The sequence below is a fragment of the Mus caroli genome, unplaced genomic scaffold, assembly GCF_978045245.1.
Source record: "Mus caroli unplaced genomic scaffold, Mus_caroli_1 scaffold_22, whole genome shotgun sequence".
Taxonomy (NCBI): Eukaryota; Metazoa; Chordata; class Mammalia; order Rodentia; family Muridae; genus Mus; species Mus caroli.
The window spans coordinates 2,153,092-2,217,267 of record NW_028227277.1 but is presented as its reverse complement, the minus strand read 5'-3'; the positions used below and the strand labels follow the sequence as shown (position 1 = coordinate 2,217,267).

Here is a 64,176-nt window from a genome sequence, read left to right as displayed (position 1 = left end):
TGTCTGTGTGTGTGTTTTAGAGTACATTTTTTCTTTTTCTTTTCTTTTTTAAATTTTTAGGTTTAGTTTTTGAAGTTGAAGTACTTTAAGAATACAAGGAAGTAGTGGCCCTGTCTTTAATCACACTAAATGGGAGTCAGAGGTAGTGATTTCTGAGTTTGAGGCTAGCATTTTGTACACAGTGTGCTCCATGTCAGACAGAGAAACCGGAAACCCAATCCCCAAAAACTCAAAAAACCAAAAACAAGCAAACAGACAAACAAACAAACAAAAACAAACAAACAGTTTTTGGGTCAGTTTTGGGATCTTGTATATTTTTAAGTTTTTAGAATTATAGTGTTTTCCTTAAGGGTTTTGTAGGGTTTTAAGAAGAGTGTTCTAGAGGATTTTTTGGTTTTCAGTATTGAATGTATTTTTAGTGTTTTTCTGCTTTCTTCTTTTTTTTTTTTCTTTTTTCTTTTCTTTTTTTTTAAGAATATTAGGGCTTTTTAGGGTTTGGGGGTATTTTTTTAGCCTTTATATCTTTTTTCTTTTTTTTTTTTTGTGAGTATGTGTGTGAGTGTGTGTGTCTATGTGTGTGTATGTGTGTGTGTGTGTGGGGGTGTGTGTGTGTGTGTGTGTGTGTGTGTGTGTGTGTGTGTTTGACATTTTTTTCTATTTAATTTTATGGTTTTACTTTTGTAGTTTAAGAATTTTAGAGCTGCCTGGCAGTGGTGGCCCTTGCCTCAAAATAGTCTAACAATACACACAATAAATTATGATAACTGAGACCCAGACCCAATCAGATGGCTGAGTAAGCACACTCTCACTTGTCACCCAGTAACAGAAACAGATGGTTGAGTGAGCACAGTCTGAATTGGCACCAGGATGGGAGATATCCAGGCATCCCTGGAGCTCCCTCAGATCTCCTGGGATATCTCCAAGGGTGGCAGTTGGTTACTCCTGACACATCTGTAAGTAGCCCTCCCCTACATCCTAGACAAGGAGTTCGTTGCTCTCCTGAGCACAGACTAGTTATAACTGAGAATACTGAATTCAAACACAGCTGGCAGACAGAGACATAGACAAAGACATAGACGAAGACATAGACAAAGGAAGGATCCTACCTCTAAGCAGGGGTCTCTCAGAACTGCGGAGTGTACAAATACAGGCAAATGAGCCCCCACATGTAAAACCCCCAAAGTTGGGCATCTGATCAAGTCTAGTATCAGCTGGCCAGCACTCCAAACACTCGAGAGAAAACCAAACCTAATGCCAAATACAGAGAATTTATTATCAGCTATCTGAGGACTAACTCCTTCCACTGTGCAGGGAAGGGGAGTTTGACCCTAAGAAGTAACTCTAGGGGATTTTAACAGATAGCTGAGGAGTTGGGAGGAGTTGGGAGAAGAGTTGGCTATAGCTCTTTTCTGGTGAGGTTGGGGCTGGGGTTTGGTGGAGTGAGCTGCAGCTCATCTCTATCTCCATATCCTTTTAGGTCTTCATAAAATTATTGCATCTCTGGTTGTAAGGCACAGAATCAAAAAGGCTTTTAGCTGGCTATACATAACAAAAAGCTTCTTTCTGGCTGTATTTTTAGAGCTCAGGGGAAAAAAAAAACAGGTTGGGGATCTTCCAGGGGCATTACTTTAAAGGGGGAAATGCTATAAGTCAGGATCTCACAACTCCTCTTTTGTAGCTCATCTTTCTGCATCTGAGAGGTACTCTCAGCTTTTATTCCTTTCTTTTGCACAGAGGAGCCTAGTGACTTTTGTCAGTTTGGGGGACTCCTTGAAGCTCTTTGGAGGTGTTTGACTTCCTGCTTAAAGAGCTTCCTGAAGCTGTTTTGAGTTGTTTATCTCGCTGCTTAAGGAACTTCCTGCAGGATGGAAGTTTTCAATCCTCTGAGGACACCATTATACAACTGTATATTAAGAACATTTGGAGCTATAATAGTTATAATTTCAATATTTCCTGTACTGTATAATTAGCAATTTTATGTCACAATATAATATTATAATAATAATAATTATTTCAACTGTGTCTTACACTGCTAACATGGTTTCACATATACATGGGAATATGGTAGCAGCTGGATCATGATAATGGATTTTACACTCAGATGGCCATTCATTTTATTTCTAGTTTCCAATTTGAAGCGTAAACCATTTACATTGAAACTCCCAGTACTTTAGATTTCTTTTTTTCTTTCTTCCTTTCTTTTTTTTTTTTTTTTTTTTTTTCTGTATAGCCCCTGCTGTCCTGGAACTCATTTTGTAGAGCACTCTGGCCTTGAACTAAAAAAAATCTGCCTTCCTCTGCCTCCCAAGTGTTGGGATTAAAGGTGTGTGCCACCACCGCCTGGCTAGTACTTTAGATTTCTCAACCGTCTGCTCTGGAAAGTTGGAATATGAAGAAAATTGTACACCCAGTTCCCAACACACACAATCCTGATTAGGTGAGAGAAAGTAAAATCTAGGCTGTGTCCCCCACAGGGCTATCCAGAATAGCCCAAAAAGGGCATGGTACCTGATATCTGCATTGACATTTTTTCAGTCCTGTCAGAGATGAGAGAAACTAGACACGGGATAGATGTTTCGTTCAAAGTTGATTGGGGATCCACATCATTGGATTTCCTAAGTGACTGCATTATAGAATCTTTGGCTCAGGCATTTGGGGCTTCGAGCAGAAGTTTAAATCACACTTCCACTAGTTAGGTCAGTTTTCCCCAGAACTGAAGTATTATTTCAAGTTTGGTTTTAGTTTTGGATAGGGTCTTATTATGTAGCTCAGAGTAACCTGGAACAGACTGTGTAGACGAGCCTAGCCTCAAACTCTCAGAGGATTCTGTCTCTGGCATGCTAGGTTTAAAGGCATGTGCTATTACAACTCCTAGCCCCAATAATTGAAGTTTTAGGGAGTCAAACTTTTGTAGCAGGACTAGGGAGCCTTGTCTTATTCAAAGGATTACCTGAATCCAGTTCTTTTTTGTCTCTCCAGGCCATTGACCTTCTATATTACTTTCTTCACATGCATGGCAAAAATAGACCCTTAGCTTCTGGGCTCTAATGTCAACCAGGATGTCACTAATGCATACTCCAGTAAAGTCAGCTTGGAAGGCCTAGAGACTTGGGAGCATTCATGAGGCCAAGAATTTCAAAAGGAACTCACCTCCTGGAGCTTTGGCATTCTCATCACCCATATATTCATAAACTATTCACGTGTTAGTCTGGTGTATGGATCCACATGCTCTCTTTTAGATTTATCTTATTATAAGTGCCTTTAAAGATTGAATTCTGATATAGCTAAGACTTCACCAGTGTTCCAACATACTAGAAAGTCCTTGAGCTGACCAAGGGCTTGGAATGCAATGTTGCCTATTCAGTGACATTCAGAATTGCCTCTGGTATTACACTATCACTTAGAATAAAAGCCATGTCGTTCCATATACAGGAATTTACAATGGTTTAGGAAGAAGATTGGGCTGTGGATTTTGGGTAATGCATTATTCATGAGATGGTTACCTAAAGCCCCCAATTAGAAAAAGACTGGGTGTGAAAGCAATTGCCCTAGAACTGTAAAGACCTAACACCTGGCTTCTAAGGCTGTAGCTGAACTTAGATTGGGATGAGTTGCCTCAGTTGTTATATTGCCCAGTTCCTGCCAGTCTTTCTGTTTCCAGTCCTCTGATTTGTGTAAGAGCCATTAAGCATCCACTAATCTCATTTATGCCTTGCCGATGTGTCACATAATTTCCCTCTTTTTTCTGTATAAAATGTTTGATCCTCAACTTGACAAATTACATTCAGATGCTACAAAATGTCATGTGTTTGTCTGTCTGTCATTTTCGGACTCTTTGCCCATCTGTGACCAGTGACCCGTTCCACACAGACAAAGGGACCCAGAGGGTCTGCAGCACCAGGACCAAAAACAGATTTCTTGAAATGGGAGCAATGAGAAGTGGGCTAATTTTATTTCCTCAAAAAAAAAAAAAAAAAAAAAGGAAGTTCTGGATGTGGCTTAATGTATGATAGAAACTCTTTTGAAATATAACACAGTCCCTGTGTTCATGCCCTTTCCAATCTGCCACCCAGTTTTCTGGCAGGGGTTTCTTAAGTTAGTGATATTGAAATTAGAATGTTACCATGTCCCTACTTGACAGTCTGATGCAGCAGGCTCCTTTTGAAGGAGCACCCTTTTTGCACTTTTCCTTCCAGGTGGTTCATAAGATGTGTTCCTCGTAGGAACAGTAAAAATAGGCTTTAGGGGTACATCTGGTCAGAGTTGAAGGATGTTCACATCTGTACTTATCATTTAGCCTGTATTTCCACTCCAAGTCCTGCCAAAGGGTCAATGAAGTTGATCAGCCATAATCAATGTTTGCAGAGACACATAAAAATATTGACACTGGTTGTCCTAGGTTAGAGAATAGTGTCTTTTGGATCATTTGTCCCTGTCCTAAGGGACAGATCTGGACTTCTTGTAATTCCACTGTTGGGGAAACTGTGTATCAAAACATAGAGTCTCCTATATTGGTAATTGGAGTAGGCAATTTTGTTATACTTGAAAAGTGTATGTGGTAAATAAAGCTGGGTTCCAATAACTCCTTGGCCTAACTCAGTCAGGCAAATACAGTAGATAACAGAATAAGCAAGCTGGGCCCACAAAGCAAGAGCAGGTCATTCCTAGCAAGTAGTGGCTATGTATTCTTTCCATAGAAGGTTAAAAAAAATCTATTGAACCCAGTAATTGTGTTTTTTTTTCTACCTTTTGAGAGGCCTCAGCAAACATTAAAACTTTCTGAGCTTCCTAAATCTTGGAAGTTTTGTTTGCTTCTGTGTTGTAGGATCCTCCATCCTTATAGGAAAAAAATGTGTGAGAATTTTGCTTTCTATAAAAACCCAGTAATGTTATATGAGTATGTTTTTTTTTTTGTTTTGCTTTGTTTTGTTTTAATCTCATTTGTGTCCCCTACTTCACATGGTTTATGTTTGAAATTCTTGTGATTCTTGAGAGAGTATTAATGAAATAGCTCCTGAGAGGACCTGGGGCAGCTGCTGCTCCTGCTGCATCTGCTTTTATTGTCATTGGATTAAATGTACAATGTTCTAGCCAATGGAGCAAGATTGTGGGTTTATTAGGGTCTAAGGCACTGATAGACATACATTGTTTAAAGGAGAAAAACAAGTGCATAGTTGAGCGCACAAGTAGGGAGTTATTTTAATTTAAAAAATGTTAATGCTAATTAAAAAATAGTTGGATAGGGGCTAGGTATTTGGCTAACTGGGTAATTTACTTGCACTAACAGTAAATTCTAATATGCCAGCACTTGTCTGTAACCGAGCCCTGGAGGAGTAGAGAGAGATAGATGCCATGGCTTGCTGACATACCTGTGTAGCTGAAATGGTCAGCTCCAGGTTCAATGATAACAACTATCTCAAAATAAGATGGACAGCAGTAGAGGAAGTTACTCTTATCTTTCCAGCTTATCTGGAATGATTAATTCCTTTAAGAAAGTTTAGAAAAACAGTATAATTGATTTGTAAAAATGTTTAAACATTGAATAATTTATAAAACAAATATTTCAATTCTTTCTATCTATAAATGTATATTTGACATTATGGGGAATGAAGATTAACAGCTTAAGAATGGATCTAAATACATTGAATAGGCCACTGACACAGTGTGTGCATAACTGTGTTTTAATTATGATATATTTTCAATTATCAGAACAGTATGTTGGATAATATGTATGTTGAATGTGTCTGAATAAATAAAATACTAATCCAAAAAAAAGAATGAATTCAAAAACCAAATTTCTATATGTTTGCTGAACATCGAAATAGAAGACATCCTTGATCATTTATGTTTGAAGACCCATGTGAAGTATCCTTAATGATTAGGTAAGTTTAGGTGTAATTTATCTGATGGCCAAACCAAATGAAATGATGTTTTGATGCTTTTATGAGAATACAAAAATCCATGTCTCAAACAAAAATTTATAGATTTTGTCAGTTGCATTTAATGTGTTAGTTTTATGAACTATAACATGGCAAAGAAATACCTTTGGTGGGCTTATGCAAGTGTTGCCCTTGAGAAATTACACCATGCAACAGACCTAGTATGAAGGGATTTATTGGGAGACGGTAGAGGAGTGAGGACTGGGAGAGATAAAAAGGCATACAGACAGAAGCAAAATCATTAGGTCAGAAAAAAGTGGAGCAGAGAATAGATAGAGGGGAAGCTGGGAACAAAGAGAGAGCCAGAGAGCTACAGAAACAAGAAAAATGGGCATAGAGAGGCTGAGCCTGGAACAGAGAGAGGGGGCTAATCAGTTCTTTTATTCTGCCCCACAGTTAGTAGTTTAGTTTGTTTCAAGAAAGAAATATAATTTCTTTCAATGAATTTTTTGAGTAAACAGAAAATATTTTCATCTCTCAGAGCTGGTGGTGTTAATTTTATAGTTTTTATAAATTTTTTTTGTTGTTTTTTTTTTTTTTTTTTTTTTTTTTGGTGGGACTAATTTCTTAAGAACAATATAAGCCAGGTATGTTGTCACATACCTGTAATAACACCTACATGCAATGCTGAGATCACGTTGATCCTAAATATTCTAGACCACCCTGGACAATACACAACATACTAAGTGCCTATCTCAAAAATGAAATAAATCAATCCAATTTACCTTCTATATTTGTATCTTGTACCTTTGGAAACTAATAAGATAATGAATCAAAAACAAATTTCAATTATCTGTATGAATAAAAACAATAAGAAATGTTAAAAAGTTTAAAAAAAAAAACATGACAGTGATGGGGAGGGAGGAGCCTGGGTGGGAAAGGGGACAAGAAGGTGAAGAAAGGAACATGATCAGGTATTGGGGTGTTGAACAGTACTGAAGCAGTGAGGACAAGCAAAAAGAATGGAAACAGGCAACTTTGTCAGATAGGAGGTGAAAAACCCTCTAGAATATATCAGAGACCTGGGATGTGAGAGACCCTAAGGACCTGGAGGAGGGACCTAAGAGGAAATGCCCTACAAGGGGGAGAGGGAACTTGTAGAGTCCTCCTCCAGTGGAGGTACAGGACATCAAGTTGAAAGATGGGATTATCATCCCAAAGTTAAAAGCTCTTACACAGAATTGTTTCTGTCTGAAAGAACTGTAGGGAAAAAAATGGAGAAAAGCCTAAAGAAAAGGAGATCCAGTGAATGGACCAAATTGAAATCCAGCTCAAGGAGAGGCATCAAGGCCTGACACTATTACTGATGCTATCATATGCTCACAAAAAATGAGCTTATCATGACTGCCCTCTGAAAGATCAAACCAACAGGTGAAAGAGTCAGATGCTGAAATTTATATGCAACAAATGGACAGAAGCTGGGAACCCCTGTGGATGAATTGGGAAAAAAAGCTGAAAGAATCTGAGGAAGAGGGCTACCCAGTAATAGGACCAACAGTCTCAGATTTCCCAGGATCACTCAGACACTGAGCCAGCACCTAGGCATCATACACCAGCTGATATGAAGCCCTCAATAAATATACAGCATAGGACTGCTGGGTCTGGACTCAGTAAGATAAGGTACATCCAATCCTCAAGGGACTTGAGGCCCCAGGGAGCAGGGAGGTCTGGTGGGGTAGAGGCAGGATGGTGGGGACATACTCTTGGAGATGGGGAGTGGGGGCTTGGGGGCATGGGGGTATGGGGGCATATGGGAAGGGGGTATGGGATTTCTAACAGTCAGAGGGTGGACAAGGGGGGCGGTAAAGTCTGAACTTAGAAGAAAGATTAAAGAATAAATTATAAATAACTCACTACAATAGTGTGGGAAAGTTTGGTCCAACGGGCTATTTTCCATTCACATATTCTTTTAGATTTTATTTGGAAGTTAATATAAATATACTCTTATAATTAAACAAGAAAATGATTAGAGATGTTAAAAAATAAAGGAGTTGTATTTTGACTCTAAAGGTATACCTCCTAGTTAACTTTGTAATCACATCATTGAAATTTAACTTCCTTCAGAGAAGCATCAGAATAACAAGGATTAAAGAACCTTTCAAACTCTGTTTTATAGGAGACAAAAAAGTTAGCAATTTTTTTTATTTGGTTACAAATGTACAAGCAAGTGAAAAATGTGCATGCTTCATTAGTCTGAAGATTGGAAATTAGAAAAGTACTTCAGAGTATTCTCCATGATGTCTCTTTTAAACACAGACATTTTTTCTCCGTTCACCATCTGTATCAAAAAGCATATCTTAGTTGTTGGTCCCCAAGTTCATCAAACCCTAAAACAGAAAAGAACTTCATTAAATAAACTCCCAAGGATACAAATATGAAAGATTCTGTGAAAATGATTTATAGGCTAAGGGTTAGGTAGGGTTGGGATTAGGGTTAGTGTTAGGGTTAGGATTAGGATTAGGGTTACTTTCAATGCTTGTTTTTCTTTTTGATAATTGTTCTACAAAGGTAAAAGGAAAACATTACTATAACAATTTTGTTTATTTTTGGTGTTACTGCCATGCAGCATGAATGCTAGGCTAACAATCAAGCAGTTATGTATCTCCAATACTAAAATATTTACATGAGCAAAAATAATTCCATATGAAACATAAAAGGAATAATCTTCCAACTGACTTAAATTTTTGACAGCGATTATGTCTAAATATACTTATATTTTTAAAATAACATAAAATAAAATTATGCTACCAATTGTGGGGTAAGAAAACATTTTTTTTAATGAAAAAGAATTTTCCATAATGCACAGAATGACCTTAGCCTCCCAAATACTTATATTTATAGGCATGCACCATGCAAACATAGATTTGGAAATATCCTAGTCTGGGAAGCTTAACTCTAGCTAGCGTTAATGCTTTTACCATATAATGTCATCATTTTGCTAAATAGCATAAGCAATCCTAGGAGGTAGTTCACTACATCATCTCCGTATCTACCTCCCCCCCCACACACACACATGTGTATGTGCCATGTCTTCTACCTTCTCTTCCATTCTTAAGGATGACATATACTTGTTTTTTACTAAGTTCAAGGTTTTCCTTTGTCTCAACTATTGTCAAAAGTTACAGCAATTGTAATTTTGATTTTACATTTATGACTCTAGCTGGCCGTCAATGTAATACCTATAGAACTAAATTTTATAAAGTTTGATTTAGAATGATCACAAGGTCATGAATACTCATGATCAATAAATATACACTGTCTCAAAATAAAGTATAAAAATATGTCTGAGGACAAATTTTAGTTGCTGATTGGTTTTCTCTAGGTTCCAATCTCAAGTAACACAGGAAAGTAGTAACATAAAGTTCTCTTTGTATTCTTTATGTTGGCACACAACCATGGTAATTTTCATTTAAAAAAAATATTAAGACAAGCCCTTTACACCTTTTCTCCTTGGGCTATTACATACCTATTTTGTCCTTTATTCACTGTGATCAGTTTTGTACCTCACATTTCCACTCAAATCATCTTTATTAAGTAAATTGACCTCCAATTTGTTAAGTTTATCTTTTAAAAAAAATGCACCTGCATACATATGTAGACAAAGGGTTAATATTGGGTGTCTTCTTTGGTTGCACACTACTCTTTCGGAGACAGAATCTCACTGAACCTAGAATTCATCCATTACACTACACCTGGTTGCTACGAAGATCTGGGAATCTTCTTATCTCTGAATTAAATCTGAGTATGGTCTTTGTAAAATGCTCACCAACACACCAACTTTTTTGTTATTGTTGTTGTGTTGGTGGTGGCTTTTTTTAAGTTTTGCTAGTTTGTTGTTGTTTTTGGTGATGGTGGTGGTGGTGGTTGTGGTGGTGTTGGTGGTGGTGGTGGTGTTGTTGTTGGTGGTGGTGTGTGCATGCATGCTGATCAGGGAATATAAGCTCGGGTCTCCATGCCTACACAGGAGAAAGATTACCAACTAAACCATCTTCCAGCCCTGAAAATCAATCTTATTTGGCCCATTTGCAGAATATGACACAGTTAGTGATCTTTTCTTCCTCAAAATTTTCCTTCACTCACGGTAGTTTTCTTTCTACCAATTGTTCTCTTCCATTAATGGCTCCCACTCACCAGCTGCCTCATGCAGAGTTACAAATATTGATGTACTCTGAGGGGCTGTCTTTAGATTCCTCATTTACATGGATGATCACTCATCCTTGAAATTTCATACCAAGTTCAATGTTTAAAAATTGCCTTCAATTGGAGTATTTATTTATTTATTTATTTTTTATTTATTTATTTATTTAGTCTTTAGTTCCCATCACTTTCCTGGACTGACTCATAATGGTACCTTCATCAATGCCTTCGGAGGCAAGAATTGTTTTACTGTTCTTTTCCAATTGAATACTTTCCAAACTATTAACCAATCAAGTAAAAAATAAAATTAGTTAATAAGATCATCGTTGTCTCAGATCTTACTTGGAAACCATATGATGACTGCAGTGATTGGTACAGTAATGGAGAGATGATATAAAATGTTTTGGTGATATTCTTCCAAAGGAATATTCTGCCAGTACTGTTGAGAAAGGTTGTTTACATCCACTGTTGTTACTAAATTTGTACTAAGTTTAAGATTGTAAGAACGTATTTGCCAATTTGAGTTGGTTTTCTAATATTAACAACAGAGTCCAGATGACAACAGTAAATAAGCTTTCTCTCTCCTTTCAGCTCTGGTGTATTGTGCTTCATTTTGTAGACACTGGTAATCCTCTCTTCATCTTTCTGCAAATGTCTGCCTCTTGAAAATTTATGATCTGGTCTACCATAAAACGCCTAGTGTTTTTCATTGATATAGTATGTGATCAGTGGTTTACATCTCAGTAGGACTACAACAGAGCCAAGGATAGATAGATATTGAAACTTAATTTAGTTTCATGTGCCCAAATCAAGGCATGTTTCTCCATTCCTACTTGATACTTAGTTATACTAGGTTAAATACAAAGTTAGTTATGGTACCAACCGTTGATTTTCTTTTTCTTCATTGAATTTCTATACATCCATATCAGACTTCTGAAATGTAGTTATATACTGATCACATAATTTTTTATTGATGTTCTTCCTGTAAAGCACAGTAGTGAAAGCAGTCACATTTCATACCAATATGAAAAAGAACACTCAAAACAAGTTAAATTGATCATTTCATATTATAAAGAGAAAAATAGCAGTATAAAATTATCTAATGGGAAATCATTATAGATTTTTTCCCATAACATATTATGAGAGAAGTATTCTTTTATATTTTAGCTTTTCAAAATTCAATTAGTTTGTGTGTATATATAAATATAAATATATATAAATAAAAATAAATATAAATGTAAAAATATGAATATGAATACGAATATAACTATAAATATAACTATGAATATAATGATAAATAAAAATGAATATAAATATAAATAATATATCTATGAGAAATAATTATATTTCACAGTGTTTTTTCATTATTTCCTACCAAATATAAGGTCTAATTTATTTTTCATATATTGCCTCAGTTAAGACTTAGTGTAAAACATAAGTCAATTAAAATATAGAAAATGCCCACATATGTAACTGTAGTTGTTGTTTTTCCATATTGTTAAGCATAATACTCCATAAATTACATTTCTAAGACTATGTGCAGGACTTCTGTATTTCCACAATGAATGTAAATTAAATTTAAAATCTCATTAACAGTTACTTAAAGAAGAAAATAAAAGTTTCACAGATTTCTAAGAATTTGATTTAGTTTCCTTGAAGGCATTAAGTTATAGGGTTAACTCTTTAGACAAAATCAAAGCCACATATTTTTACTAAAGGATCAGACATGATATATTTTTTAAACTTCAGCCATATATAATTTTTCAAATGATACACATGTGGTCCTACAAATCTAACAACTCTACCTCTTTCGATTTTTCTTTTTGCAAAGCCTTTCTAATTTCTGGTTGCTGCCATTGAAAGAATCTTTCATATACATTTTCATCCATTTTTTCTTTATGTGAAGCTTCTTATAAATGTCACCTATATTAAAAATTAAGGGTCATTTTGAAGAAACTTTAGGTGATTCCATGTATTCATAAAAATAGATATAGATAATAGATAAAATCCATTCAATAATGCCAAGAAAACTTAAAATTAAATGAAAGATATCACCAACATGCTTCATACTTTAAAATACTTTAGGGTTTGAATGTTCAGATGAAGGATGTTCAACCAGTAAAGTCTACAGAAATGTTCCACAACACAGAAAAAAACAACAACAAAAAAAAAACACAAAACACTCCATGTATTTTAGACAAGAAATATCTAATCTTATCTGAATTTTAATTTCTGTAAGTAAAATAATTTTAAGCTTCAAGAACAGTTTCCAAAGAACAAGTGCACGAAACAAAGGATCAAATGTGGGCTTTAATTCTTCATAGGGAAACAGTTTTAATACTGGCTAATTCTTTTCTAAATCTACAAAAGATGATGCAACTGAAAGAACAAATTTGACTGTGGAACTGTTAGACTCATTATTTAAAATATTCAGTTTTTGGTTTCCCTGCACCCACAAGGTGGCTCACAGCATATAACTTCAGATGCAGGAGATTCAAAGGTTTCATCAAGACTCCACAGGTACCAGACACACATGTTGTACACGTACACACTTGAAAGCAAAACAACCATACCTATAAAATAAACTGTAAAAAAAAGTAATAAGGGTTACTTTAAAGAATTCAGTTTTCCACTGTGCCATATAAAGAAAGAAGCACAGAGGCGTCCTAGAAAAGGAACTGACTAAATATAAAATTAAAACTGGGTCAATGAAAATATGTTTCATGTACATAATTTTGTATACATATCACTTAGGTTTAAGTACATGGAACTGTAAAAGTGTTTACATCAATTTTTTTCCTCTTAAAATCCCTTCAAAGAAGTTATGAAGATGCCTCAATACTTGAGGGCCTACTGTGAAAAGAGGAAGTTCACAAATTAGAATCTAGTACCCATCTACAAAACCAACCATGGATGGTTGTTTCTACAAGAACAGCACTGTGGTTGACAGAGTGAGAATTGCTAGGTCTTGCTGGATGCTTGTCTACCTGCATGTTTGGTGAAAGACCTGTCTTAAGGAAATAAGATGAAAAGTAATAGAGCATCACCCAACATCCTCCTCTGCCCTCCACATGTGTATATATGTACCACAGACAAAAACATACAAAACATAAAAATTAAGTTTCATTAATGTCACACCAAAGCACCATTTTCACTTTCTGTATCACAGGAAAAAAATATTCCACGATGCTAAATCAAAAATATTTGCAAGAGTCTGTGTCATGAGTAGACCTTGGGATTGGACTCTGCACCTAATCCCACAAGAGCCAGAGGAAACTCAACTTCCAGGTGCTCTACCACTTGCAGGATCATAGGAAAGGCCCCCACATCAGGAGTAACTGAGTCCCAAAAGATCTAGGGACAGAGGAAATCCTGCCTGGCCAGTGGCCTGGATTTCTTCCTGACTGAACCTGTACATAGGGCAGACCTGAGGTCCTGGCTCAGAAACCACTCTTAAGACATCCAGAGGGAGTCCCACTCCAAGGTACTCTGAAGTGCCCAAGATCACATGATCACAAAGGAAGCTTGACTCTCAAGAGATGTGAAAACACACCCAGGAACACTGGAGTTCTGACAGAAGATTACAGCTGAGGACTCAGCATCTTTTGCAGCACCCTGTGTAACTAGGACCACCACAAGATCCAGGGCAACAAAAACAACCTCCCAAGCAGAGTCACGGGTTCCTTGTGGCTTGCATCTCTGTCCAGAGAAAACCTCGGGATCTGGCACCCCACCAAACCTTGCAACATACAGAGAAAGCTTAACTCCCAGGAGCTCTGACACAGCGGGATCTCAGGAGATTTTTCACACCAGGATTTCAGGATTCAAGAGGCAACTTGAGGCCAGCACCTGGGCACTTAGGCATGGAATCTGCAGACACCAACAAGGTCCCCACAGGACTCTCCACAGAATCTTAGAACCTCTGGTGAATTGAACACAACTTCTGCTCCAATCCAATCTCGAAGGACCTGAGACAGCATTAAGGAGGGAAGCAGAAAACCCGGCCTGACCAGAGTCACAAATCCCTTCCAGTTGGCACTAACACTGGGGCAACATGGGCTCATAGTCTACGGACACCCCCAAGGTCCCCAGAGAAATTTCCATGGGATCTTAGGCCCTCTGGTGAGTGGAACACAACTTCTGCTAGGAGGCAGATTTGAACACCACATATCTGGGCACCTTCCCTGCAAGAGGAGAGCTTGCCTGCAGAGAGTACTTTGACGACTAAAACTCAGGAGAGAGCTAGACACCCAGGTTTTCTGATAGAGCCTAACATAATAACCTGAGGAACAAGCTCTAACCAGAGACAGCTATAACAACTCACTCCAGAGATTACCAGATGGAAAAAGTCAAACATAAGAATTTTTTAACAGAAACCAAGACCACTCACCATCATCAGCACGCAGTACTCCCACCCCACCCAATCCTGGGCACCCCAACAAACCCAAAAAGATAGACCGGGATTTAAAAACATATCTCATGATGATGGTAGAGGACATCAAGAAGGACTTTAATAACTCACTTAAAGATATATAGAAGAACACTGCTAAACAGGTTGAAGACCAAAAAAAAAAAAAAAAAAAAAAAATCCCTTAAAAAATTGCCAGAAAACACGACCAAACAGGTGATGGAATAAATAACATCATCCAAGACCTTAAAAGAGAAGAGGACACAATTTAAAAAAAAAAAAAAACCCAAAATGAGGCAACGCTGAAGATAGAAACACTAGGAAAGAAATCTGGAAACATAGACTCGAGCATCAGCAACATAATACAAGAGATGGAAGAGAGAATCTCAGGTGCAGAAGTTTCCATAGAGAACATTGGCACAACAATCAAAGAAAATACAAAATGCAAAAAGATCCTAACTCAAAACATCCAGGAAATCCAGGACACAATGAGAAGACAAAAACTATGGATAATAGGAGTAGATGAGAATGAAGATTTTCAACTTAAAGGGCCAGCAAATATCTTCAACAAAATTATAGAAGAAAACTTACCAAACCTAAAGAAAGACATGCCCATGAACATACAAGAAGCCTACAGAACTACAAATAGACTGGACCAGAAAAGAAATTCCTCTTGACACATAATAATCAAAACAAAAAATAAAGAGAGAATATTAAAAGCAGTAAGGGAAAAAGGTCAAGTAACATATAAAGGCAGGCCTATCAGAAAAACACCAGACTTTTCACCAGAGACTATGAAAGCCAGACGATCCTGGACAGATGTTATACAGACACTAAGAGAACACAAATGCCAGCCTAGGATACTATAACCAGCCAAACACTCAATTACCATCGATGGAAAACCAAAGTATTCCATGACAAAACTAAATTCACACATTATCTTTCCACCAGTCCAGCCCTTCAAAGGATAATAACAGAAAAAAACAAAACTAACAAACAAAACAAAACAAAACAAAACAAAACAATACAATACAAGAACAGAAACCACGCCCTAGAAAAAGCAACAAAGTAATTCTTCAACTAACCAAAAAGAAGGCAGACACAAGAACAGAATGCCAACTCTAACAACAAAAATAATAGGAAGCAACAATTACTTTTCCTTAATGTCTCTTAATATCACTGGACCCAGTTCCCCAATAAAGAGACATAGACTAACAGAATGGCTATAAAAACAGGACACAATATTTTGCTGTTTAGAGGAAACCCATCTCAGGGAAAAAGACAAACACTACCTCAGAGTGAAAGTCTGGAAAACAATTTTCCAAGCAAATGGTCTGAAGAAACAAGTTGGAGAAACCATTCTAATATTGAATAAAATCAACTTCCAACCCAAAGTTATCATAAATGACAAGGTGGGACACCTCATACTCATCAAAGGTAAAATTCTCCTAGAGGAACTCTCAATTCTGAATATCTATGCTCAAATACAAGGGCAGTCAAATTCATTAAATAAACTTTAGTAAAGCTCAAAGCACACATTGCATAGTGTGAGACTTCAACACACTTTCATCAATAGACAGATTGTGGAAACAGAAACTAAACAGGGACACAATGAAACTTACAGAAGCTATGAAACAAATAAACTTAACAGAAGATTGTATCCTAAAACAGAAGGATATACCTTCTTCTCAGCACCTCATGGTATCTTCTCCAAAACTGACCATATAATTTGTCACAAAACAGTATTCAACAGATACAAAAATATTGCAAATGCTCCATTGCATTCTATCAGACCACCATGGACTATGGATGATCTTAAATAACAACATTAATAATGGAAAGCCAACATTCATGTGGAAACTGAACAACATTCTTCTCAATGATACCTTGGTCAAGGAAGGAATAGAGAAAGAAATACAAGACTTTTTAGAGTTTAATGAAAATGAAGCCACAGCATACCCAAACTTCTGGGACACAATGAAAGCATATCTAAGAGGGAAACTCATAGCTCTGAGTGCCTCAAAAAGAAACTAGAGAGGGCACACACTAGTAGTTTACAACACACCTAAAAGTTCCAGGACAAAAGGAAGCAAATTCACCCAAGAGGAGTAGAAGGCAGGAAATAATTGAACTCAGGGGTGAAATCAACCAAGTGGAAACAAGAAATATTCAAAGAATCAATCAAATGAGGATCTGGTTCTTTGAGAAAATCAACAAGATAGATAAACACTTAGCCAGACTCACTAGAGCGGACATGGACAGTATCCTAATTAACAAAATCAGAAATGAAAAGGGAGACATAACAACAGATCCTTAAGAAATCCAAAACTCCATCAGATCCTTCTACAAAAGGTTATACTCTGGAAAACATGGACAAAATGGACAAATTTCTAGACAGATAGCAGGTACCAAAGTTAAACCAGAATCAAGTTAATGATCTAAACAATCCCATATCCCCTAAAGGAATAGAAGCAGTCATTATTAGCCTCCCAACCAAAAATAGCCCAGGACCAGATGGGTTTTGTGGAGAGTTCTATCAAACCTTTAAAGACGATCTAATTCCAGTTCTTCACTAACAATTCCACAAAATAGAAGCAGAATGTACTCTACCCAACTCAATCTGTGAAGCCACAATTACTTTGATACCTAAACCACAGAAAGATCTAACAAAGATGGATTACTTAGGACCAATTTCTCTTATGAATATCAATGCAAAAATATTCAATAAAATTCTTGCTAACTGATTCCAAGAACACATTAAAATAAACATCCATCATGACCAAGTAGGTTTAATTTCAGGGATGCAGGGATGGTTTAATATATGTGAATCCATCAATGTAATCCATTATATAATCAAACTCAAAACAAAAACCACATGATCATCTGCTTAGATGGGGAGAAAGCATTGAAAAAAATCCAACACCGATTCATGTTAATAGTCTTGGAAAGATTAGGAATTCAAGGCCCAAACCGAAACATGATAAAAGCAATCTACAGAAAACCAGTAACCAACGTCAAAATAAATGGTGAAAAACTGGAAGCAAACCCACTAAAATCAGAGACTAGACAAGGCTGCCCACTTTCTTCCCTCCTATTCAATATTGTACTTGACATCTTAGCCAGAGCAGTTCGACAACAAAAGGAAATCAAGGGGACACAAATTGGCAAGGAAGAAGTCAAAATATCTATTTTTGAAGAGGATATGATTGTATATATAAGTGACCCTAAAAATTATACCAGACAACTCCTAAACATGATAAACAGCTTCGGTGAAGTAGCTGGATATAAAATTAACTCAAACAAGTCAATGGCCTTTCTCTACACAAAGAATAAACAGGCTGAGAAAGGAATTAGGTAACAACACCCTTCTCAATAGTCACAAATAATAAAAAATACCTTGGCGTGACTCTAACTTCTGGGATCAAATTAAATGGAGAGAAACTTGATGCAATCCCACTAAAATAAGACAAGACAGGACTAGACAAGGATTCTCAGTCTCTCCCTACTTGTTCACTATAGTACTAGAAGTTCTACCCAGAGCAAATAGACAACAAGAGAGGTCAAAGGAATAAAAAATTGGAAAGGAAGAAGTCAAAATATCACTATTAGCAGATGATAAAATAGTATATTTAAGTGACCCCAAAAATTCCACCAGAGAACCTGTAAAACTTAAAAACAACTTCATCAAAGTGGCTAGATATACAATTAACTGAAACAAATCAGTAGCTTTCCTCTACTCAAAGGATAAACAGGCTGAAAAGAAATTATGGAAACAACACCCTTCAAAAGTCACAAATTATAATACCTTGGTGTGACTCAAACCAAGCAAGTGAAAGATCTCCATGACAAGAACTTCAATTCTCTGAAGAAAGAAATTACAAATCTCAGAAGATGGAAAGATCTCCCATGCATCATAGATTGGTGACCCGATTAATTTAGTAAAAATGGATTTCTTGCCAAAAGCAATCTACAGATTCCATGCACTCTCCATCAAAATTCAAATTCAATTCTTCATAGCGATAGAAACAGCAATATGCAAAATCATTCGGAATATCAAAACCCCAGAATATCGAAAAACAGTTCTCAAAAATAAAAGAACTTCAGGGGGAATCATCCGTGACATCAATCTGTATTATACAAAAATAGTGATTAAAAAAAAAAGTGTATGGTAATGGTACAGAGACAATGGCTTTATGAAATTCACAGGAAAATGGATGGATCTAAATTATATCATCTTATATGAGGTAACAAAACCCCAAATTAAAAAACATGGTATGCACTCACTGATAATTGGGTATTAGCCTAAAAGCTCAGAATACCCAAAATGTAATTCACAGTCCACATGAAGCTCAAGTAGAAGGAAGACAAAAGTGAGGGTGTTTCGGGCCTTAGAATGGGGAATAAAATACTACTGGGAGGAAATATTGAGACAAAGTTCAGGGCACAGACTGAAGGAATGACCACACAGAATCTGCACAACCTGTGGAACCATCTCATATACAGACCCACTACAGACACCAGACCCAGTCACCATTGTAGATACCAACAAGTACTTGCTGACAGTAGCCTAATAAGGCTGTCTCCTGAGAGGTTCTGCCAGAGCTTGGTAGGAACAGAGACTGAATCTCACAGCCAGCAATCAGACTGATCATGGGGTTCCCAGTGGAGGAGTTAGAGGAAGGACTGAAGGAGCTGAAGGGGTTTGCAACCTTATAGGAAGAATATCAATATGAAAGAAAACAAATCATCCAGGGTCTGCCCAACATATGGATCCATCCCATATACAGACAGCAGACACATTCACTATTGTCGATACCATTTGCTTGCTGACAGGAGCTGAATATGACTGTCTTCTAAGAGGCACTGCCAGAGCTTGGCAAGAACAGAGGGTGATGGTCACAGCCTGATCATGGGGTCCCCAGTGGAGGGAATGAGGAAGAACTGAAGGAGCTGAAGGGGTTTGCAACCTTACAGGAAGAACATCAATATGAAACAAGTAACCCCCCAGAGCACCCAGGGACTAAGCCACCAAACAAAGAGGGGGACCCATGATTCCAGCTACATATATATTAGAGGATGGTATTGTCAGACATCGGTGAGAGAAGAGGTCCTTGGTCCTGTGATCCTGTGAAGGCTGTATGCCCCAGTGCAGGCAACTGCCACAGTAGAAATGTGGGAGTAGGTGGTTGGGAGAACATGCTCATAGAAGCACAGGAATAGAATGGAATAGAAACTTTCTGGAGTGAAATCAGGAAAAGGCTAATATTTGAAATGTAAATAAACACAGACACACACACACACACAATGATGGCTTTAACTGTGACTTCAAGTAGGTTTATATGTAATCTCAGGATGATATAAATTTTGGTACCATTCCTGCTAAGTTTTTGATAAATTAGAGTAAATGTCTCTGCATCTCAGTCTCCAAATGAAATCATGGTTGCTTTTATCACAACCAAGCTACTCAATCTTTTTCATCACAATAAAAACCTAAAGCAGATCTAAAATATAAAGTTCTTTCTGGTTGGACAAATATTTTACTGCTACAGCAAGAAGTACTGGTTTCAAACTTCAACAATGAAAATAAAAAGGATAAAAAAATAAATATAAAAAAATAAAATATTCATGTTTCCTCAGGTCAAGGTACATTTGTAAGGATGAGGACTTTAGGTTCAAGGCCAGTCCAAGCTGCAATTGAGGATTCAGACAATCCTGAGATATAGAGTTACAGCTTACTTCCCTAAACCAAAACAACATATAAATAAAGACTGCCTGGCCTAAATTATGTCTGAAGTCCCAGTACTTCTGAGGCTGACAGCAGCCTCTGTATTTTGAGGCAGTTTGGAGACTATATATAGACATATAATAATATATAATATATAATAATATATAATATCTGGCATTTTAACAACAGGTAGAAGAAAATGAAGACTGGTCTTTAGTTTATTTATAATGAATTCCTGTTGGGTAGCACCAGCAAAAAGAAGGTTTTAGTCTGTTGGTGCCAGTACCTGACATCCAGTTTACTCACACCTCACATCTCCAGGCCCCAAGAAGACTTTCATGGTCTGCAATACCCTGGCATTCCTGCTTTCTGCTAGGAGCTATTCTGTGCAAACTCCTGCCCTTAGTGAAGTTCTCTGTTTTTCTCAGCAGATGCCGATGGGAAAGTCAATTGTGAACTTGGAAGCAGTACCTTCCTGAGTCCAGCGAGAGTCACCTACTCTCCTTACTCCTGAAGTAACACGTCCACCCTTCCACCTTCATCCCAACACAGACCTCCAGCTCAAACAGGATTAACCATCTTTCAACAGACAATTGACTACCTCCACTGAGACTTCTCCCTACCATGCTTCCTCACGCACTTTTCTTCCTCAAGAACTGGGCTTCGTGACCACCACAAAGCATACTGGGTAACAGGGTTTGGATAGCAGGAAAGCAATCTCAGCAAAGACCCTTGCTGATTGGCCGTGTTTTCACATGTGTACTAAGGGCGAGTTAGGCTCTATCACTCATCTGTCATCCAAGCAGCAAAAGGGAGGTAGTATTTTAGCTGCTACTAATACCCAGAGGCTTTCCATTTTCCAAGTTTGCAATAATAACTTGAAAGTTAAAATAAATGAACCCCTAAAAAAACTCTCCTACTTTTTTTTTTTCAGATTAAGGGCCTCTTGATTGTAATTTAAATTGTTTTATTTTTTATGTAATGTGTTTTTGTGTGTTTGTATTTATACAACCTGCATGTATGTTGTTCATAGAAACTAGAAGAGAATTCCAAAACCCCTGGATATAGAATTAAAAATGGTTGTGAGCCACTACGTGGGTTCTAGGAACTAAAACTTGGTTCTGTCCAAGAACAACAAGTGCTCTTAATTTCTAAGCCATCTTTCCATCCCTGTCCTTTGCATGTTTTAAGGTGTGCTGGATCATGTCTCTCGATAGATGTTCATTTTTACTATACAGGAGAGATCATAAAATTATGACACTTTCTTAATATTATCTATTTCAAGAAAGAGAAAAAATACACCATAATTTTACTGGATTGTGTAAATCTTAAAAAGAGTTTCGGCAAAAAAATGATGTGTATATATTTCAATATGAGTGTACACAAGAAAGCCACAAATAGACATCTACTGCATTCTAATCATATTCCAACTTACTTTTATTTTATTTTTTTATTCAAGACAGGGTTTCTCTGTATAGCCTTGGTTGTCCTGGAACTCACCCTTTATACCAAGCTGGCCTCAAACTCAGAAATCTCCCTGCCTCTGCCTCCCAATTGCTGGAATTAAGGCATGTGACATCACTAGCTGACCAAACTTAAAACTTGAGACATAGTCTCTCAGAATCTGCAGCTCACAAATGCCACTAGCCTTGCTAGCCAGCAATGTGTCTCCACCTACTCAACACTGGGTTGCAGCCTGCATTTTTTAAGTGGATTCTATGTCCCCACCTTCACTCCATATACTTTCGAGGCAAGCACTTTACTAAAACAGCTTGTAGCCACTCTCTTCTTTTTTTTTTTTTTCCTCTCTCTCTCTAATCATGCCTAAGTTTAGGCTCCTAAAATGCTTAATGCTGGTTTTGCTCGTTTCCTTATAACAACAAATTAGGTTTCTTGCTCACTTTACAATCTGAAGTTGATTTGGAAAACTGCACAAACTAACATTTCATTTGAGAGGCTTATTTCAGAGTTTTGTTTGTTTGGTAGTTTTTTTGGTAATTTGGTGGGTTGGTTGGGTTTTGTTTTGTTTTTGTTTTTGTTTTTTTTTTCTTTTTTTGTTTTGCCCACTGAAGATGAAACTCATAACTTTTACATGGTATTTTACCACTGAGCGACATCTTCAGCTAATCATTCATTCTGAATGTTGGTTGAGAAGTCATCTCATATGGGTTTTAAAGAGAACTACAATTACTGTGAAATCTAAAATTATCCCCTATGGTATAGGGGTTATAGAGATCTGATTCCCTCTTCTGACCTCTCAAAAACCAGGCAAAAACCTCCAAAAACACATACCTCCAGATTTATCCAACATACTGTCTAGTTCACCTCTGTTAAGAAAGGAATATAAAATTAATGTAAGAAATATCGTGAACTGGTAGGACATTTTTCTTCCCCACAGAAAACTTTAAACAGAACCTTCTTTTAATTATTTATAATAAATATATGTTTGGTTCGGAACAAATGACATATACATATAAAATACATGGTGGACTACCAAAGTGAACTTGTATGATTTACTTTTTACAATTCATACATTTACACCCCACAGTAGATTATTCATACCTCTCCGACTCTTGCTGAAACCCTTCTTTTTCCCAGATGCCCCCCCTCTTATTCTTTTGATGTTTTTCCTTTTCTTTTTGTGTATATCTGGGAAGATCTCATGCAGGTAGTCCTATTGTATGAGTTGCTATGGGTTTGTGATCACAATGTCTCAAGGACCTCAATCTGGGCTTGAACACAACATATAGCAGTGTCTGACTTTGAATTGTTCATCTTCCTGAATCTACTTCTCCAGTTAAGGGATCACAAACACTACTTATGAAGTACTCTATTGAACTCTATTGAAATACTCTATTGAAAATTTTACCCCATATCTCCATCGTTTTTTACGTGAGTCGATATATTCTCATCTTTGTCAAATGTTGGGCTCTTCTTTACTGTATGGACAAGAGAAAATAGAAACATTTGAATGGATGCTATATAAGTAATAGTTAATAAAGTACTAACGATTTGAATTTCTCTCAAGAAACTGCCCATGTGAGTTTTTGAAATAGATTTTAGAAAGGAAATAATTACATCGATGAAATCCAGGACACAAAGAGATGACGAAACTTAAGGATAATAGGTATCGATCAAAAGTAATTTTTCCAAACTACAGGGACAGTGAGTATATTCATCAAAATTATAGAAGAAAATTTCCCTAACCTAAAAAAAGTGTTTCCCGTGAATATACAAGAAGCATACAAAACTCCAAATAGTTTAGACCAGAAGAGAAATTCCTGCCATCATATAATAATCCAAACATCAAATGCAAAAAAAAAAAAAAAGGAAAAAGAACAGAAAGAAAGAATATTAAAAGCAATATGGGAAAATTCAAGAAACTTATAACGGAAGACTTATCAGAACTATACCTAACTTAACCTCAAAGACTATGAAAGCCATAAGGTCCTGGGCATATATCATACAGAAATGCCAGCCAAGGCTATAATACACAGCAAAAATATCTTACCATAGGTTGAGAAAAGAAGGTATTCCATGAAAAAACAATATTTACACAATATTTTTGAACAAACCAAACCCTCCAAGGGATAATAAAGGGAAATCTCCAATATAAGGAGGGAAATTACACTCTCAAAAAAGCAAGACATTTATCTTGAAGCAAACAAAAAGAAGATAGCTACATGAAAAAATTCCACCAAAATATCAGGAAGCAACAAAGACTTTTCCTTAGTATCTCTTAATATGAGGGGATTCAATTCACCAATAAAAAGACATAGACTAACAGACTGGATGTGTAAGCAAGACCCATCATACCAGAAACAAACCTCAGGGACAAAGACAGATATTACTTCAGAGTAAAAGGCTGGAAAACAATTTTCCAAGCTAATGAATGGTCCAAAGAAACAAGCTTGAGTAGCAATTCTAATATCAAATAAATTTGACTTTCAACCCAAAGTTATGAAAAAATACAAGGAGGGACACTTCATATTCATCAAAGTTAAAATTTACCAAGATGAACTCCCAATTCTGAACATTTATACACCAAATGCAATGGCATTCACATTCCTATAAGAAACTTTAGTAGAGCTCAAATCACACATTGTACCCAAGACAATAATAGCGGAACTCCCCTCTCTCATTAATAGACAGATACTGGAATCAAAAATTAAAAAGGGACTCAGCGAACCTAACAGAAGTTATGAAACAAATAGATTAGTTGATATCTATAGAACATTTTACCCTAAAACAAAATGATGCCCATTCTTCTCAGCACCTCATGATGCCTTCTCCATATAATCAGTCCCAAAACATGCCTTAACAGATATAAAAATGTTGTAATAATCCCATGCATCCTACCTGATCACCAAGGACTAAGGTTGATTTTCAATAATGTTATAAATAATTGAAAACACACATAAACATAGTAGGTGAACAACAATATAGTGAGTGATAACTTGGGCAAGGAGGAAATAGAAATAAATTTAAGACTTTTTAGAGTTTAATGAAAATGAATCTGCAACATACCAAAAATTATGGGACACAATGAAAGCAGTTCTAAGAAGGAAACTCATAGCTATGAATGCCTCCAAATAAAAATTGGACAGAGGATACAGGAGTAGGTTGACAGCACACCTAAACATTCAAGAACAAAAGGAAGTAAATTCACTCAAGAGGAGTAGAAGGCAGGAAATAATCAATCTCAGGGTTGAAATCAACCAAATGGAAACAAAGGAATTCTACACACACACACACACACACACACACACACACACACACACACACACACACACACAAAATCAAACAAATTAGGAGCTGATTCTTTGAGAAAATCAAGAAGATAGATAAAATATTAGCCAGACTAACTACAGGGCAAAGGGACAGTAACCAAATTCACAAAACCAGAATTGAAAAGGGAGCCCTCACAACAGAAACTTAGGAAATCTAGATCAGATCTTATTAAACAAGCATATATTCAAAAAAAATGAAAATAAGGAAAAAGGAAAAAATGCACACTTATCTAGACAGATAATAGGTACGAAATTGAAATCAGTATCAGATAAATCCTGTAATTACTCCCATAATGCCTAAAGAAATAGAAGCAGTCATTAATAGTCTCCCAACCAAAAAAAGCCCAGGATCTGATGAACCCATCAGATTTCTATCAGATCTTCATGTGTGAGACCCCGACTTAGAGCGTTTCTCCCTGGAAGGTAAAGCCCCTGGACTTTCCCCAATCTTGTTTTCCCTAATCTCTAAACATACAGCTAGAAAGAAGCTCTTTGTTCACTATAGCCTGCAAAAAGCCTTTTTTGTTTCTGAGCCTTACAGCCAGAGATGTGATAATTGTAATTTTATCAAAGACATCTGGGCAGAGAAGAACATTCCTCCCAACTCTTCCCATCTCCTCCCAACTGCACCCAGTTCCTCCCAACTCCTCCCAACTCCTCCCAACTCTACCCACCTCCTCCTAGCTATCCTCCCAACTCTTCCCAATTCCTCAGCTAGCTGTTAAAAGCCCCCACTGTCACCACTAGGGGTTGAAATCCCCACCCTGTACAGTAGAAGGACTTCATCCTCAGCTAGCTGATAATAAAACGTCTTGTAGTTTGCATCAGGTGTGATTATCTCTCGAGTTTGCAGTCCAGCTCATTCCGGCACATGAGTGGAAGCCCAACTTCAGGAGTCTTACATGTGCGTTCTCATACACCAGGAGGCCTACCCCAGTTCTCAGAGACCCCACTTGGAGGTAGGATCCTGTCTTTGCTATGTCTTTGTCTGTCGGCTGTGTTTGAATTCAGCATTATGGTTTGCAGTTGTCTGCACTCCTTAGAGCAACGACCTCCCTGTTCTGGATGGAGGGCAGGGATACTGACAGACATGTTAGTCGTAACCGCTTGCTGCACTGGGAGACGTCCCAGAAGGTCTGAGGGAGCTCCAGGGATGCATGGAGATCTCCAATCGAGGTGCCAAATGAGAGTGTGCTCACTTGGCTGTCTGTTTCTGTTACTGGGTGCCAAGTGAGCATGTGGCAGCTGTCTGTATATATATATATATATATATATATATATATATATATATATACAGTTTTTCTCCCTGTATGTGACTCTGATGATGGGACAAACTATTAGCACTCCTCTTGGACTGACTCTTGAGAATTGAACTGAAATTACTATTAGGATTCACATTCTTTTTGTAGATGTCAGAAAGAGATTTAGGAGAACTTTCTTCTCAAGGAAAGGGCACTATTGAACTGATTGTGATTTCTGCCGTTAAAGATGTTGTTGCACAGAAGAGACTAGGTTTTCAACCAGAACAAGCACCCTACATTGACATCTCGGAAATTTCTGCGCAGGAAGCCTCCCCTGACCCCATCCTGGTTGAAGCCTTGGGTTCAGAAGAACAAGCTGGACTCCCGAGTCCTAGCTTTCCACCACTCAAAAAAAAAAAAAAAAAAAAAAAAAAACCTAAGATAAATATGTTGGGGGGGTGAACTGCAACCCTTGGCTCCTCCCAAGATCTATCCAGAGATAGAAGAACCTCCAGAATATTGTAACACCACACCCTCATATCACAAACCGGTCTCTCCCAGATACCTCACCAGGGTACCACTGGAGACACGGGGGAGGTACCAGCTGCTGGAACACAAGACAAATGAGCATGGAGCCCAGAGAGACCAGACTCAACAACCTTGCTGGCTTTAGGTACTTATGGCCTACTCCAGCAGACCCGGGAACTGCAGCCTCTTCATTACTGGTCTTTTTCCTTCTCTGATCTCTATAATTGGAATGCAAATCACGCCGCCTTCTCTGAAACCCCTCTACCCTTACTAATCTATTGGAATCTCTCATGTTCTCTCATCAGACCACTTGGGATGACTGTCAACAGCTTTTAAGGGTTATTTTTATCACACAGGAGAAGAAAAGGATTCTGCTGGTGGTAAGAATGAATGTGCTGGGGGCAAATGGATGGCTGACACAATTTCCAAATGAAATAGATGCATGCTTCCCCCTGACACATACTGACTGGTACCCTAACAGGCCTGAAGGTAGTGAGCAGTTGACAGTTTGGTGCAGGGATACATTACCAGGAATGAGAGGATCTGACAGACAACCCAGCAATGTGGCCAAGGTAAAAGGGATCCTACAAGAGGAAAAGGAGCTACCAGTAGAGTTTCTAGAGTGCCTCTTAGAAGCATACAGGCATTACACTCCCTGTGTCAGAGAGCCAGCAGGCCGCTCTGGCCATGGCTTTCATTGGGCAGTCTGCTTCTGCCATTAGGAGAATGTTACAGTGTCTAGAGAGTCTGTAAACACTATCTTTGCAAGATCTGGTTAAGGAGGCAGAGAGTGTACCATAAGAGAGAGACTAAAAAGAAATAGGAGAAAGAGAATAGAGAGCAGCTGAGGCAAGAGAAAGTAGATGAGATGGAAGGCAGGCAAAAATTTTAAATAGGATTTTGGATACATTTGCAAGTGATAAGGAAGTTTATAAAAAAGTTGGAGGGAGAAGGCAGACAGGGTACCTGGGCAACACAGGGCCAAAAAGACCTCAGAACTCCATAGGACCTTTATGACCACCTCTACATAAGGACCAATGTGGGTACTATAAAGAAAAGGGACACTGGGCAAGAGACTGTGCCATGAAAGAGACTGATATCAGAACAACTAAGTCCTTACTCCAGAGGATGATGACTAGGGGATATGGGGCACAGACCCATTCCCTGAGACTAGTGTAAACCTAACTGTGGAAGAGACCCCTACTGCTTCCCTTCTTGGTATCAGAGCAGTTTTTTCAGTCCTGACAAAGTCACTGGAGAAATTGAGTAACCAGAAAAACGAAGTAATTGGGGCTACTGTTCAGAAACCATTCTCACCTTGCGTGGTAGCACACGCCTTTAATCCCAGCACTGGGGAGGCAGAGGCAGGCGGATTTCTGAGTTCCAGGCCAGCCAAGTCTACAGAGTGAGTTCCAGGACAGCCAAGGCAACACAGAGAAACCCTGTCTCGAAAACACACACACACACAAAAAAAGACAGAAAACATACTCTTGGACCACTGATAAGAAAATTAATCTAGGAGTAAGCCAAGTAACTGATTCCTTCCTCATCATTACTGAATGCCCCACCACATTGTTGAGAAGAGAAATAGTAGCAAATTAAAAAGTCCAAATAAGCTTTTCTTTTGAAGGAACTTCAATCCCTTGGCAAGCCTCTATCTCTATAATTTGAACTTTAAAATTAGAAGAAGAATATAGATTACATGAGCCTCAATCCCTGTCAAGAAAAGTATTAGAAGGGACCAGGTAAGGGAGATATCTTAAATGCTGGGCAGAGACTTGGGATATAAGAGAGGCAAAGAGGGTGCACCCCATCCTTGTGACACTGGAAACTGATACAACAATACCCCATGAGCAAAGAGGCCCAAGAGGGCATCAGACCTCATATTCATAGTCTCTTAGAACTTGGTGTTTTGGTCCCTTGTCAGTCTTCCTGGAATACTCTGTTGCTACCAGTTAAAAAGCCAGGCTTTGCCACCCTGGCACTCTTTACCATACCCCCTTACTAAAGAGACTGTGACTTTCTCATGGACCCCCAAACACCGGAAGCCTTTAAAGAGATTAAAAAATCTTGCTTATTGCATCAGCTCTATTCCTGCAAGACCTGACCTAGCCTTTCATTCTCTATGTAGACCAAACAGCCGAAATAGTGAGATGGGTCCTGACCCAAAATCTGGGGAAATAGAAACTACCTGTGGCCCAATTGTTAAAAAAAAAAAAAAAAAAAAAAATTAGACCCAGTGGCTAGTGGATGACCATCTTGCTTAAAAGTTATCGCTGCTGCTGTGTCAGTATTTCTCAAAGAGGCTGACAAACTGACTCTAGGTCAATGAACTATAGTAGTAGTCCCTATATCCCCATGCCTTAGAAAGCATCATTAGACAGCTGCCTGATTGCTGGATGACTACTGCTCACATGACCCATTAACAGAGCCTTTTACTGACTGAAAGAGTATAGTTTGCATCCCCTCCTATCCTGAATACTGCCACCTTGCTGCTGGAAGCCAACGACTTCCTACAAGTACACCAAGGTATAGACATCCTGGCAGAAAAAAACTGAAATTAAGAAAGACCTCAGTGAACAGCCATGGCCAGGCTGCCCTAACTGGTACACAGATGATATCCACTTTTTGGTTGAAGGTAAAAGAAAAGCAGGGGCAGCAGTGGTCAATGGAAAAAAAACCATTGGGGACAGCAGCTTGCCTAAAGGCATGACAGCCCAGAGAGAAGAGATAATCACACTCACCCAAGCCTTGCAGCTGGCCAAAGAGAAAAACATCAATATCTACACAGACAGCAAGTATGCTTTCACCACTGCTCACATACATGGGGCGATCTATAGAAAACAGGAGTTACTCACATCTGATGGGAAAGATATTAAAAATAAAAAAGAAATCTTGAACCTATTAGAAGCCAAACACTTTCGAAAAAAAACTAACTGGCCATCATACATTGCACCCATCTCCAAAAAGTTCATGATGCCATAGTGAAGGGAAATCAGATGGCTGACCTTGCTGCCAAACATGCGGTCCTAAGGAAAAAAAAAAAAAAAAAAGAACTTAAAAACCATTATAAACTCAAAGACGCAGGCTTGGACTACAGTCTAGAAGATCAAGAACAGAAAAAAATACCTGAGATATGTGTATATACTACCCAAAGAGTGGCTAAGACCCAAGATGGTCACTGGATCCTGCCCACCAGAGAAGGGATACAATATGTAGCCAATCTACACAGGCTCCCCCACTTGGAAACTAAGAAGCTAAAGAAATTGTTAAGAGCTCAAACTACTATGTTACTAGATTGCCAGATGTTGCCCAGGAGTTTGTTAATGAATGCCAAGCCTGTGCCCTCACCAATGTTAGCCACCAGAATAATGCTCCCCAGAGGGGGGTTAAGAGGTGACGGCCTGGTACATTCTGAAAAGTAGATTTTACTGAAGTTAATTTCGCCAAGTACAGTAATAAATATCTATTACTTTTTATAGACACCTTTTTAGGCTTGTTCGAAGCCTTCCCCACTAAGGAGACTGACAATGTTGTGGCAAAGAAGATATTAAAGGAAATATCCCCATCATTTGGCATCCCTAAGGTACTTTCATCAATCAAGTGTCCCTCCTTCTTTGCCCAGGTAAGCCAAGGGTTAGCCAGAAAATTGGGGATTGATTGGAAGTTACATTGTCCCTATAGACCCCCGACATCAGAACAGGTAGAGCAGATGAATAGAGAATTAAAAGAAACCTTGACTAAATCGGCTTTAAAGACATGCAGAAAAGATTATGAAGCTCTCCTTCACTTCACCTTATTGTGAGTATGGAACACCACAGGAAAATTTAAACTTACACCTTTCCAACTCCTCAATTGGGGACCACCTTCCTTAACAGAAGAAGGGGGAATGTTTGACACTGATGTTCCTTTTTCTGAACCCCTGCTAGCTCGCTTAAAGACCCTAGAACTGGTCAGAAAAAAGCCTTGGAATTGCTGAAAAATAAAACAAAAACAACAAAACAAAAAATAAACAAACAAACCAAAAAACAAACAAACAAACAAAAAACACCTACCTGCTGCTTTTCACAAGCCCCACCACCGCTACTCCAGCATGTGCTAGGCTCCTGCACCCAGCCCACCATGGCTCACTGGCCCATTGCTGCTCACATTCACCAGGCAGTGAACAGGAACCTCCTCCCTCCCTTGTACCATGGCAAGAGAAACTTTTGTCTCATTCAAGTGCATTTTGAGCCTCTCAAGGTTACAAATCCTAGAGCTGTGACCTCATGTTGGCTTTGTTTGGCAGCTGGGCTAGCGGTTATTTTTCCTAGTTTTAAGACTAGAACTATGTAGAAGAAGTAGTGGGGAATGTGAGACTCCAACTTAGAGTGGTTCTCCCTGGAAGGTAAAGCCCCTGGATATTCCCCAAGCTTGTTGTCCCTGATCTTTACAAATGCAGTCAGAAAGAAGCTCTTTGTTATTTATAGCCTGCAAAAAGCCTTTTTGTTTCTGAGCCTTACAGCCAGAGATGTGATAATTGTAACTTTACGAAAGACATCCGGGCAGAGAACAACATTCCTCCCAACTCTTTCCAACTCCTCCCAACTCTTCTCCCAACTCCTCCCATCTGTTCCCAACTCCTCTGAACTTTCATCCCAATTCCTCAGCCAGCTGTTAAAAGCCCCCTTCTGTCACAGCTCAGGGTCAAACTCCCCTGCCCTGCACAGTGGAAGGAGTTTGTCCTCAGCTAGCTGATAATAAAACCTCTTTCTGTTTGCATCAGGTATAGTTTACTCTTGAGTCATTGGGGTGCTGGCCACCTCATTCCGGGACTTGAATGGGCTTCAGTGGAGGTCCAGTTTCGGGGGTCTTACACATGGAGAACTAATACCAATATTCTTCAAACTATTATGCAAAATCAAAAGAGAAGGAATACTATTGAGTTTATTATATGAAGCGAGATTACAATTATATTCAAATGACACAAAGACCCAATGAAGTTAGGAAACTTCAGACCATTTTCCCATATGAATATCAAAGCAAAAATACTCAATAAAATCCTTGCAAACCAAATCAAAGAATACATCAAAACGATCATCCATCATGGTCAAGTAGGCTTCATCCCTAGGATGGTTTAATATATGGAAATCCATCAAATTAATCCACTATAGAAATAAACTCAAAGACAAAAACAACATGCTCAACTCATTAGATGCTGAGAAAGTATTTGACAAAATGCATACCCATTTATAATGAAAATCCAAGAAAGATCAGGAATGCAAGGCCCATATCTAAACATTAAAAAAAAAAAAAAAAAAAAAAAAACAATGGACAGCAAACCAGTAGCCAGCATTAAACTAAATGGTGAGAAACTTGAAACAATCCCACTATATCAGGGACTAGACAAGTCTGCCCACTTTCTCCCTACCTATTCAATATAGTAGTTGAAGACCTATCCAGAGTAATTAGACAACAAAAGGAGAACAAATGAATAAAAATTGGAAAGGAAGAAGTCAAAATATCACTATTTCCAGATGATATGATAGCATGTATCAGTGACCCAAAAATTTGCCAGAGAAATCCTAAACCTGATACACAACTTCAGTGCTGTAGTTGAATATAAAATTAACGCAAACAAGTCAATGGCCTTTTTCTACACAAAGGAAAAGCAGGATGAAAAACAAACTAAACAAAAAACAAACAAACAAACAAACAAAAAAACACCCTTCACAATAGTCACAAATAATATAAAATACCTTGGTGTGAATCTAACTTATGAAGAGAAAAATACATATGGTAAAAACTTCAAATCTCTGAAGAAAGAAATCAAAAAAGATCTCAGAAGATGGAAAGATATCACATGCACATGGATTGGAAGGATTAATCGAGTAAAAAATGGCTGTCCTACCAAAAGTAATCTATAGATTCAATGCAATCCCCATGAAAATACCAACTTAATTCTTCACTAAGTTAGAAAGGGAAATTTGCAAATTCACCTGAAATTAAACAAACAAACAAACAAAAAAACAAACAAACAAAAACAAAAACAAAACAAGACAAAAAACAACCCTAAGATAGGAAAAACTATCCCCAACAATAAAAGAACCTTTTGTGGATTAACCATGCGTGAACTCAAGCTGTACTACAGATCAATTGTGATAAAAATGGCATGGTACAGGTAGAGTGATAGACAAGTAGATAAATGAAATAGAACTGAAGACAGAGAAATAAACCCACACACATATGGACACTTGATCTTTGACAAAGGAGCTAAAACAATCCAGTGGAACAAAGACAGCATTTTCAAACAGTGGTGCTGGCTCAATCGGCAGTTAGCATGTAGAAGAAGGCATATTGATCTATTCTCATCCCTTGTACAATGCTCAAGTCTAAGTGGATCAAGGAATTGTACATAAAACCAGAGACACTGAAACTTATAGAGAAGAAAGTGGGGAAGAACATGGAACATAGGAAAAGGGGGAAAATTCTTGATGAAAAGAAAAAAAAAGAGCAGCAATGGCTTGTGCTGCAAGATTAAACATGGAAAAATGGAACCTCATAAAATTGCTAAGCTTCTGTAAGGTCAAGGACACTATCAATAGGACAAAACTGCATCCAACAGATTGGGAAAAAAAATCTTTACCAATCCTAAATAAGATAGGGGTCTAATATCTAATACATATAAAGAGATAAAAAATCTGGACTCCAGAAAATCAATTTTCTCTATTTTTAAAAATTGGGACAGAGCTAAACAAATAATTCCCAACTAAGGAATACCGAATAATTTAGAAGCACCTAAAAAATATTCAACATCCTTAATCATCAGGGAAATTTAAGTCAAAATAACCCAGAGATTCCACCTCACACCTGTCAGAATGGCTAAGATGTAAAATTCAGATAACAGCAGATGCTGGCGAGAATGTGTTGAAATATGAACACTCCATTGCTGGTGGATTTGCAAGCTGTTACAACCAGTTTGGAAATCAGTCTGGTGGTTCCTCAGAAAATTGGTCATAACTCTACTAGAAGATCCAGCATTAGTCCTCCTGGGCATATACCCAGAAGATGTTCCAACTTGTAATAAGGACACATTCTTCACTATGTTTATAGCAGCCTTATGTATAATAACAAGAATCTGAAAAGAAATCAGGTGACTCTCTTTAGAAGAATCAATATAGAAAATATGGTACTTTTTCTATAATGAATTACTACACAGCTATTAAAAGCAATGATTTAATGAAATTCTTAGACAAATGGATGGATCTGGATGATATCTTCCTAAGTGAGATAACCCAATCACAAAAGAACACACATAATATGCAATCATTGATAAATGGATATTATCCCTGAATCCCAGAATGACCAAGGTAAAATTTGCAAAACCCATGAAACTCAAGAAGAAAGACCAAAGTGTGATTATGTTGTTCCTTCTTAGAATGGGGAACAAAATACTCATGGGAGGAGTTACAGAGACAAAGTTTGGAGCTTAGACTGAACGAATCCATACACTGCCTCACTTCGGGATCCATCCCATAAACAGCCACCAAACCCAGATATTATTGAAGATGCACCAAGAGCTTGGGGACAGGAGACTGATATAGTTGTCTCCTGAGAGGAACTGCCAGTGCCTGACAAATAAAGAAGTGGATGTTCACTGACATCCATTGGACTGAGAACAGGGTCCCCAAATATGGAGCTAGAGAAAGTACCCAAGGAGCTTAAGGAGTTTGCAGGAACTTAGGAGGAAAAAAAAACCATAAACTAACAAGTACCCCCACAATTCTCTGTGACTAAACCACCAATCAAAGAAAAGAAATAATGGGGCATATTGACCCAGCTGCATATGTAGAAGAGGATGGACTAGTTGGTCATCAATGGGAGGAGAGCCACTTGTTCCTATAAAGGTCCTATGCCCCAGTATTGGGAAATGCCTGGGCTAGGAATTGGGAGTGGGTGTGTTGGGGAGCAGGGGGAGAGGGGAGAGGACAGAGGATTTTTGGAAGGGAAAGTAGAAAAGGGGATAACATGTGAAATGTAAATAAAGTAAGTATATAATAGAAAAAGAAATGAAATAATTTATTTGCAGGTATTATGAAATAAATTCATGTATGGCAAACATATTATAGGAACTATGTTCAGGTTTTTTTCCTGGGGCAAAATCATAGCAAGTTATTTTTTCTCAACATATTGTGACTATAGTTTCAAGAGTAGGTATATGTGCTGCTAAAACTCATGTATAAGAATAGATAAATATAGGTAAAATTAGAAATGAAGTCTATGAAAACTCTTAACAAAGATTTCTTCCATTTTAGGAGACTAGGTAAAGGTCTAATGAAATGCAGGACACAATTAATGCCCAACACTGGATATGCTATACCTTTAGTAAGAGACTCCTCTGAAACAGTTATGTCATCTTCTTCATCATCACAGTCCAAAAGTAATAAGTAACCTTCCTTTGGTATCACCATCATTTTCTTAAGCGCCATTCTACTCTTAAGAACTTAATAGTCCTCTTAGTTTAAAAAAAAATAAAAATTAAAAGGAAAAAAAAGAACTTAGTTATCTGAATAAAAGGTATCATTTAAATAATTAAAATGACAAAAAATCAAATAATTATCTTAGCTCAATGAAAGATCATTTCTTTTGTTTTTTAACATATAGTATTTTTAATCATTTGTCTTTATCAGAGAGTTCTGTATACATATTCAATATGGTGATGCATATATATGTGTGTGTGTGTATATACACAAATATACACATACACACACACACATACATACACACATATACCCATACACACACACACACACACACACACATATATATATATATATACTTCCCAGGAACATTTTCTCCATGTATCCTATTTATCATGTCCCTTTCCCTCACAACTTGTTTCAAAAACTTCTTTAACTTATTAAAAAAAAAAAAAAAAAAAAAAAAAAAAAAAAAAAAAAAACCTCCTTCAGAACCAAAGTTAACAATCTGCCATTTCTCAGTTTAAAAAAGACATAACCTGGCCACACTTCAATATGTGATTCCTCCCCTCCTTCCAGAAAACGATGAGCAAAATTTGTTCGCCTGTAATTTTGAGGCATCTGAATTTTGGTCGTATCTCCCATACATTCTTTTTAAACAAAACATAAGCAATTCTGTTTATCAGTTTATCTCAGTCTAAGGTAAACTCATAGTTCTATCCAGAAAGATAACGAACATGGTAACTGTATGTTCATATCAAAAAGACCCAACGCTTAGTCTACAAGAAACACTCATCACCACCACCCACACATAAAGGCCTTATATTGGAGAAAATGGGGATTTGGGGAAGCCGAGGATTTCAAACATCTGAAGATTGTAAGTTCGAGGCCAGCCCAAGACAGGGCAGCCGGAACTACAAAGATAGATCCCATCCTACAGAAATAAAATTTAGAGAAAAAGCTGAACATGGTAGTGCAAGTCTTTAATCCCAATAAATGGGCAATTGAGATGGAAGGATCCGTGGTCAGAATCCATCCCAGTTGACTTATGAATCTCTTGCAATATCTCCTCTTCTTCTTTTCATTCATTCTTCTTATACAACTCTACTGTCTGCAATGTCCATAAAGTGTATATCAAAGGAACACACCGTAGACAAGACAACGAGGAGGGAGGAATCCTCAGTGTGTTTCTATTGGATCCTGAACAGCACACAGGACAAGCGCCAAGGCTTCTCACCCATGGCTCCCTGGCCCCCGACCCCTAGTCCTGCAGCCGGCTCTCTGATCCTATCCCAAGGCCCCAAGCTTTTCTCTTCAAAGTGTTCCCAATCCTCTATGCCCCTGACCTGTTCAATCCTCTTCCATGAATACGGTCCTCCACCTTCCATTCACCCTCAGATCCCAGAGGAAATGACTATGAGGAGACTTTTCCTCACATAATGGCCATCTGGGCCTGAGATGCCCCACCCTGTAACACCTCGATTAACTGTCCAACAACCATGATCAGAGCCAACTATCACTTACAGATCATATAAGAGATGAACACCTTCCAACCGCACCCTTCCGTGCTCAGATCCTCAAAGGAAAAAAAAACCGTTGTCAGGAGCCAGGCCCGGATGGAGGTCTCTAAGGACCCTTTGTGATGCCAAATGGACAAAAAAGGTCTCACCCAAGGCCTGCGCTGATTGGCTGAATATACCCTGAGCATGCGTACATTGAGTACCAGGTACCATCATTTTGAAGGGAGTTTTCAGGAGGTGGGAATAAGCTACTGGCTTTAAGACAAATGATTTCCTGTTTATAGGTTGATAAGCCCTTACAAACTTGAAAAACTTGAACAAATGTGTAACATATGAAACACTGCAAATGACACTAGTTAATTTCAACTGTAGAGGCTCTTGTAAGCATTTTTGGATTTTATTTATTTATGTGCGTAAGCATTTAATGTTGTGGACTTCTGCATGTACATACGCAAACTAGAAGAGTCTATGCTGTCCTAAGAGTTCAGAAAGGAGCATCCAGAATCCCTACAACCTCTGGTACCCTCCTGTCTCCACCTTCCTATTATTGAGCTGTATTAGAAGAGTGTGCTAGGCAGTGCCGGCCCTCTCTCTCACTTATGTGCTTAGCCTCTCAGGCCCTCTCTCTCACTCATACATTAGGCCTTGCATGTCCTCTCTTTCACTTATGTGCTTGACTGGGCAGTCACTCTCTCTCACTTATGCCTCTGTTGCATACAGAGGCTGGAAGAGAGCACTGATTCTCTGAAAATGTGACTGTGCACAAATTGTGAGCCACTATGTGGGTGCTTTGTGCCCCGTCCTCTGCATAGAACAGGTGCTTTTTTTTGTTTGTTTGTTTGTTTTTGTTTTTTCTTGTTTTTTTTTTATTATTATTATTATTTTTCTAAACCGGGTTTCTCTCTGTAGCCCTGATTTTCCTGGAACTTACAACAGGCTGGCCTTGAATTCAGAAATATTTGGCTTCTGCCTCCCAAATGCAGGCATGAACCACTACTGCCGAACCAACAGTTGCTCTTAAGAGCTAGTTTTTCTTTTCTTTTTTTCAACTAGACTAGTGTGTATTTCATGCAACCTAGGGCATTCTGTCCATTTACTTTCAATGTTTTCCTACTTGTATATTAGTTTTTCAAAAAGGCTATAACTTTAAAAAAGACGAAAGAGGGATATATGGGGTGGTTTGGTGGAAAGAAATGGAAGGAAGAGGTTAGACATAATAATAATAATAATAATAATAATAATAATAATAATAATAATAATAAACAATAATAGAAACATTTTAACGTTTTTAAGTCTATCATTATTAAAATGTGTGAGTGCTCTGTTTATGTGGTCACCTACATGACAGAAGGGGGCATCAGATCACTTTATAAATGGTAGTAAGCCACCATGTTTTTGCTGAGAATTGAACTCAGGAACTGTAAAAGATTAGCCAGTGCTCCTAACTGCTGAGCAATCCCACAAGTTCTAGAAATAGTTTTGATTTAAGTTTTAATGCATTATGATAAGAAAATATACATAATTTCAATTTGTCTGAATTTGTTAACATCTAAAAGCATATTTTAGGTAAACAGACTTACATCACATTCTTATTTTTCTTTTGTACCACAACTCCTCTAGCTGATGCCCACTCAAAACCTATTAAACCTTTCATTTTTTATCATGTTCCTTAATATTTATAAAATATTGTAACAATAAAATGAATATTAAATTTTTTTTGATATAACACAACAATCAATTGAATAGTCTTATGTAGATGTTTGCAGCAATACTGAAAATACATTTTTCTCAATATAAATTTTAAATAACTCCAAATATATTAACTGTATGATATTTTAAAATAATATATCACTATTAGTTTTTTTAATGAACATAAATAGTATTTTTTTTGTTTTTTTGTTTGTTTGTTTGTTTTGTTTTTAGTAGACCTTAAAAATCTTGACATACAGATTATGCTAACAGGACTCTGAAGCTGCCTTGTGTGAGGCTAGTCCAATGACTTGCAAATACAGAAGTAGATGCTCACAGTCACCTATTGAGTGGAACACATGGCCTCCAATGGAGGAGCTAGAGAAAGTTCCCAAGGAGCTGAGGGGAAACCGTAAATAAGGAACAAATTATGAACTAACCAGTACCTCCAGAGCTTGTGTCTGTAGTTGAATATGTAGCAGGGGATAGCCTGGTAGGCCATCTGTGGGTGGAGAGGCCCTTGGTTTTGAGAAGGTTATATGCCTCAGTACAGAGTACTGCCAGGGACAGGAGTTGGGAGTAGGTGGGCTGGGGAGCAAGGACGGGGAAGGGTGTAGGGGAATATTGGAATATAAATGAAGAAAATATCTAACAAAAAATGAAATTAAAAAAAAAATCTTGGCTTACTGTGATTCAAACAAAATAAGAACAGTTTATGAACACTGGATTTCATTGTAATAAGGATCTACTTAAATTTCCCTCACATCACCAAAGAATTTTACCTCCATAGTAGCTAAGATAAGAGTTCACATTTCTGCTGCACCAAGGAATGAATTGTAGGCATGATTTTGGATAGTAATTTCCTGCTATGGTCAAAGCTATTTGACTTGAGTGATTGTTGTCATTCTCAGAATACATGTTACAGCGTACATTCACTTAAGGAATAGTGTGTGTATTAAGATGGTCTATCCCTGAAGTCATTCATCAACTGTTTCAATGAAGAATGGTTCTGCTTGGAGGGTGACACAGAAGTTAGTTGAGGGTAGGATTCAGTTTCATTGGATGTGATTTTTTTTCAAAAGCATTCATCTCAGAATAGTAGTAACTTATAAAGTCCTCTTCTTCAGAATTGATACAATAATAATAAATATCAAGCAAAACCTTCAGTCTCACTCTTTGTTTTTCTCTTATAAGCCACCTCCCAAATTAATTGTCTACATTAATTTTGGTTTATAAACCGTTTTGAAATATATAACCTGTTTTGAAAACCATAGTATAGTGTAAAAACAACAAATAAACAATCCTACAAATAGAGAGGCTGAGATAGGAGAAGCATAATTTCAAGACCATTATGTGGCACACAGCAAGACCGTGTTATGTACAAAAAAGCAGAAAGACTATATGGATTGTACAACATTGGACCTATTAATCCCATTTTCCAAATTAGGGACAATAGAATGACACACGGCTAATTTCTAAATACTCACATTTTTGAATTTCAATTAATTAGGTTATGTTGGTAATATTAATTTTCATATTAACAGATATTAATGTATACGATTACTTCATATTAATTTTCTTGTTAGAGGTGGAAGTACGTTTGTGTGGATTTGTTGAAAGATTACTTTCTTGCTTCTTCTAGGGTGTAGTTTCACTCCTTCAGTGGGTGTTTTCCATCTATTATTCTTTCTGGGGCTGGATTTATGGAAACGTTATGTGTAAAATTGGTTTTGTAATGGAATATATTATTTTCTCTGTCTATGGTGATTGAGAGTTTTTTTCAGTATAGGAGCATGGGCTAGCATTTATGTTCTCTAGAGGCAGAATAGATGCTGGGACTCGTATCCTTTTATGAAAATACATCCATGAGTTGAGAGAGGAGGACTTCCACTGGCCTGTGTACCCTAGTGCGATGTTCTAGGTGCTGCTAGTGATGTGGGAACTAAGTGACAACAGAAAACACCTCTTTCATAATCCAACCTAAGAATGTCAGGCGGAGTTTATTTTGGCTGACTCATGGTAACCGGATCTTATATAGAGAGGTTGGGACTCATGTATCACTTCAGATAGTGCTTTTAAGTTCAGTCTTTTATATTTTACAGAGAAGGAAAAGAGAGATATCACTTCATGAAGGATAACACCCAAGAAAGCAAATGATCAGGGCAGTTTTATGGCAACAAATCAATATGCCCAACACTAGTGTTTCCTAGTGGTTTGGTGGTGTTAAGTAGCCATGAAAGCTACTGGACCTTAGAGGGGCTGGAGAAAGTCAGATTGCGTTTTGTTATTTTTTTCTTTTATTTTTACATTTCCCTTTTTCAGGCAGTCTCATTTAGTTTTTCCCCGCTGCTAAGACACTAAATGTTATCAGGTACATTCGACCTTACTGATCTCCATGGGACTATACTTGGCAGGATCAGAGTGGAATCTGGGTATTTTGCAACCAATTAACTTGTCCACTTGCCTACCTCTGGTCATCTCAATTTCTCCACCTAAATCCTTTACTGATAATTTCTTCAGCATGCAGCCTATGACATGATTCACAGGCAGGTACTAGAACTGCTTCTGCTTCAGTACGAAATTCAAGTCCTTTCTCTTCTTTAGGACTTGTTAACATTTGAAGATATACAAATGCATTTATCTGAGGAAGAATGGGCTATACTTAACCCATCCAAGGAGGCACTATACAGTGCTGTAATGCTGAACATCTACAAGCTAACCACCTCTGTAGGTAAAAATAACTCCTTTCCTTTGTGTATGCATTGTGTAACCTGGACTGTGCTCATGAAAAATACACCTTGGGAGAAATTACCTTTTGGGTTATAATTGATTTAGATTGCTTCTTCACTGTTGAATCAGGAACTGCTACAGAAAAATATTTCTTTTCTATGTTATTTTTTGTTTTTTGGGTTGTTTGTTTTTCTATATATATTTTCTCTGCAAAACCCTGGCCATCTTCAAGATAACTCTGTACACAGGCATGACCACAAACTCACCTGCCTTTGCCTCTCAAGTTCTGAGTTAAAAACATGTACTACCACCACCACCACCACCACCACCACCACCACCACCACCACCACGATCCAGCTCAGCATATAAATTCTTAGTTTTAATGAGGATCAATTATTCCTTTTAGAATGAATATTTCTTCCATGAAATCTAGAACTCTTAATTCACTTAGTCATAGATATCTTCCAGTTTTCCTAAATCTTTTATTTTGTTCTTACATTTAAATCCATGCCCTTGTGAATTAATTTACAAACAGTATGAAGTTGAGATTGAGGCTGATTCTTTTACCTATTATGTGTCATGGCTCTCAAGGGAAACAAAACGTATAGCAAAAATAATTAAGTAAATAAATAAAAAATAAAAATTATATATATATATATAATGCATGATATTATAAAACTATGATGTATATGTATATATTATATTTTATTTATTTATTTATTTATTTATTTATTTATTTATTTATTTATTTTTTTAGCTATTTTCCTCAATTACATTTCCAATCCTATTCAAAAAGTCCCCAATACACTCCACCACCAGTCCCCCACCCAAACCCCCCCCACCCCTTGGCCCTGGCATTCCCCTGTACTGGGGCATATAAAGTTGGCAAGTCCAATGGGCCTCTCTTTCCAGTGATGGCCGACTAGGCCATCTTTTGATACAAATGCAGCTAGAGTCAAGAGCTCTGGTTACTGGTTAGTTCATAATAATGTTCCACCTATGGGGTTGCAGTTCCCTTTAGCTCCTTGGGTACTTTCTCTAGCTCCTCCATTGGGGGCCCTGTGATCCATCCAATAACTGACTGTGAGCATCCACTTCTGTGTTTGCTAGGCCCCGGCATTGTCTCACAAGAGACAGCTATATCTGGGTCCTTTCAGCAAAATCTTGCTAGTGTATGCAATGGTGTCAGCGTTTGGAAGTTGATTATGGGATGGATCCCTGGATATAGCAGCCTTTAGATGGTCCATCCTTTCTTCACAGCTCCAAACTTTATCTCTGTAATTCTTTCCATGGGTGTTTTGTTCCCAATTCCAAGAAGGGGCACGGTGTCCACACTTTGGTCTTCGTTCTTCTTGAGTTTCATGCGTTTAACAAATTGTATCTTATATCTTGGGTATCCTAAGTTTTTGGGCTAATATCCACTTATCAGTGAGTACATATTGTGTAGTTCCTTTGTGAATATGTTACCTCACTCAGGATGATGCCATCCAGATCTATCCATTTGCCTAGGAATTTCATGAATTCATTCCTTATAATAGCTGAGTAGTACTCCATTGTGTAAATGTACCATATTTTCTGTATCCATTCCTCTGTTGAGGGGCATCTGGGTTCTTTCCAGCTTCTGGCTATTATAAATAAGGCTTCTATGAACATAGTGGAGCATGTGTCCTTCTTACCGGTTGGAACATTTTCTGGATATATGCCCAGAGGAGTTATTGCTGGATCCTCTGATAGTATTATGTTCAATTTTCTGAGGAACCGCCAAACTGATTTCCAGAGTGGTTGTAACAGCTTGCAATCCCACCAACAATGAAGGAGTGTTCCTCTTTCTCCACATCCTCGCCAGCATCTGCTGTCACCTGAATTTTTGATCTTAGCCATTCTGACTGGTGTGAGGTGGAATCTCAGGGTTGTTTTGAGTTGCATTTCCCTGATGATTAAGGATGTTGAACATTTTTTCAGGTGCTTCTCTGCCATTCGTTATTCCTCAGGTGAGAATTCTTTGTTCAGTTCTGAGCCCCATTTTTTAACGGGGTTATTTGATTTTCTGGAGTCCACCTTCTTGAGTTCTTTATATATATTGGATATTAGTCCCCTATCTGATTTAGGATAGGTAAAGATCCTTTCCCAATCTGTTGGTGGTCTTTTTGTCTTATTGACGGTGTCTTTTGCCTTTCAGAAGCTTTGCAACTTTATGAGGTCCCATTTATCAATTCTCGATCTTACAGCACAAGCCTTTCCTCTTCTATTCAGGAATTTTTCTCCTGTACCCATATCTTCTAGGCTTTTCCCTACTTTCTCCTCTATAAGTTTCAGTGTCTCTGGTTTTATGTGGAGTTCCTTAATCCACTTATATTTGACCTTAGTACAAAGAGATAGGAATGGATCAATTCGCATTCTTCTACATGATAACTGCCAGTTTTGCCAGCACCATTTGTTGAAAATGCTGTCTTTTTTCCACTGGATGGTTTTTGCTCCCTTGTCAAAGATCAAGTGACCATAGGTATGTGGGTTGATCTCAGGGTCTTCAATTCTGTTCCATTGGTCTACTTGTCTGTCGTTATACAAGTAACATGCAGTTTTTTATCACAATTGCTCTGTAGTACAGCTTTAGGTCAGGCATGGTGATTCCACAAGAAGTTCTTTTATCCTTGAGAAGAGTTTTTGCTATCCTAGGTTTTTTGTTGTTCCAGATGAATTTGCAGATTGCCCTTTCTAATTCGTTGCAGAATTGAGTTGGAATTTTGATGGGGATTGCATTGGATCTGTAGATTGCTTTTGGTAAGATAGCCATTTTTACAATGTTGATCCTGCCAATCCATGAGCATGGAGGTCTTTCCATCTTCTGAGATCTTCTTTAATTTCTTTCTTCAGGGACTTGAAGTTCTTGTCATACAGATCTTTCACTTCCTTAGTTAGAGTCACTCCAAGGTATTTTATATTGTTTGTGACTATTGAGAAAGGTGTTGTTTCTCTAATTTCCTTTTCTGCCTGTTTATCCTTTGTGTACAGAAAGGCCATTGACTTGCTTGAGTTAATTTTATATCCAGCTACTTCACCGAAGCTATTTATCAGGCTGAGGAGTTCTCTGGTGGAATTTTTAGGGTCAGTTATGTATACTATCATATCATCTGCAAAAAGCGATATTTTGACTTCTTTTCCAATTTGTATCCCCTTGATCTCCTTTTGTTGTCTAATTGCTCTGGTTAGGACTTCAAGTACAATGTTGAATAGGTAGGGAGAGAGTGGGCAGCCTTGTCTAATCCCTGATTTTAGTGGGATTTCTTCGAGGTTCTCACTATTTACTTTGATGTTGGCTACTGGTTTGCTCTATATTGCTTTTACCATGGTTGTGTATGGGCCTTGAATTCCTGATCTTTCCAAGACTTTTATCATGAATGGGTGTTAGATTTTATCAAATGCTTTTTCAGTATCTAACGAGATGATCATGTGGTTTTTGTCTTTGAATTTGTTTATATAATGGATTACATAGATGGATTTTCGTATATTGAACCTTCCTTGCATCCCTGGGATGAAACCTACTTGGTCAGGATGGATGATTGTTTTGATGTGTTCTTGAATTTGGTTAGCGAGAACTTTATTGAGGATTTTTGCATCAATATTCATAAGGGAAATTGGTCTGAAGTTCTCTATCTTTGTTGGGTCTTTTTGTGGTTTAGGTATCAGAGTAATTGTGGCTTCATAGAAAGAGTTGGGTAGAGTACCTTCTGATTCAATTTTGTGGAATAGTTTGTGAAGAACTGGGATTAGATCTTCTTTGAAGGTTTGATAGAACTCTGCACTAAACCCATCTGGTCCTGGGCTTTTTTTGGTTGAGAGACTATTAATGATTGCTTCTATTTCTTTAGGGGATATGGGACTGTTTAGATCATTAACCTGATCTTGACTTAACTTTGGTACCTGGTATATGTGTAGAAACTTGTCCATTTCATCCAGGTTCTCCAGTTTTGTTGACTATAGCCTTTTGTAGAAGGATCTGATGGTGTTTTGGGTTTCTTCAGGGTCTGTTGTTATGTTTCCCTTTTGATTTCTGATTTTGTTAATTAGAATAATTTCCCTATGCCCTCTAGTGAGTCTGGCTAAGGGTTTATCCATCGTGTTGATTTTCTCAAAGAACCAGCTCCTCGATTGGTTGATTCTTTGAATTGTACTTCTTGTTTCCACTTGGTTGATTTAACCCCCGAGTTTAATTATAAAAAATTATATATATATATATATATATATATATATATATATATATATATATATATATATATGGTTTTATAAAACTATGATGTATATATTATATATTACTGATTTGTTTATTTATTTATTTATTTATTTATTTATTTATTTATTTATTTATTTATTTTTAATTTTCCTCTGTAGAGTTCTTTTGAGATGATATTAAATATATGCTCAACCTCAACTGGCAGTTTTGTTTTCTTTTTTTTTTTATTACATATTTTCCTCAATTCCAATTCCAATGCTATCCCAAAAGTCCCCCATGCTCTCCGCCCCACTCCCCTACCCTCCCATTCCCACTCTTTGGCCCTGGCATCCCCTGTACTAGGACATATAAAGTTTTTTTTTCAATGGGCCTCTCTTTCCAGTGATGGCCTTCTAGGTCATCTTTTCATACATATGCTGCTAGAGTAAGAACTCCGGGGTACTGGTTAGTTGATAATGTTGTTGCACCTACATGGTTGCAGCTCTCTTTAGCAACTTGGATACTTTCTCTAGCTCCTCCACTGGGGGCCCTGTGATCCATTCAATTTTTGACTGTGAGCATCCACTTATGTGTTTGCTAGGCCTCGGCCTAGTGTCACAAGAGACAGCTATATCAGGGTCCTTTCAGCAAACACTTGCTAGTGTATGCAACGGTGTCGTCGTTTGGAGGATAATTATGGGATGGATCTCTGGATATGGCACTCTTTAGATGGTCCATCCTTTTGTCTCAGCTCCAAACCTTGTCTCTGTAACTCCTTCCATGGGTGATTGTTCCCAATTCTAAGAAGGGACAAAGTGTCCACACTTTGGTGTTCGTTCTTCTTCAGTTTCATGTGTTTTACAAATTGTCTCTTATATCTGGGGTATACTAAGTTTCTGGGTTAATATTCACTTATCAGTGAGTATATATTGTGTGAGTTCTTTTGTTATTGGGTTACCTGACTCAGGATGATGCCCTCCAGGTCCAACCATTTACCTAGGAATTTCGTAAATTCATTCTTTTTAATCTCTGAGTACTCCATTGTGTAAATGTAGCACATTGTTTGTATCCATTCCTCTGTTGAGGTGCATATGAGTTCTTTCCAGATTTTCCACATCCTTACCAGCATCTGCTGTCACCTGAATTTTTAATCTTAGCCATTCTGACTGGTGTGATATGGAATCTCAGGCTTGTTTTGATTTGCATTTCTCAGATGATTAAGGATGCTGAGCATTTTGGAGGTATGTAATATTTTCTACCATTTGTAATATTTTGTTATATAATATACTTTACATATACTTTAAATAACTTTAAAGTTACATGATGTGAATCAACAATTGCTTTCTACCAAATGATGTTCAAAGAATCTAATAGTTGTTCAGTCAATGAGGCTGGATGTCTCAGGTCATGTTCAGTGTCTTCTGTAATTCTGAAAAATGGCCTGTAATACCAGGGAAGGAATGGACTTGTCAATGAGGGCAAACAGGCAAAAAAAAATAAAATAAAATAAAAAAAAACAAAACAGAAAAATAAATAACCAAAAAAAAAAAAAAAAAAACAACAACAACAAAATAACTTTCTTTTTCCATGTCTTTTATATAGACTGCAGAACTTTTATATAGCTGTGTGCCAGGTTGAAGGTAACTTTTCCCATTTGAAAAATACAGATTCAAAGTCGATCTTACCATTTCAAATTATAAAGAAGAAATTCCTTTACAGTCTTGCCCAGTCAGTTGGGTTTTAGTTAATTCTAGACGTAGTCAAGTTCAAAACCAAGAACACTCATCCCCGTTTCCAATTGGCGCCGCATCATTTATTGAAATTTCAAGCCTTCCTTCATTGAATTTCTAGTGTGTTTTGTTGAAAGTTACTTGGCATCTTGTATATATATGCCTAGACTAAGATGTTTTACTTTTTGTTGTGATTATTGAACTCTTATACAATTATAGATAAGCCCTCATATCCATTGTACATAATTTTTCTACCTGATTCATCCTTGTTATTTTTTGCATTGTGATGGGAGAGATGGCTCAATGGTCAACAGTACATGTTAAATTTCCTGTTCTTTTTATAGCCCCAAATATAGTTAAAAATAAATAAAATAAAACTGCCTGATGCTAGGCAGTGGTGACACATGCCTTCAATCCCAGGAATTGTTGAGGGCAGAGGCAGGGAGATTTCTGAGTTTGAGGCCACCCTGTTCTACAGAGTGAGTTTTAGGACAGCCAGGGGTAAACAAACAAGCCTCGTCTAGAAAAAAACAAACGAAACCAAGCAAACAGACGAAAAACAAAGACATAAAAACCACTTGTATCTCCAGATCTTCTGTTCTCCTTGGGCCGTGCACACATATCAAATACACACACACACACACACACACACACACACACACACACACACACACACACACACACACACACACATGCAGAAGAACACAATTCAGATTTTAAAATGCATTACCTGACTCACCAATAAATAAAAATACATCAGTGTTCCTAGTGCCAGAAAACCTTTAGTCGTAATACAAACTTAGTAAAACACCAATGATTTCATACAGGAAAGAAGCCTTTTAACTCTATTGAATGTGGGAGACTATTTTTTCAGAAATGACACCTCAATAAACACCAGCTGACCCACATTGCTGACAGTCCCTATACATGTAACCTGTGTGAGAATACATTTAACAGATGATGGACCCTTCTCACTATGAACATACATAGTCAGAAAACTCAGACAGAATTCCCAGACTAAGGAAAATTAGCATATTGCAGGGAAAGAATGTAAAGAAAGTTAAAAGTCTAGAAAATTTGGAAGAGTTATAATTCATATCATAAAAATGATATGATAGAAAATCTATGCTGCTTCCCACTGTCTTTCATTTTCAGTGTTATCTACACAATTTTTGTTTGTGTTAGGAATAAAAGAAATGGGTATTTGTTTGACATCTGTGTCCATAGTTATGTTTTTGTTTGACATCTGTGTCCATAGCTATGCTTTTCTAAGACCCTATCCTCTGGTGTTATTTTTTTGTTTGAAATCTGTGTCCATAGCTATGCTTTTCTAAGACCCTATCCTCTGGTGTCAGGTATCATTCTACACTCTTTCTCAGAAGGGCCCTTGAATTCAGAAAGAAGTAGTATTTATTGCATAGTTTCAGTGGCATGCATTTATTCCCAGCACTCAGGAGGCAGGGTCTGGCATTTTTCTGAGTTAGAGGCCAACCTGGTCTACAAAGTTAGATCCAGGGCAGCCAGTGATATACAGAGTATTCCTGTTTCAAAAAGAACAAAAACAACAAAACAAAACAAACAAACAAAGAAAAAAAGAACAAAATAACAAAAAAATGAACAAAGAAAACAAACGAATAAAAGAGAATTTAATAGGAGATGGTCATGACCTAAGTCTTTAATTCCAGATTTCAAGGGTCAGTGGGAGGCTGACCTTTGTGACATCAAGGCTAGCCTGGTCTGACAGCCATAGCTACACACAGAGAAACTCAAAATAAAATTAAACAAACAAATAAACCAACGAACAAGGGATTCCAGGAAATGAACATAGGGAAATTAACAAGTAATTCTCTAGAGTTCAGAATAACATACTCAGATAAAAATTTCTTCAGCCCTGAGCTAAATTTCCTCTGCTGAGGAAACTTTCCTTAAATGGGTAGGTCAGTGTGGAAGTTGGTATGTCTGTTGCCCTCAAGGATGAAGCAGAATAGAATTAAAAAATGAGCCAGAGTTGTCACCATACCTCTCTTGTATTTGCATGTTCTGAGCTAGGTGGCTACTTTCACAAATATCTACCTAGGGACAGAGCACACAACTGGCCTTCTGTATTGTGTCTCCGGACCCAGTCCCAGGCATATTATTGAAGCCATTGCATCTCCAACTTCAACAAGATCTCATCAAGTCCATGCCATATCAGCCATTTAGAAGTAATATCTTCTAAAATGCACATGGACAAAGGGGAGTTTTGGTATATTAGTGGAATCCTGAAGGAGATATTGTTAGCAAGGTTAATAAACTCAGGAGATCAAATAACCTAAACCATCCACCCTCCTAGATTCCAAACATGGGAGAAATTAGAATGTACAGTTACTCACTGTAGGAGGGAAACATATAGCCTTAAGGAGCCATGAGAGTCCAAGATACTCCATAAATATACATACCCCAAACAAATGTCCTAGTTTTCATGATTCTGTCTTCTGAACCAGCCCAGGCACCAAAAGCCTCTGGAACAACTTTATGGGTCAGGAGGTGACCTGGCTTTCACACACCACTGTGAAGATACTGAAGCCAGCTTCAAGGAATTCTAGTGTCTCCAAGTGGAATAGATGTACAAACTCTGACCAGTGCTCTGTGACATCACCCTATCTCAGCTTACATCATAGAACCTCTATCAGGCTGGTTCCTTCTGGAGTTACACTCAGAAACATTGAGCATCTAGAATTTACATTTTCATATGGCCTCCTAGAAATCCAAAATAAATCCCTACAAAAATGGCCTGATTACCTGATTCACATTCTGCCCAAGTAGATTCACTCTTGTATCATTTTTATTGTGTATTTGCTTGTTTGTTTGTTTGGTTATTCGGGTTTTTTTTGGGGGGGTTGTTTTTATTTTCCTTCTGTGAAAGTCTTCAGTGTCTGACACACCAGCATTCTTGGTGGTTATTTTCCCTGTAACAATCTTCCCCTTGGTTATCTTTAAGCTGTTCTTGGAATCAGAAATATTGCCAGACTCTTGAGGCAACACACTGGATAGCACACTATTCATTTTATCAAAACCCACAGTTAGAGGAAGACAACTTTTTATTCAAAGAAAGCTGGAGTTTGACAGGATTGAATACCTTGTATTGAAGCCAATGGCAATCATGAATTATGGATTCTTTGCAAAGTGCAAGGAAATCATAGTCCTTGGGCCTGCTTACAAATTTGAGATAAACTTAAAACAACCGGATATCTAACAGTCACATTTTAAAGCTCTTTAAAATTTACCACCATTTCTGGTTACAAGGAATTTCATAGATTGAATGCAGTAAAACAGGATGAAATAGTTAATGTAATTTTACTTTTGAAATATGAGTTGACAGAATACTGGACACAGGTAAGTATGGAATTTACTTACAATTTAGAGGGCACTTTAATTGTTCATGCCACATAGATCTTCAGTTCTTCAAAAAAAAAATCTTTTTCAGTCTCCTCCACTGTCCCCACCACACTGTACATCCTCTTCATAGTGGAAGACACTAACTAATTAGTTAGACTCTTCCAGGTCAGCCATCAACAAAAGATCATTCCTTACAGATGTGGCCATATGTCAGTGTGATGGAGGCAGTCTTCATCTGAGGTACTATCTTCCCAGTTTGATTTTCGTTCCAATAATAATCTAAGAAGGACCACTAAACATCCATAATATCAATGTTGATTGTTATACTGTGTGAAATAGACAAGCTATGGAGGAAATATAGATGTCAACCACACGATGAATTTCTTAAAATGAGAGTGAGAGTGAGAGAGAGAGAGAGACAGAGACAGAGACAGAGAAAGAGAGAGAGACAGAGAGACAGAGAGAGACAGAGACAGAGAGAGTGTGAGAAAGAGACAGAGACAGAGACAGAGACAGAGAGACAGAGAGACAGAGAGACAGAGAGACAGAGAGACAGAGAGAGAGACAGAGGTATTTCTCATCTAAGTTTACTAGTGAAGGGTTTTGTTTTCAGAAAGAATAGATGGGAATTATGTTAGGTGAGACAAGCCAAACTCAAAATGACAATTGTCAAATTATAATTTTAATAAGGCACATTAAATAAAAGGAGATATTTTGAAAGAGTATGGGCAGCAGCAGGTAGGCTGAGCAGGTAGAAATTGAGAATAATGGGGAGGATGAAGATGGTTAAAGGACAGTATAAACCTGTGAAAAGAGTCACAACAAAGTCCAGTGACTTGTACACTTAAAGCACATTGGTATTAAGTAGAAGATTCTAAATGATGGTTTGATTAAATTGGGAATTTTAGCTTCAAGATACTATAAAATTTATTTTTATGTTTCTACTCTCATGTGGATATTGCATTTTGGGCTAGATATGGTTGACAGGATATGGCAAGGTGTTTACATCTTTGTATAACATTATTCACCCTAAACACATGTCACTCAGTGGGCTGCCATGCTTTCATAGGGAAGGAAGTAGCTAGAGATTTTAAGTGTACATGAGGTAGAAAGAAAAATGCCCACACATGACTATAGATTTTCAAATATTCACCTTCATATGTTGTTGAATGTGTTTCCTCAAATGTAATTTTCTGTAGACTAATCCTCAGGTTTTAATATATTAGGAAAAATTGGACTGGGTCAGGAGGGATAGGACCTACAAATAAAAATCAATGAATAATGCTGTCATAGAAAAGGTTAAATTATGACAGGGAATTTGGTTCCCTCTTTTGTCTTTCTAGCCCATTGGATCCCTTCTGTGATTTCAACATCTCACTAGAATATCTTTATCTACTGATAGTGTCTTCTTCTTGAATTTCCTGACTCCTGAAAAGAAGTCATGCAAAATAGGCTTTATTATATACTAGAAATCAGTGTCATTCTTTTTGTCAATACAACATGTATGATTATGTCTCAGAATCATGATCAACTGAACCATAGGGGAAAATAATTAGGCTATTTGTGCTGACTAAAGACGAGATGAGTTCAGTTTTTTCATGCATTCTCTTCATGAAAGAAAGCTGCATAGTGGGTGAGAATAGATCAGAGAGGTACAGCCCAGGAGGGACTCAGCCATCTGCTGTTGGCCTTGGAGATATAAAGGGACACTACATAAGGGATCCCTAGGAAGAGTGCCAGCCACTGCTTTTAGCTAGTGGAACCATTTTTAGAATTACCATTTTCTAGATTTTAAGAGATAACTGGATTACTTTAATTTACTAAGTACCGCCATTTGATACATCAGTGATCATCAACAAGCTGTACAGGTGTGGAAAGAAGGTTGGGGACTCAGAAGAAGCCTGTTCTTGAAAAACCGTCTGTGATCAAGGGTAGGAGACATCTGCCCAGCAACACTAGATAAACAATATACATTGGTAATGGTACCCCCATCGTGTCCAGACTAATGGTTTTCAAACCATGGGTTGAGACTCTTCTCAGTGCTCAAACAACCCTGATGCAAGTGTTCCATATCATATATCTTGTTTATAAGATATATACATTACAATCAATGACTATAACAAAATTATTGTTTGAATTTGCAATGAGATAACATTACGATTTGGGAGCTGTGTTTTAAAGGGCCACAATATTGGGAAAATTGAGTACCACTAGTCCTGACTCTTCAAAAGCATGTGATTCAGGATCATCTGGAGGAATAATCCCCCTTATTCAATCTGATACTCCCGGAATACATCACCCAAAATTGTGAAAGTTAAACAGCTGCCTTACCATAGTCTATAAGCAGGGCATGCTGTCATCTTAGGTTTCTTGTAATTTTTTTTTTTTTTTTTAGAATTTTAGAGTTTTTTTTTTGTTTGTTTGTTTGATTTTGTTTTTTTTTTTGTTTTGTTTTTTGTTTTTTGTTTTTGTTTTTTTTTTTCTAGAACTTTAGCTTTCTCTTTAGAGTTTCAGGTTTTTATTTAGGGCTTTAAAGTTTTGTAGGTATGTTTTACATCGTTTAAGGGTTTTTTTGGATTTCAGTGTTTTGATGGGTTTTTAGCTTTTTCTTTTTAAAGGATTTTTTTTTTATGGTTTTAGTGTTTTTTGTGTCTTTTTAGTGTTCTTCAGTTTTTAAGAATTATAGGAATTTTGGTTGTGATTTAGAATTTTTTTGAAGACTTTTTTTAAAAAAGAAATTTCATGGTGTTTTCTTGTTTGTATATGTTTTTTAAAGAATTTTATGGTGTTTTTAAATTTTTGGGATTTTTTTGGAGCCTTAGGTTTTTTTCTTATAGGTTTACATTTTTTTTTAGGGTTCTTGAGGTTTTGTAGAATTTTAGGTCTCTTTTAGGTTTTTAGAATGTTTTAGGATTTTTTTAAGAGTTCTTGTTTTGTTTTGTTTTTATGTTTTATGTGTTTTTTTTGTTGTTGTTGTATTTTTGTTTGTTTGTTGTTTTTTCTTTTTTTTACAGCTTTAAGTTATTTGAGGGATTTTTGTTTTTTGTTTTAGGGTCTTTGTAGGGTTCTTGGGTTTATTTTGTTATTATAGATTTTTTTTTTTTTTGAATTTAGGATTCCTTTTAGGATTTCAGTTTTTATATTTAGGGTATTAGGATTTTATACGTTTTTTAAAGTGTGTTTCAGGGATTTGGGAGATTCATGGTTTTGATGTATTTTAAGTGCTTTTAAAATATTTTAGGAGTTTTTTTTTTTTAGGATTTTAGCGTTTTTTGGGGGGTCTTTTTATCATTCTTGAGTTTTAAGAAAGAATTTTGGATTTTTGGTGATTTTTTTTAAAGCTTCATTTTTGTTTTTGTTTTTGTCTTTGTTTTTGTTTTTAATTTTATGGTTTTTAGGGATATTTCAGGTTTTTTAAAATGATTAAAATGTTTTTTTTTTTTTTTTGGTTTACTACTTTAATTTTTTTTTTTTAGGATTTCAGGGTTTTATTTATTTATTTATTTATTTGATTTTTTAAATAATTTTAGGGTTTGGGGAGATTATGGTCTGATTTTATTTAATAGTTATTTTTAGGCTTTTTTTTAGGCTTTTATAATTTTTTTCACGGTTTAATTTTTTAGTTTTTTTCTGATTTTAGGGATTTTTATGTGTATTTTAAAAATGGGTTTAATTTTTAATTTTTTAGCTTTATAAGGATTAGGTATTTTTTTTTAGGATTTTCATAAAAATCTTTAGGGTTATTTTGGGGTTTTTGGGGTCTTATGTAATTTTGAAGATTGTTTTTCAATTTCTAGATTTTTTTTTTTTTAGAAGTTTAAAGTTGCTTTGTTTGTGTGTTTGTTTGTTTTATTGTGTTTCATGGTTTATTTTACAGCCTTAGGGTGTTAGGTTTTATATTGTTATTTAAGATTTTTGGGTGTCTGTCTGTGTGTGTGTATTAGGGTTTTTTTTTTTTTTTTGTATTTTAGGGATTTTGGGGGGGTTAGGTTTTTCTGAATTAAAGAATTTTTTTAAGAATCAGTGTTTTTTAGCATTATAGGTATTTAGGTTTCTTTTTTTTAAAGATTTCAAGATTTGGGGGGTAAATTCAGGGTTTTTTGAAAAAATTTTTAAGGAATTTTTTTTAGGGTTCTAGAATTTTTTTTTTTAGAAATTTAGGGTTTTTCAGGGTTGTAATGATGTGTTTTTGTTTTGTGTTTCTCTTGTTTTTGTCGTTTTTTTTTTTATTTTAGGGATTAGGGTTTCCTGGTTTATTTTAGGCTTTAATGTACATTGTAATGTTTTATATATATATATATATATATATATATATATATGTTTATTTAAAGGTTATAGATTATTGTTTTTGAGTATTGGTTTTGAGTTTCTGGTTCCGAAGTTTTTATTTTATTTATTTATTTATTTATTTATTTATTTATTTATTTATTTTATTTATTTTATTTTTTTTAGAAATGTAGGTTTTTTTTTTTCAGGGATTAGGGTTTACTGGTTTATTTTAGGGTTTTACGTTCATTGTAATGTTTATATATGTATATATATATATATATATATATATATATATATATATAAAACATAAATATGTGTTTATTTGAAGGTTATAGTGTTTTGTTTTTGAGTAATGTCTTTGGGTTTTTGGGTCCTAAGTTTTTATTTTATTTTATTATTATTTTTTTTTTAGAAATTTAGGGTATTTTTTTTTTTTTTTAGTGTTTTAAAGACTCCTGCAATTTTTTGTTTTGGTTTTTGTTTTTGTTTTTGTTTGTTTGTTTGTTTGTTTGTTTTTGTAGGACTTTGTTTTTAGGACTTTAAAAAAATAGGGTTTTTTAATGTTTTTCAATTTTTAAAAAAGGCTTTAGGATTATTTTTAGGGTTTTGCGGATTTTTTAGAGTTTCAGGTTTTTTTCTTTTAGAGTTTTAGGGTGTTTTTAGATTTTTGAAAGTTTTAAAAAAAGGAATTTAGGGTTTTTTGGCTTCTTTTAGGGTGTTTCTTTGTTCTTTGTTAAATTCCCCCTCGACCCCTTCCTATTCCCCGGGATGTATGCTTTAAAAACAGACACATCAGCCTAATAAATGGAGACTTAATAGGACCCTCTGCTTGGTTTCTAGCTTTTCTTCCCCTTCCAATTCCATTTCCTCCCAGGTTTACAGTACCACTCGCACCCATGAATAACTGAAACCTATGGGACTGGATAAGGGGCACCCAATGTGAGGGCGAGTTTTGGATCATATTTCCTTCCAGTGGAGGTTCCAGAGAAGTTTGTCCTGACCCCAAGAATTTAGAAGTAGTGAAGGACCCCTTCCACTGCTCATAGAAGAGAGAAAAGTCCTTGGTGAGTTGATTCATCTCCACTCCAGGAACTGGGAAACAAACTATCAAAGGAAGCAGCCTTTATAATTTGCTTAAAGACAGCTCTCATGGAAAGAGGAGTTAGAGTTAAAAAGTAGATTTGATAATTTTTTTTTTTTTTTTTGTTTTCATAGACCAGGCTTGTCCAGGTTTATTATAGTTGGAGCAGAGAGAGATACATTGTAAGATATGGAGAAGAGTAGGTAGAGAACTAAATGAAATTTTGGCAAAGCAGGGCCGTGATGCGATGCTGTCCCTGAGAATTTATTTACTTATTGGAGTTTATTCTGTGATTTGGTATAAAATGCAGCTGATGATCCAGAGAAACAGCACCTTTTGTCAGTAGCAGAATATTGCCTCTATCACTTGTCTCGGGAAGCTTTAGAGGGCACCATCCCAAATACAAAACCTCCAAAAGCTGCAGACAGGGCTGAAGTCCCACAGGCTGCTCTTTATCCACATGTCCAGGTAACCATTTTGTCTGAGCAGCCTGCCCTGGGCAATCCACCACTGATCAATCCAGTCTTTAAAACATATTTGGCTTAAAGCCCTTTAATTTCAGAGTACTCAGACACTTTAGAAAAAGAGGTAGTTCGCCCATTAAACCTGAGCTGCTCTCTTGCTTCAGCCCCTCCCTGCAGTGCCCCTTCCTATCTGCTGCCTATTAGTGCTTCTGAACCATGGTGTCAGGTTTAAAGCTTTCTATTCTCATTGCTGCTAAGGATAAGCTGGTGTCTCAGGTAGCAGGATTACAAGAAGTACTAAAACTACAGCAGCAGTATGCTCGCTTTTCTATAGATCTAGCTTCACTCTAAAATTGCTTAAAACAGACTATCCTTGTTCCTCCTCCAGCCGTAGTCTCAGGAGGCATAAAAAAGAAAGCTCAGTGAGCCATAAAAACCAAAACATTGGCTTTCCTTGTAATCACTCACTCCAAGAGAACTGCTAGCTGTGACCTGCCCACTTCTATGGCGGAGGAGCAGCCCCCAGCCACCCGTGCCAAATCTCCTTCTGCAGAAATGAGGCCTTTAGAAGTGCCCCATTCCGATTTCTCTGTAGACACTAACAGCGAGGGTGGAGAAGATTATGAGAGTGATAATGAAGTAGAAATCAAGAAGAAGAATTAACGGTCCCTATTCAACAGACAGAGTTTTGTAGACTAAGTTTTAAAGACATAAAAGAGCATAACTCTGCGGTTAGAACTTATGGTCCATCTCCTCCTTATATGCTTTCGCTCCTAGAAGCCCTCCCAGTAGTGAATGGGTCAAAGATTTTTAAACTGTGTTAACTGGAGGATAGTTTTTCTCATGGAGGATTGTTTTCCTCAATAGGTTCCAGACCATTGCAGTAGCTAATCAGAAAAACCCTCCAGTGCCTGGACTGACTGGACCTTGGAAAAGCTTTCTGGTCAAGAAAAATATTTGGCTAAGGCCAGGCAGAAATTGCCCAGTGGGTCTCTTGGCTCAAACTGCTAACACAGCCTTGGGAACTTGGCATGCTATTCCTAGGAAAGGTTCCATTATTTCCCCTTTAACTAAAATAATTCAAGGAACCCAAGAAGACTTTAGTGAATGTGTTAGTCATTTGCTTGAGGCTGCAAAAAGGACCTTAGGTCATGAGGATGTGAAAGAACCTAGTGGGGAAACCTCCACTCAACTCCTGATTCGGCGTGCACCCAAGAATCATGAATAGAACACAACACCTTGATGTAACAACAGTAGGTATTTTAATGGCGGAGCTCTGGGTCGAAATGCATCTCACACAGGAGACAGTGGATTTGACCACGAGGCTTGGAAGCTAGGGGTTTTTATAGAAAAGGAGTGGGGCTGGGGGAGGAATTGTCATGGTTTCACATGATTGGTCCTTTTAAACATCAGCAGCCTGAGGTCAGAGGGGTGGGAGATAGGGAGGCGATGGGCCTGCCCGGGCATGTCCTGGTCTGTTCTGCTATGTTCTCATGCCCAGGTTTCAAAGCTCACAAACAACTCTTTGGGCTATTTGACATACATTACATGAATCACAGGTCTCAAGTTTTATTTCCTTTCATTCCCCTCTTCTTCTGTTTAGACTAATTCTAATCATAGAGTTTTAGAGATTGGTGTCCCCTAACTCTTCATTTACCTGAACTATAGGTTGATATTGTCTCTGAAGACCATGAGTTTTACTTTATCAATTCTACTCTGGATGAAAGCCATTCCTCTATTTATTATACAGGGGCCGAAAACTAAAGCTAAGCATATCATAAGGATTGGTCCAGCTACAGCGGAAATCAAAGAAGTTATCCAAGATGGTTGTAATTCAAACCACGTCTCAAACCACCCACAATGAGCATCCCATTCCTGTTTCCTTCGCTCTAATCTTTCTCTCAGTTTCTGCATAGAGTCTCTAACTATTCCTGTATGATCTGAATAGAAGCAGCACTCTTCTTTAAGGGCAGCACACAGTCCTCCTTCTTTTAGGAACAACAAATCAAGACCTCTCCTGCTCTGCAAAACTACCTCAGACAGGGAGGTCAAAGATTTTTCTAAAGCATCAATGGACTTCTCTATTGCTGTTAGGTCTTCATTGACAGCATCCCTCAAAACTGAATTCCCTGTCTTCCTTCTATCAAAGCTGACACTTCTGTTCCCACTCCTACTGCCATACCTATTCCCATGAATGCAGCCAGGGTTAAAGTATTTCGTTCTTGTTGCGACCGCCATACAGCATAGCTTTCTTCTAAACTGGATGCAGGGTGATAATATATGCGGGGTAACAGCTGGATCATGACACAAAAATCATGAGTTGAATTAAAAACCTTAGTTGATACACAGGGAGTAAGTCCTGTATTGCAAGCCCACCATCCAACTGGGCAAGATACAAGATAGTAATTAGCTTCCGTTCTGGACACGGACTGAATTTGTCCTCATAGGTGTTTGTGAGTGGAAGGTGGGGTGCCTATAGAGAGACCTGGACTCCTCACAGATACATCAGTCAGCGTCAGTTTTTGTCCTGTTCCCCAAGAGCAGGAAGTATGGCTGCCCGGTTCTGTTGAAATCTCCATTGAAGGCAATTTCTTCATAATAAGGCGGACCCGAGGACAGGCATAGCCAGCAGTCCTCAGTAGCCCTTGGATCAGTTCTATTAATGGCATAAAAGGCTCCTCTCACTAGGTTAAACATCCTCTGTCTTGTTGAAGGAATCTCAGGGGTAATAGTTAGAGGTACCTGAAGAGTGGGAGGTTGGGTGATAGCGGCCATACTAAGGGGGTCCGCAATCACTGGATTATGCTGAGTAATAGTATGGGTGAAGGGTGTGGACTTGGTTGGGGGGCCTAAAGGATTGTAGGGGGTCTCTATTTTTAATCTGATAGTGAACAATAATCCCTCATCATATCTTTCCTTGTAAATCCTAAGACCCCAGGTATTCCCTTTTGTCCATCCCAGAACTCTTTTCCCTGGTTCAGTAAAGGTGACGCAGCGCGGATGGCACCAGTCAGTACACTCATCTAGGTCAAATCCTACAGGTACATAAGACGCTAGGGAATAGTTGGCTGTTACTCTCATATAGTCCCAGCTTGAGGAGGGCTTCCAGTGGGCTGTACCTGAAGTCTCGCAACCCCAGCTCTTGCAAAAGAAGTCAGCCTTACCTCCGCATGTTGGATTATGGGATTGACTTCAGTGGAGCCCGGGACAGACATAGAAGGGATGGGTTCGAAACATACTTCTATCCCTTTGGTTAGAGCAACCACCCCATGGGTGTCTCGAATGTTTTTCTACGTACGGACAGGGTGTTAAAGGTGCCCTCTGAATGTCAGAGTACCCCTCCAAGTCCCATCCAGGAGGGGTTCCTATAGCCAACTTACAGATGTCGGGAAAGAATCAGGCCACCAAGTCCACAGAGGGTGTACCTTGGCGATTGTCCATACAGACCTACCCCCCTCATTGAGTACCTCCCACGTTTGTTGAACAGGACTGTGGGGGTTGAAATCCTTGATCGCTCCTACGAAGCAGGCACAACTTAAAAGGGTTAGAAGTCTTCTCCAAAGTCCACTCATCATGGCTGACTCCAGGGGGTGCTCTCTTGACGTGGGATGCATGGACCCAAGTGGGGATTCCTTCCACTTTGACCACGGTGGGCGTTGTCAGTAGCACCAAGTTGGGTCCCTTCCACCTCGGTTCTAGGTTTCCCGCTTGGTGTCTCCTCACCAGGACTGCGTCTCCTACTTCAAACTGGTGAGGAGCCTGTGTGTAACCAGCAACATAGGTTTCTTTTAGCTGTTCCCAGACCCCTTTCCTTACTATTTCGAGAGCTTATAATCGAGCCAAAAGACTAGAAGAAGGAGAGAAAGACACATCCGGGCGATTCCTATCCCCTACAGTCATAAAAATGGGTATGGGGATACATTAACTCAAATGGAGTTAGGTCAAGGGGTCCAGGTGTATTCTGAACCCTGAACAAGGCATAAGGGAGAACGGCTGTCCAATCACTTCTGCTGGATTCTAAGGTATTTTAGTCAGAGTCTCCTTTAGTGTTCTGTTCATCCTCTCTACCTGTCCTGAACTATGGGGTCTGTATGCACAATGTAATTTCCAATTTGTCCTCAGTTGCCTGGCCAATCCCTGACTTACCAGGGAGACGAAGGCAAGTCCATTGTCTAACCCCATTACCTTAGGTATCCCAAAGCGGGGAAGGATTTCTTCAAGTATCTTCTTGACCACTACATTAGCCATTTCTTTCATGGTGGGGAACGCTTTGACTCATCCCGAGAAAGTGTCTATAAAAACTATGAGATATTTATTTCCATACCTAGCTGGTTTCACCTAAGTGAATCCCAGTAGGCTCCAGGCCTGTCTCCTCACAGTTGTTTTCCTTCATGGAGACTGCTAGACTCAGCATTGGTAAGTGCACAAGCAAAGCAGTTTTTTATTATCTCCTCTACAATTCTCTTTAATCCAGGAATGTAATAGGGGGACTTACTAACCAATTTTAGTATTTTTTTTAGTTCCTAAATGAGTCAGATGATGTATGTTAGCTATGTAATCTCACCCCTCTTCTTCTGTGAGGGTTCATTTATTTATTTCCTCAGCAGCAGGCTGTTGGGTTCTCATCACCAGAGTCATTGGCCCTTGGGCTGCTTTTTTAGCTTCTTGGTCTGCCATTTGATTTTCCTTTTCAACGGGCCCAGTTCCCTTCTGGTGTCCTGGGCAATGGATAATTGCCACCCAACGGGGCAGATGAACAGCTTCTAATAAGCTGAGAATTTCTTCTTTATTTTTGATATCTTTGCCAGCAGACGTCAGCAGTCCACGGTGTTGGTATATTGCTCCGTGACTATGAGCCATGGCAAAAGCATACCAGCTGTCGGTATAGACATTAAGAGTCCTTCCTTCTGCCACCTTAAGGCCTGAATTAGTGCAATTAGTTCCCCTTTTTGAGCTGATGTACCCTCCGGCAGGCTGCTGGCCCATATGACAGACTTTCCATCCACTACTGCTGCCCCAGCCCTCTGCTTACCTTCTACCACAAAGCTGCTTCCGTCCGTGAACCAAGTCATCGCCCCTGGCCAAGGTTGGTCTGTGAGGTCTGGCCAGATTCCAGTCTCTTCTGCAATTATTTCTTCACACTTATGTGCAAGGGTCTCATGAGCCTCAGGTAGTAAGGAGGCAGTGTTGAGAATGGCTGGGGGTGCGAAACTTACTCGCTCTGTCAGCAATAGGCTCTGGTAAAGCGTCATTCGGGCATTGGTCATCCAGCGGTCTGGTGGTTGCCTGATGATGCTCTCAAGAGAGTTTGGGGCCACTATGGTAACATTCTGGCCCATAGTAAGTTTGTCAGCATCTCTTAATAGCACAGCCGTGACTGCTATCGCTCGCAGGCAGAAGGGCCATCCACTGGCCACAGAGTCCAGTTTCTTTGATAAGTAGGCTACCGGGCACTTCCATGGTCCCAAAACCGGGGTAAGGACTCCCCTTGCCACTCCATTTCTTTCATCAATGTATAGGGTGAAAGGTTTGTTTAAATCTGGCAGGGCCAATGCCAGAGCCTGCAGCAGTGCCTTTTTGAGCGTTTCAAAGGCTAGCTGATGTTCCGTGGTCCAAGTGAATTCCCCTTTCTCTTTGGTTAGTGGATACAAGGGAGCTGCCAGTGAGGCAAATCCGGAATTCAGAGTCTGCAAAACCTGGCAGTCCCCAGGAACTCTCTTTCCTGGCGAGCAGTGGTTGGGGCCGGGATCTGCATAACAGCTTGTTTTCTGGCTTCTGTGAGCCACCGTTGTCCATCTCTCAGGACATATCCTAGGTAGATCACTTCTATCTGGCATAACTGAGCCTTTTTAGCAGAGGCCCGATAGCCCATCTTACCTAACTCGCCCAGGAGGTTATGGGTCCCAATTTCACAGTCCTCGTGTGTTTCTGCACCTAGGAGCAGGTCATCAACATATTGCAGAAGAGTCACCTGTGGGCTATAGGCTCAGAAAAGAGCAAGATCTCGGTGTAGGGCTTCATCGAACAAAGTGGGCGAGTTCTTGAATCCCTGAGTCAGCCTCGTCCATGTGAGCTGTCGTTCTTGTCCACTCTCGGAGTCTCGCCATTCGAAAGCGAACAAGGGCTGGTTGTTGGTGTGTAACCTCAAACAGACAAAAGCATCTTTAAGATCCAGGACTGTGTACCATGTCCGACCAGGTGGCAAGGTGCTGAGGAGGTTATATGGATTTGGCACCGTGGGGTGTATGTCCTGAACTCTCTTATTGACTTCTCTAAGGTCCTGGACTGGACGGTAGTCACTGGTCCCTGTTTTTTTTTACTGGAAGTAGAGGAGTGTTCCAAGGGGATTTGCATGGGACCAAAATGCCTTGTTGCAGCAGTTTGTTGATTTGGGGGCGTATACCCTCTTGAGCTTATCTGCTCATGGGATATTGTCGGACCCCTATAGGGGTGGCCCTGGACTTAATTCCAATCACCATGGGGGGAACCAGTTTTGCCATCCCCACTCCTCCCGTCTCTGCCCACGCCTGAGGGTATCGATTCAACCAGTCCTGTAATCCCTCATGTGGCTTTACTTTATTTTGGTAAAGTCGATATTCCTCTCCTAGTTGTAAAGACAGCTCTAGAGTCTGGGGCACTTTTATTCCCCAGAAAACCACCGGTCAATGAGAGGTGAAAGTTATTTGTGCTTTTAACTTGGTTAGTAAGTCTCTCCCCAATAAAGGCATAGGACACTCTGGAATGACTAGAAACGAGTGAGTTACTGGATTTCGTCCTATGTCTACTACTCGGGATCTGGTCCATGGATACATTTTTTGTCCCATGGCCCCGATCACCAAGGTTTTTTTCATTTTTCTTCTCTTTTCCTAGAGGTGTTTTGAGTACTGAAAATTTGGCTCCCATGTCGACTAGAAAGTCCTCGGTGGTCCCCTCTACTTCTAAGGTTACCCTAGGCTCGGGGAGGGGGTCTGTGCCCCTTTCCCCCTAGTCTTCACCTTCTCCAAGAGACAGCACCTTTACCTCTTGTTTTTTTTTTTGTTGTTGTTTTTTGTTTTTCGTTTTTGTTTTTTTTTTTTTTTTTTTTTTCCGGACAGTTGCTCTTCCAGTGGCCCATTTCCTTGCAATATGTGCATTGGTTCCTCTCCAGGAGCTTCCCGCCTTCTCGGGGTCTCCTTGGTCCCTGCTGTCTTTTGTCTCCCAGGTTTCCTGACAGTCTACCTCTTCTTCCATTATCTCTTTCTCCTACTGCGGCCAGAATCCTAGTCAAAACCTTTTCTTGCATCCTGTCTCTCCTATCCTCATCCTCTCTTTTCTCTCTCTCTAACTTTTCATCTTCTGTTTCTTTCCTATGATACACTTTCTCTGCCTCTCTAACTACATCCCTTATGGTGTAATCCTGCAAGCTCTCAATTCGCTGTAACTGCTTCGTAATGTCAGGAGCCGACTGGCCAATGAAGGCCATAATTACTGAGGCCCTTTTACTCTCAGACGTGGGGTCGAATGGGGTATATCTACTAATAGCCTCCATGAGCCTTTCGAGGAAGACTGAGGGGGGCTCAGTCGCTCCCTGCATAACCTCTCTTACGTTGGCCAGATTCGTGGGCTGCCGGAGAGCACCTCTGAGACCCGCCACTAGGATCCAGCGATAATTGGACAGTCGTTCCCTACCTGGTGCCTTATTATAATACCATCGTGGCTGGGTTAGCGGGAATCCTTCATCTATTTCAGCTGGAGTTTGGACAGGGCGCCCAGCCTCTTCTCAGACCTTTTTCCCGAGCCTCGAGGAGAATTCTCTCTCTCTCGTCGGTTGTGAATAGAGTCTGCAGAAGCTGCTGGCAGTCATCCCAGGTCAGCTGGTGTGAATAGATTAATGATTCA

General features: G+C 38.2%; 1 protein-coding gene across 1 annotated transcript; it reads right to left on the bottom strand.

Moving 5' to 3' along the window:
• Positions 1–11,877: 11,877 nt before the first annotated feature.
• On the bottom strand, positions 11,878–35,236 carry LOC147000008 (synaptonemal complex protein 3-like). Its single transcript, XM_085834363.1, has 4 exons — positions 35,128–35,236; positions 23,079–23,148; positions 22,502–22,536; positions 11,878–11,999 (listed from the first exon to the last, which is right to left on the bottom strand). Exons 1-4 carry the CDS (start codon positions 35,234–35,236, stop codon positions 11,878–11,880), a joined length of 336 nt encoding a protein of 111 aa, XP_085690489.1.
• Between the last annotated feature and the right edge of the window lie 28,940 nt (positions 35,237–64,176).

What these genes read in the sequence shown, in the direction of transcription:
- LOC147000008 (XM_085834363.1), bottom strand. Translation starts at nt 35,236, where the DNA reads ATGGCGCTTAAGAAAATGATGGTGATACCAAAGGAAGGTTACTTATTA. An exon ending in AAAAACGATGGAGATATGGG is followed by an intron (nt 22,537 to 23,078) that starts GTAAAATTTTCA and finishes CTTTCTTAACAG; the next exon opens with AGGTGAACTAGACAGTATGT. An exon ending in TATGTTGGATAAATCTGGAG is followed by an intron (nt 12,000 to 22,501) that starts GTATGTGTTTTT and finishes TTTTTAATATAG; the next exon opens with GTGACATTTATAAGAAGCTT.